This window comes from Nuphar pumila, chromosome 6, assembly GCF_984573655.1.
Source record: "Nuphar pumila chromosome 6, dmNupPumi1.hap1.1, whole genome shotgun sequence".
NCBI lineage: Eukaryota > Viridiplantae > Streptophyta > Magnoliopsida > Nymphaeales > Nymphaeaceae > Nuphar > Nuphar pumila.
Window position 1 is genome coordinate 5,524,358 of NC_143254.1, and position 72,089 is coordinate 5,596,446.

The following is a 72,089-nucleotide window of genomic DNA, read 5'->3' on the forward strand; positions in this document are numbered from 1 at the left end:
ATTGTTGATGATTATACGAGAGCCACCTGGGTCTTCTTAATGTGACATAAACATCAAACAAAGTACTTGTTTCAAAAAATTTTGCAAAATGGTTGAAAATCAGTTTAAAACGACTGTGCTAAAAGTAAGAACTGATAATGGAGCTGAGTTCTTTTTTCATGAGATGACTGCTTTTTTTGCTGAAAATGGAATTCTCCATGAACATAGTTGTGTGGATACTCCACAACATAATGGTATCGTGGAGAGAAAACATAGACATTTACTTTTGGTTGCCAAAGCTCTCAACTTTCAAGCAAATCTACCTATAAAATTGTGGGGACATTGTGTCTTAACTGTTGCCTATCTAATAAACAAAACCCTTTCACCACTTCTTTAGAATAAAACTCCATATGAAAGACTTTTTAAAAGAAAACCTTCTTATACTCATCTAAGAGTGTTTGGTTGTCTCTGCTATGCTATAAACCTGAATCCCAAAGATAAATTTGATAAAAGAGCAAAGTCTTGCATTTTTATAGGGTATCCATTTGGGCAAAAGGCATATGCATTATATGATATTGAGACACATAAGGTTTTCTCTGCACATGACATTATTTTTCAAGAATCTATTCTTCATTTCAAAAACGTCTCTGATGATATGTCTCAACCTGTTTCACCTTTATCTGCTGAGGATCATGAACTAATGAGCACCAAAAATCTAGAAAAATAAGTCCTTTTAAATTTGTCACCTGATCTTGCTCAAAGTTCTATTTCAGCTGAACATAATTTAGACGTCTCTCATTGATCATTCAGTTTTTGAATCGATTACTCTTTTTCCTGAAAGTTCAACTGATATTCCATTTTTAAACACAAATGTTGATCACAATTCCTCTGTTGTACCTCCTTCAGTCCTTCTAAAGGAATTTTATTATGGAGTTACAACTTCAAAATCAGCAGATTCGATCTCATTGTGGCAACAAGCAAGTAGTAGATATCTTCTATCCAACTACATTTCATTCCAACAGTCCTTACACACTTATCAAACCTTTCTTTTATCCATATCCCATGAAACTGAGCCTACCTCCTTCAGAAAAGCAATTGAGTCTCCTTGTTGGCATCAAGCCATGGCAGACGAGATCAAGGCACTTGAAAGAAATTAAACCTCGATTCTTACTGAATGTCCATCAGGTATTACTCCTATTGGTTGAAAATGGGTGTACAAAATAAAATACAACTCAGATGGTACTATTCAGAGATACAAAGCACGACTGGTGGTGAAGGGGTATGCTCAAATCGAAGGTTTAAATTATAATGAAATGTTTGTCAGTGGCTAAACTAGTGACTGTGAGATGTTTACTCTCTATTGCGGCTAAGTGTAACTGGTTTCTATATCAGATAGATGTGTATAACACATTCTTGCATGGAGACTTGGAAGAAGATGTTTATATGGCACTTCCATGAGGATATGAAAGTGAAGGGGAGACAAGAATTTATAAACTGAAGAGGTCGCTATATGGGTTGAAACAAGCACCAAGGAATTGGTTTTTAAAATTTTCTTCAGCCCTATTGACTTATGGTTTCACTCAGTCTAAGGGAGACTATTCCTTGTTTACATACACTCAGTCTGACAAGTTTGTGGTTGTTTTGGTTTATGTAGATGGTCTCATTATTGCAAAAAATAATGATGATCAAATTGCCAAGTTCAAACGGTATCTTAGCAGCATGTTTCACATGAAAGATTTGGGTGTTTTAAAGTATTTTTTGGGCATTTAACTGGTTAGATCAAAACAAGGCATATATTTGTCTCAATGAAAGTATATTTTAGATATTCTTAAAGAGACTGGTCTCTTGAATGCAAAGCCATCTGAAATGCCTATGGAACAGTATAAGTATCTCACAGAAGCATAAGGAGAGTTGCTGAAAAGTCCATCTCAGTTCAGGCGACTGGTGGGAAGATTAATCTATCTGACTATAACTCGACCAAAGATAATTTTTGTAGTGCATGTTCTAAGCAAGCATATGCAAAATCCCAGAACTATTCATCTTGATGTTGTCTTGAGAGTGGTCAGGTATTTGAAGAAGAATCCAAGCCAAGGAATTCTGTTACACTCAGACAATGTTTTGTAGCTGAGTGCTTATTGCGACACAGACTGGGCAGCATGTAGATAGATGAGGCATTATGTTTCTGGTTACTGTGTGTTTCTGGGAAAAAATCTAGTGTCCTGGAAAACTAAAAAACAACACACAGTATCACGATCCTCTGCAAAAGTAGAATATCATACCATGGCAAATACAATGTGTGAACTGATCTGGTTGAGAACTTTGTTAGCTGATTTACAAGTGCTTCAAGTGGCTCCAGCAAGACTCTACTGTGACAATCAAGTTGCTCTACATATAGCAGCTAATCTAATTTTTCATGAGCGAACAAAACACATAGAGATCGATTGTCACTTGGTACATGACTGTGTAAAGACAGGAGTTGTTCAAACTGCTTATGTTTCAATTAAAGAACATGTAGTAGATTTGTTTTTGTGAGCTAAGATCAATTTCTTTATCTGAAGTCCAAACTAGGTGTGCAAGATCTGCACGCACCAGTTTGAGGAGTGTAAAGGTTTCTAGCTACAATAGAGTGTCTATTTCTGTTGTAACTTTAAGTATTCTGGTAAAAAAGTTCTAAAGTGTTGTAATTACTGCTGTAATTTGTTAAGAAAGGCATGGAGTCTCCAGGAGACTTCTAGAGTCTTGATGTAGTATAAATACATGATCTGAATAATGAAATAAAAAACACTTTCATTTGCTCCTTTCCAATTGTTCTATTCTTGATTGTTCTGTTTTTGCAGATCTTCTTCTTGTTTTCTTCATTTCTGAATGACATAATTCTTGCAAATCTACATATCGGGCAAACAAGGATCAAAACTACTGTGCTTTTGTAGTTTGGCAAGGAACACGAAAAGAGTTTGAAAAGACAAACCTCCGTACTGGTTTCTCTCTCCCTTAGATATATGATCATTTCTAATATTTGTATTAGGGTTGGGGTATGCCTAACCCAGCTTTGCAATAAAAAAAAAACTACATGTTTTGGTGGTCCCCACCTGACAAGAAGGAGCCAGCTAGAAGCTTGGATCTCTTTCCTTGTTGGTCGGGCTCACCAAAACGTCAAGCGTGTGGTACATAAAATTCATTTTTAAATTGAAAATATTAGGCCCATGTGTACCACATGGGTCTTTTATACATATTTTTTAATTTTAATGAAAAATATATATTTAAATTAAAACTTATATGGATCAGGTTTGAAATTCATTTTCTTGACTTACATAATCGGGTCAGGTACCTGAATCCGACTTATTGTTATTTTAGTTAGGTACACTCCGATAAACACAAAACCTAACAGCTTGCTCATGGCCTCTTCGTCAAGGAGTTTCCTTATAAAATCTTCTGACCTCCAAAGTCTACTTCTCACCCAAGGGCAATTTTGTCATTTAATATAAATAAATTGCAAATCCTGCTCTTTCCCACCAGTAGTCAATTAATTAATTTAATCAAATAAATAAATTATATATGTATATATGAAAATTAGTAACTCTTTAATGGTTTTATGTCTTAAATTTCCTAAATACTTTTGAAAAACATAATCACTAGTGTTTATTGATTGATTCAAACTTGTAAATGTGTTTTAATTTAATTTGCTCATTTCGCATGGCCAACAGGATGGTGCTGAGATGATGACATCGGATCAAACTCCACTGTGTGTCCATCGCTTTCAGAGGAGGGTCACGTAAGGCAGAGTGGTCGCGTAGCAAGGGTTCCATGTCATAAAAAATGACTTAATTTACTCATTTACTAGAAACCATGCTGAGAAAATTTAATTTTTATTTTATTAAGTTTTAGTTCAACATCAACCATTATTTTTTTCTGCCGAAAAATGTATCTGAACATGAAAATTGCATAATCTACTTCTCTCTCTCTTTATATATATATATATATATATATATATATATATATATATATACATTAGTAATGATAGGGTGCTCCCCTAGCAACTACTTCAAAGCTTTGATTTTTTAAAATTTCTTGAGTTTTTTGTTAATCATACATGTATATGATCTACATGCATTTTTAAGTAGAAAACAAGTTTTGGATCATGTGATTGTAATGTTTGTGTAGCTTTTTCAAGACCTTAAAAAATCAACGCCCATGATATACCAAAATTTTATGATTAAAAAATTCTTATTTTATGATCAAAATATGAACAAAGCATGATTCACATCAAATAAACTGTGTTAAAAATATCTATGAAGCCTGATTGAGAAGATGCAGCGTACATAAAAAATTTCTACCGAGTGAGAGTAGGTGCTCTCGGAGCACCGTAACTGTAGACGCCCTTCTGGTTGGACATGCGCGCGTAGTCAAGGGCGCGTGCTATAGCACAAAAAAAGGGCCTTAATGGTGTTCTTTACCGCCTTTAAAGCCCCGTCAGTTATAATGTGTTAGTAGCAGTAAAAAACGCCGTTAAAACCCCTTTTGACGCATTTTTTGTGTGCTGTTGATCGCACGCGCTATCAGCTGGGCAAATGCGTCTATGTGTAACTCAATCGATTTTCAAGTGATGCCGAACACATCCGTGGGTCAAATGGATCGTGCCACCTAATATAATCTTTATATTATAAATATTCTATTTAAGTATGACGTCATTCCACATGAAAAATATATAGATGGGATAAGCTAACGGTAAAATTAATTTTAGCGACGTTGAGACGTTCAATTCATTGTGGTGACATATACGTGTAAGAGAGAGACGCCAACGGGGCTCTTCTTCTTCTTTTTCTTTCTCTTTCTTCTCCGCCCACGTTTTCCGGCGGATTCGATGGAGGAAAGGGCAGCAGAGAGCCCAGGGTCTCTCCGTTAGGTTTCCGTCCACCAAAGTGGTCCGAGTGATGGGTTTGGGTCCTCGGTGCTCTCGGGTTGTACCCCGTCTCTGTGCCCTCATCGTCACCAGCTTCTTCCGTCATAAGCCCACCACATCTCTCTTTCACTGATCATCTCGTCCCCAAAACGAGCGAAGGAGGGAAACAGAGGAGAGATTCATCAAATGGTCGCTGCCTGAAGGAAGAGAGGCCAAGCGAGTTCGGTGGAGAAGGAAAGGAGGCAGATGCCCATGGCGCAGAGGAAGGTCTACTTCGCGGGCTCCTCTGATCTGATTCCGGCGACGCACTCTGCAGATCTTCCGATCTCCTCATCTCCTGGATTCTATGGTGAAGAAACCTCTCTCTCTCTCTCTCTCTCTCGAAGATCCAATGATCTACCCCGTGCATGTCACCATTTTCTGTGTTTTGTGTTTTACAGAAAATTGCTGCACGCATAGAGATTTTCTCTGTTTGTGTTTTACACAGAAAATCACTGCACGCAGTAGCTTTCTTTTGTGTGTGTGTTTTGTGTGGCGGGCCGATCACCTTACCTCTCTCTCTCTCTCTCTCCTGGTTTTGTTTCTTTTTGTTTTTGCTGGTTAGTCAGAAAAATAAAGAAAAAACAATTCTGCTTCTCTTTCTTTCTTTTTTTTATAATCTTTTGTCTATTTTGGTGTTTGTCCAGTTTGTTGGTTTAGGCTTTTATTTTCTTCAATCATGCAAAGATTAAGGACCATATTCCTTCCTTTTTTTTATCCATTCTTCTTGATTTTTGACGTTCGTGAGTGTTGAGATTGACACTGTGCATAGGTCTCTACTACGACGATGATGAACTTCAACATGCTTTGTGACATGCTGTGATGTTGTTCAGATTGCACCAACATAGCTCCTCTCAATAAGATTGATGTTGGTGCAATCCAACTCTGCTTGTCATGAAGCATGTCGACCAATACTAGACGGGCCATGTGAAACAGAATCTATGGTCGGATCTATATATTCGATAAGTCTGACATTTCGTTTTTGTTTTACATGAATCTCATGTGCCTATTTCCCTCAAAAAAGAATCCCATGTGCCTATGATGTCTATTGTTTTATATGAATCCGTATCTTTCACTCTGTCTTGATCAGTTAATATGAAAGCTTCAACCACAAGTATATTTATTTTTGTAGTTTCTTGGTTGGTATATTTTGCCTTAATAATATATCTTGTTGTCGAAAGAAACCCATCTATTGATATGTTCTTCTTGATTTCAAAGATATAAAGTTGTTTCTTGAAACTTATTATTCCCTACTCTTTCCTTTATTACAATGCCCATTTATTTTTGTTGTTTTCAAACCCATGGGGATTGAGAGGGCGCACACAGAGTTTTATACAGCGTGACCAGGTGTAATAAACAAAAAAGAAAAAGAAAAAGAAAAAAACCCACAACCGTCTTAGGTGTCTTAACAGTTGGTCTTTATAAAGAAAAAAAGGAAGCAGATCAGGTCATGCTGAACATGAGCTTTTTGCTCATGCCAACATCGTGGTGGCCGTCTGTTTGCATTTTGGATGAATGCCACGTAGCATATAAATGTTCAGTTGACTTTTTAACTTTTCAAAATACAAAACGGACGGCCACGATGTTGGCATGAACAAAAAAAAACTCATGTTAAGCATAACCTGATCTGCTTCCAGAAAAAAATCATACTTACATAAGTACAAAATGTACAAGTCATAAAGATATATATGTAGGAAGGAAACTACCCTGGTTGGTTAGCAGATGGGTAGATGCTCCACTAGCATAGTAGCTAGTAATTTGAGTATTTTTGTTCAGTCATTTTTTATATTATATGCAGCTATCATCATCCTCACAGTTAGGATTATGATTTTTTTTTTTATGAATTGTAACTCTTCCTCATCCTCTACACTGGCATCAATGAAAGTTCAAACTTCATGAACTATGATCTTATGCTGATTCCATGATATAACGGCATCAGTAATTATTTAGGTTCAACCACGGTTAGTTTCCGAAGGCCAACCACAGAGACATCAGAAAGATCATTCTTCAGATCATACAACCAGAATGAAATCTGCGACGAGGAATTGGATGAATTTGTTAATGCGAGCGAAAAGAAGAGGCGGCTAACGTCAGATCAAGTTCAGTTCTTGGAGAAGAGCTTCGAGTTGGAGAATAAGTTGGAACCTGGGAGGAAGATACAGCTAGCAATGAATTTGGGACTCCAACCTCGTCAGGTTGCAATATGGTTCCAAAATCGCCGAGCTCGATGGAAGACTAAGCAACTTGAGAATGACTATGATGAGCTGAAAGAGAAGTATAACAAGTTGAAGGCTGATCGTGAAGCCATGATTCAGGAGAAGGAAAAACTTCAGGCCGAGGTATAATTTTCCTTTTTTTCAAGTTTCATAAATCCCCTATTTGTAGGATAAATTTGGCTTCATGTTAAATTGTAAATAAGTCCATCATATGGAACATGACTAAGTTTATGAACAACTGATTGCCTTATTTGCCTTTGCTTTTTTCTTTTTTCTTTTGTCTTGCCACTTTTAATCAGATTGTCATGTATACTGATAAACTGAACTCCAAAGAGAAAGATAGGAGAGAGCCAGAAGCAGTACCCCAATTGAGCAAAGATTGGCCAAGCTCTCAGCGTAGACACGCTGATGTTTCCAGTGAGGAGAAGCCAAAGAAAGTCAGCCTTGCATGTAAACAAGAAGAACTCAGCTCCACAAGCAGTGCCATTCCCGACGGCAATAGCCCACAGAACGTCTCAGAAGTCCATCATGTAGACGAAGGCAAAGATGGAGTTGATGAGAGTCTTGTTCCCGAGGCACTTTACGTTCCAAAAATGGAGGATGCCACGTACCAAGATCCACCAGAAGGCGACTCGAGTAGCTATGGATTTGCATCCGAGGATCAGCTACTCTGGTTTTGGCAATTTTGAGAATGAATGTACATATCAAGACTGTGTGGTTTGCTTTGTTGTATATAGAAAACAATAAAATACTCTCAATGAGAGAGGTTTAACTCTGTTTTCAGATGTAAAATAAGAGCTCTTTCTGTGTAGAGAACTTGCAATAATTAACCTCTTCTAAGAGTGCAACAAGAGCTAACCCCACATGGGTTTGGCGTAGTGGGATGAGGCCTAGGATGCTAGACAGGGCACCACCCCTTTGTGCAAGCAGAAACTTGGCAACTTTGTGATGGCAAAGAGTACAGCCACATAGTTTTATATTGTTAGGACAGTGATCGTAAGTACAGCAGGCAAAGCTGGTGAAGTTAAGTCCTTAGGAGATTTATGATGTTATTTTGCAAATGATTATTTTTAAAACAAGAACTGCACACCAAATAATAAATTTAAAACCAGTTCTTGCACTCGTGTAAGGTGGCAAGTCGGATCATCTCCTTTGAGAATAAGAGATAAGACACCTAAATTCACTTTAAAACCTAAAATAAATAAATAAAAGAATTACATTATTTTTTCAATTACAATGCCATAAAAGTAAACACGCTTTAAATAAAAGCAAATCATAAACTAAGTTTGAGACTTTTTTTCTTTGAGCTCAAATAAAAGGGTAATGATAGATATCTTTCTCTCCAAAGAAGCAACCTCTATGAGAAAAATCCCTGCAAAATAGAATACTGCAATTATCTCTAGAGTCTATACTAACAAGACTATTATCAAAATAACAAAATGCCCTCGAAATTAATAATTAAAAACCCATATAAATTAAATCTAACTAAAATTGTGAACAACTGAAAGGAAATCAACAACTAATCAAATAATCAACAATAAATCTATCCAATTTAACACTACTCAAAAAAAAAATTAAAACAAAAACAAGAAAATTATACTAATGGTCAACATAAAAAGATTGCTAATGGTCACCACTAAAAAGAAAACTAAATAAAAACACCACTAAATAAATTTCATTCCCATGATAAGGTACTTAAAAACTAATTAAAAACTAAGCAATGCAATCTAATTAAACGCTAATCAGAATATAAACTATACAAGAATCAATTCTAAACTAAAAATAATCACTAACATAATGATGAAATGCTGAAAGTTAATTAAAAATACTAAAACAAATGAAACTGCATGATATTCTATCTACCACTAACTTAATCAATACCCGGCTAATATCAACCAAATTAATCTTAAAAATGTGGGCGACGACAGAATTTAAAGCAAAACATTAAGATAAAAAATCATTTTAATCTGACTACTATTAAACTAAAATTAACAAATTACCAAAATTAACTAGGATACACTAGAACCGCAGGACACGCTATACTGATTGACGTTATTCAAGTAAATCTAATTTATCTAATTCTAATTAATCTAATCTAAATAAAAATTTTAAAATATGAGAGAACAATTTAATTAACAAATTGATTTAACAAATTAACATTAAACTATATGTCTAATCAAATTAAACTTATTCTATGCCTAACTACAAGCAGTAGATGAGAAGACTCACCTCAAGGGTTGTTTGACGATTTCTAATAAGAAAAGAGTGGTTCACCTTCCATGGAACCATATACCCACGTCTCTTTGTTGTAACTTTGAAGTCCTCTTGCTAAAGCATGTCTCGAAGTGGAGTTGTCGAAGGGAAAGAACAGTAAAAAAGAAAAGAGATGTTGGCAGTTGCTAGAAGAGGAGTCTCAGTCGCCAACGGTGAAGGTAAGTGGTACAATTGCACCACATTCTAGTTCTTGCTTCAAAATGATGTTTTTATAGAGAATAATGAGAAACCATCAAGGCACACACCAAATACGAAGAAAAATGATAGAGGTGGAGGAGACAAAAAAGAAGAAAACAATGTAAGGAAGAAGAAAAAAGAAGAAGAAACGTGGAAAAGAAGGTGGAAGAGAGGGCGAGTTTCCCAAAGAATGTTGGATGGCTGCTAGGGTTGCTGCAACCCTACTTTTAAATAAAATATTTAAAACAATTTAAAAAATAGTCTTATGTTAAAATTGTTTTCAAAACACCACATAAACTATAAAATTATTTTAGGTGTCACTTTTGAGGGTGGTTTGGTCTTTCTCACCTTGGATCTTGGGTTCTTAGATAGATTTGGGATTGGAACTGATCCAAGGTCCATGGTGGGATCTTTGGGTCAAATATGGATTCAATTCTTATTGAAAATCGATTCAATTACCTTGAAGTAGCTCTATCTTCTTTGTTTTGACTCAGTTTCTCATGAAATTCAAACTGAAGCCTCTTTGGACGTTAAACATTACAAACACAGGTACTTAAGCCATAAAATCAAATCTAAATGTATGAATTTGTAATACAATACTATGTATCTCATGCACTATCAATTTATCTATGTAAATATAAAAAAATACACTAAGAATTGTTCATAGAGTTGAAGTGTTCACATGATAGCATTGCATGGGGCCCATAGCTACAGAGTGCATGCCCCTACATGAAATGTTGTCATGTGATCGACTGTGTCAAATAACCCCTCTTTGCATCCCTGTTTGTTGTTTATGTGTTTTTTTCTTAATCTTAAAATTCGATGCATCGAAGATCGTTAATTTTTTAATTCTCAAAATCTCCAATTAAACAATAGAAACAAACAATCTAAAAACTTTTTTTTTTACTAAATAGACCTCATAGAACATATATGAAGGCTTGATTCACAAAAATTCCAATTCTAGTACCAGTTATCCCTACTATTTGTTGCTACCCTAGACAAAGTTCATTGTCGTATATCCATAGACAAGATGGAATGATAATATATTTAAACTAAACAAACTATTTTTGTGAATATATTAGAGAAAGGAAGAACAATAGATTTTCTTGTAATTAAGACACTTGTTTAATTTGATATTTCCTGTTTCTCTTGATCCAGAATAATCAACTTCTCCATAGGTTGGCTCCAACGTACAACGTGTAGCCATGTGATCACCTACTCTGCTGCAAGTGGGTCAGGCTTTACTTGCACTGTCTAGGAATAGACATCAGAAATTATTTGAGTATTTTTTTGTAAATTTCGGTTCTCATTCCAATGAGTAGAGTTTGATCTATTTGTGTATTTTCAGATAGATTGGGCAATGTCAATATATTGATGGGAAAATATTGCCTACACTTTTGAGTACCGTACTCTAGTTGAAATTCATAGGTGCAAGCTTTATTTGATTAGTTATACCCAACATATGTGTTAAGACATGAGTGGTTTTGATGTACTAAAACATGTTTTTATTGATAATAAAATTTTGATGCATAGTACATTATTAAAATTTGAAGCTCTTAAAAATCTTCTTATATAAGGTGATGGGAGTTTCAAACTTTGTCTTTTAACTAATCACCATATAGTTTATATCCATAGGGCTTAATAAAAAAAATATTTGAATAAATAATTTGTTTTTAATAGAGCATATGATACACTCGAGGGTAGCCAATATTAATTATCCCCAATTTGATCATGGCTTATTTAGTGGAAAACATATTTTGCATCCAAATATGTGGATACATGTATTTTGGTGCAATATGAACTATCCATCATTGTTCTTAAGTCACAAAAACATTTAGGCTATGTTTGCAGCTTTAAATAAGAGGTTGGCTTGTGGTTTCCACCATACTTTCGTAGGCTCTTGCTGTTTGGGAGCAATGGGGTCGTTGCTAAAAAAATGCATTGGAAATGGTGTTGACCACTTCAACACCAATCACCAGAGGATATTTTTGGCAACTCCATCTCTCAACATCATAAATTAACAAAAAAATATTACACTACAATAAAAATGTTAATTAGCGAAAAAAATTTGTGATAGGAATAATCCGTCACACATTTGTGATAGATTAGCTAGAGAAAACTAGTCGTCCCTAAAATTGAAATTAGTGGCGAAATTAGTTGCGAAATTTTTTTGTCTCAACATCTGTCACTAATTAGCGACGAAAACATTCTGTCTTAAACTCCGTCGCATCTTCGAGATGGATGAGTGACAAAATTTTTTTGTCGCTACTCTGTCGCTAATTTGAGTTGGCATTTAAGATGAAATATTTCTGTCGCTAATTTTTTATGTAAAACAGCCCATCTAGGGCACAAAATTCTCTTCTCCCTGCTCTCTCTTTCTCTCCTTCTTCTATCAATCGCCCCTGCGTTGCTCGCCTTCTCCACCCCCGCTCTTCGGCAACCCACCATCTGACAGCTCCCTCCAAAGACCTCATCGACCACCTTCTGTTCTCCTCCCTTGCTCATTCCCCCTTTATCGCCACTTTCCCTCGGGTGAGCCCTCTCTCTCGCTCATCGTATTTCGGCCACCTAGTGTAGGTGACTCCCACTTCGTGCCTGGCCCTCTCAGGTGAACTCTTCCCCCTTCTCTGTTGTCTTCTTCTTTCTTCTCCTTCTCCGATCATTTGCGGCAAAGGGGACGGCGCCACTGCCCACCCCCCTCGCTTTCTCCCTCTTCTCGTTTGACAGGGGAGGGGCTCAACCCCTTCCTAATTTTCCTCTCCTTTGGCGCCAATCAGAGGGCATTGGCCCTACGAACTCCCTTTTCTACCCCCCGTTTGGCAAAGTCAGGCTTGGGTTGGGCTCAGCCAGGTTGTCGAGCCCACCCCAACACTGGCCCCCCTCGCTTGCTTTAGGTCGGGCTCAGGCAAGCCCACCCTCCTCGCTTTCTCCCTCTTCTCGTTTGACAGGGGAGGGGCTCAGCCCCCTCCCTGTTTTTCCTCTCTTTTGTCACTGCCTCCCTTCCCCCCCCCCCTCGCTTTCTCCCTCTTCTCGTTTGACAAGGAGGGGCTCACCCCCTCCCTGTTTTCCCTCTCTTTTGGCACTGAACCAATGGCATTTGCCCTCCGGCCTCCCTTTTCTCCCCCCCCCCCCCCCCCTCCGTTTGGCAGGGTCAGGCTCAGGCCGAGCTTAGCCTGGTTGTCGAATCCACCCCAGGCCTTGGATTTGGGTACATGTTTTAAAATATTGTTCATGTTGTATGATAGGAATCTAAATATTAGAAATTGCATTGTATTGCCTATATAAATGTGCATTGCAGGTGCATAGCAAAGCAAAATGTGTGATGCTTAATGCTAAGCATTGCATGCGACTTAAAATGTCATGTAAATACCCATGGTGAGTAAGTGATGCAAGCATATCACATGTTATTTACTTTCTTGGATGCAATACTTTTTTGTTCACACACTCACTTAGTTGTGGATATCTAGGACTATTTTGCTGGAGTTTGGAGACCATGTTGAGCATGATTTGAATGTATAGGAATAAAAGTGTTCTTATTTTTGTAGTTCGGATTCCATGCTAGTCATAGTTGTAGTTAGCGGGATATTGAAGTGTGTTTGTTGTAGGTACATGCATGACATTGTTGTCATATGAATGATTGAATGTATTGCAATGTTTGACATGATTATCTATACTTACATGAAGTTAATTTCGATTTGATTATGCATTCCATGAGAAATTGTATCATGAAAACATGCTTAAAATGAATGTATCGTATTTGTGAATGTGATTTCATCTTTCTAAATATCTTTGTGATGTGTGTAAATATGATGTGATGCTGTTACACACGAAAATATTGAATTATCAATGCATGCATAATAGTTCATGGAATTACAATTTATGTTAAGCATGTTTATGGTAGAGAGGGAAAGAAAATTTACGCATTAATTGAAACAAAAAAATTGCTCACCAACAATCAACAAACAAGAATTTCTAACAGATTTGTAAACCACAACAAAGTGTTAACCAACTCAACACAAGCAACAAGCAAAACAAAGACTTTATGACCTACAATATGCAAATTATAGCAAACCAATAAGGAGAAATCGGTCATTTCATTCTCATTAACTTGGAAAAATGGAACCTACTTTGTAATTTTATCTGAATGTGTGGAAAACTACTTTTGCTTGACCGTAGTTTTCTTGGAGGTGAATGACATCATATATATATATATATATCAAATCATTATATCCACCATCAATGCATAATAAATTAAATATTTTTTTCATCATAGCATTATTATGATTCTCTTTTAACTGTTTAAGATGATATCTGTAACATCATAGGATAAAATGACTGCAAACCGTGAATGGATATACTGTAGGATAGTTGATAATGAGGTGTCGCTTGAATATATGGATGGTGTTGACGGTTTTATTGAATTTGCAATGGCAAGTGTCACTACAGTGGATCCCACCGGTCGAATCAGGTGCCCCTGCACGATATGTAAGAACAATCGATTTGTAGAACCTCATGGTGTTAGACATCACCTATATAGAAAGGGTTTTGTTAGTGGTTATCAGAATTGAACGCTTCATGGTGAAGAATTTTGGAACAATTTTAACGCACGAGTGAATATGGTGCACTATAATCTATATGTGGATTTGATATTTGATGTCGTAGGACCAGAACTGGGTTTTGTTATGGGTCCTACTGATGTACCAACTGGGGTAGAGGAAGAAGCAACAAACGATGCAGCTAGTATATTTTATGACTTACTTAGAGATGCTGATGAGCCATTGTAGAATGGTTGTGAGAGTCACACTATTTTGTTTGTAGTTCTTCAACTACTGAATTTGAAGTTAGAGTATAATTTGAGTCAATCATGTTTTGACCGTCTATGTTCTATTGTGAAGAGTATGGTGAATGATTGACAACCTTAAAGTCAATCATGTTTTAAAGAATATAATTTAATTTTCTGTTGACAACCTTAGAACACATATATGGATGATTGAATCACTATGATTTTTTTTGACAGCCTTGGAACATATATATAAATGATTGAATCAGTATGAAATTTTGTTGACAACTTTAGAACACATATATGCATGATTGAATCACTATAAATTTTTTTGACACATTTAGAATACATATATGCATGATTGAATCACTATACATTTTTTATGACAGCTTTAGAACACATATATGCATGATTGAATCACTATGGATTTTATTTGACTGCCTTATAACACATATATGCATGATTGAATCACTATGAAAGTTTTTTGACAACCTTAAAACTCATGTAAGAATGATTTCATCACTATAAATTTTTTTTGACAACCTCTGAATTCTGTTAATGTCCTTCACTTTATTGCTAGTCTATGTATCATTCAACCATGTTACTTTGATTGCCTTATATTAGGTGCATTGCATATAATTTATTTTATTATATTTTGTTTATCAATACTAACATTTTGGTTCTCTTGTAGGATGTTGGAGATGATCAGTGTATAGGAGTTGATGAAGGCATGGATGAAGGGGCAGATCGAGACAATGAAGAGGATGATACTCTGAATCTTGGCGAGGATTAGCTTCTATGTGTTGAATTTGTTTCATGTACTTGTTGTTTGAAACAAAACTCTTTGTATATGTTCACTTGTAATGAATTAGAACTTGGCAAGGATTATACTGTGGGTTGTTAAATTTGTTTCACTTATAACTTGTGTTAAATTTATTTCACCTACTTTGTATATGCATTTTTTATGTGTATTTTATTTTTTATACACAGGTTATATAAATTGTATAATGATTTTTTTTTATATTTATATTTTAAACAAACATGTTTTTTTTTTAAATTTTGCGACAGATATTATCTGTCGCTAATATTCAATGACGGATTTTCTGAAAAAATCAGTTGCAAAATGACGATGGTATTTGGCGATAAATAATATTTGTCGTCAATTTAGCGACGAATTAGGGACGAATATTTATCTGTCTTAAAAACTGAAACAATCGATGTTTTACGACAGAATGTAATCCATCGTGAAGTCGTCGCTAAATAGATGGATATTAGAGATGGATACGTATTCGTCGTTAAATTTTAGCGACGGATATGTATCTGTCGCAAAACCAAACCAGTGCTTATTTAGCGATGAGTTATGACATTCGCTAATCCATCACGAATTAGCGACAGATCAGTTATGTTGCTAATTAGCGACCAAAAAATTATGACATACGCTATCCATCGCTAAGTCGTGGCCAATCCGTCGCTAAACAGTTCAACGATGAATTTGTGATGAATTAGCGTCAAATAGCATCCGTCGCTAATCCATAGAATTCTTGTAGTGTTGCAATATTTTGGCAACACACTAAAACGATGAATTATATATAAATAAATCAGAATATAAGAAAGAGAAAGAGATAAAACACACCAAATATATTTGGTTCGGCCAAAGACTTACACCAACGAGAAAAAGCTTTCACACATTCTTTGTTTCTTATTTATTCAATCCCTCAAGTTATATATTTGTACGTATAGGTTCAAGATCCGAACAAAAATTTTATTTATAGCTCATATGGTAACTAATTAAGATAAGATAATGATAGATTAAAGTTCATCTAATGAAATCTTATAAAAACTAAATCTTCTTCCTTCTATATCATTATAGATTCTAACACACTCCCTCAAGCCCGATGGTGAACAAAGGAAACTTTCACCTTGAAATTTAAAAATGAATGCTAGAATTGATGCATATTAAAGGCATCCATCCATGTTTAGCGATGATATGGCGGCCACAAAACATCGGGCTATACAATCTGACACGTGTCAATTGTAGTATAAACTCGTCGTTGAAAGCAAAACTGTTGCCTTCAAGTTGGTGAAGATGGATCAATTTCTTTAGAAGTCAAGCATTTTCTTTAAATATTTGAAAGTGAGGTAAATAAAAAAAAGTTTACTATACGTTAGGTACATATATGCAAATTACCCTATATTTAAATTTGACGATCTGGTAACAAACTTGTTGAGCTCTCACTCTCTCTTTCTTGAAAATGAAAAACTTGGGAAAGTTCACAAGTCACTCTTAGGAGACCTTGTGGACAAACTTTGCTGATTTTTTAGCAAGTGATTCAGGCCCGAGTTTGACTGATTTATTGAACGAACAAGCTTTAGCCGAGCCGTGAGCCCAGACTTCCACGCATATTTCATTGGATATACAAAGAAGGGTCCATTTACACATCGGGGTCAGGCCCAGCTCCATCTTATCAGGCACAGTATCCAGTTGGGATCGGATATGGGATGCCTAACCCGAACAGGGTTTGATCCGTTATCCCAGTTTGCTAAAGAAGAGTGAGCTCTCTCGAGTCCTAGAGCGGGTGGTTGGTCTTCGAGGATTCGGAAGATCGAGAAAATAATGCTCAGGCGATGCATTCCTCCTCTCCTTCGTCTCCGGAATCCCTCCTCTCGAGCATCTGCGCTCCTCTGGAACGCCTCTTCGTCGTTCTCCTCCGATCCGTCGGTCGAAACCCCAACCCCAAGCGATGGCAAGGAAGAGAAGGAGTCGCCGTCTCTTAACGCCACGAAAATCTCGATCGATCGTTCCGGATTGTGCAACCCGCCGGGTACCCGCTAGAAATCGTTTATATTTTCCTTTTTCGATCGGAAAATTGCCTATTTTTTCTCGACGATGTTCGTCATTCTTTTCCTTTTCTTTGTTGAGAGTTTGAGTTTTTGATTTTCAGAGCATTTCCATAAGCCTTCCACGGATTCTCCGCTCGTTAAGCACCTGAAGAGCATTATCAAGGTTTGGGAAGTTTCCGCATTTTTTTCTCGTCTTTTTCCGTGACCGTTTCTAATTCTTCAAGCAATCGGTTTTTCTGTTATTGATTTCAGGGTTTCATGATATGTAGTTGTAAGGGTTCGATAGTGGGAACGTTTTCGTTTCTCGTGTGTGTTGTCCTCTGAATTGAGTGCCAGTTGTGCACCTTCGGATGCAAGCTTGTTTGAATGATAGTTCATCTTTGGTGAAATTTTATCGCTTTGTTTTAAACTATTTTTATGATTTGTTTGAGTAATCAAGCTTTCACAATCAAGTCGTAGGATTAAATAAAACTGGGAAAGATTGAAGGGTGCTTCTTTTCCTGTTTACAACTACTTTGAGATTAGATTTCATATTTACTCAATTCAACAATTCAGAGAGGTGTGCTAAATAATTAACACTCAGCATGGTTATAAAGATGGAAACTGCTTGAGTTTTTCCTCTCAATGATTCACTTGTAGTCTGATAGCAGATTTGGCTACATTTGATCTATATTGTGGAGCAGCCAGTCAATTTACAATCAGGAAGGGGGTCAAAGTGGTTGGTTGGCAGAGCTAGGAAAAACATGTTATGATATATAGGCATATAAAGGAGGTGAGTTGAGCCAAGCAGAGACGAACTCTATGTTGCTCGGGCTTGGTTGTTTTTGAACAGTGAGCGCAAGCTTCTTGGTACTGTTTGTGAGCTTCTTCTTGAGTTCCAGCTTGGGTTCAAACTCAATCTTATAGTGATTATGGGTGGACATTGGGCTGGGTAGCTGATGGGTGAGCCTTTGGATACCCAACCTGGAATGTGCTGCACTTCATGTGAATTTTTGGGCTCAATTCTGACTGAAGTGGGCCGAGGATGACTTGACATGTAAAGGAATTAGGCAGGGGTCAGGAAACACTCGTATTCTTGCAGGGCCTGGTCTAATTCCAAGTTCCAACCAGTGTTATAAATATCGTGTTATACGGGTCTATTGTATCGGACGGGCAAGCTGGGGACAGGAACCAGTGCTTCTCAGTGTCAGGCTATGAATCAACATGATACAGGTCTATGAATTTGTCAACACCAATTATCAGGTCATATCTCGAGTTGTATTATATGATACGAGAGGCTTTTTTTTGTTACCGTATTGTATGATACAACAATATGGATCGATGACCATTGAGAACTTTACATATTCCTTCTTGGCGAATATTTTTATGTTAAAAGGGGTCATTTTGACTCCATGTTCATATCAAAAAAAAAAAAACACTTCTCTACTGATTTTGCATCAAATCACTGTAAAAATTTAGAGATTTGTATGATTTCACCAAATGTAAGCTCTAAAAGTCAGTTTTTTGCAAGATATACTCTTATGGGCCCTTAAAGATGTGTTTCTGTGCAAGATTATCCCTAGATGGATCCTTGGGTGCCCCATTCAACCTAAGAAATGTTAGATTCATGCTATTGAAGGAAGAATCTTTGTTTTTTAATGTAGAAGAGAGTTCAAAGGCTTGAAACTGTTAGATAAAAAGTCCAATTTTCTCTAATTTAAGGGTTTTTTCTTATAAATCTCTTTCTTTACTTATTTTGATGGCCACCTCTCTATCTTTCTATTCCATTTTCTTCTTTTTTTTGTTGATATAGTACTTTGTTCTAGTTTTTGTGTACTCATTTATCATTTTTTAGGGTCTTTCAAGTTGTATCTATCGATGAAAAAAATGAAGCTGAAAACATGAAAATGATTTGGCATGACAAACTTGCAAACTAGTTGGAGAGAGATCAATGAAGTAGCATTCATAATTCATGGATGTTATAGGCCATGCCAACTCTGTGCCACGATATATTTATCCTAATATTCCTAATGATATTCATGCAAATATCATTGTTAGCATAAAATAAATGGATAAAATAATGGTGTCAATACCATAAGTCATCATGGATTCTATGGATGAATTGTTTGATGACGATGACTTATCACCATGACCGTTAACTTAAAAAATTGAAGAAAGTTCCTGAGCTTATGAGGAAGCAAGTAATATAATTTAGAATGAAATGTTAAAAATTTACTTTAAAAAATTTTGGAAGTAGTCTAGCAATTTTAGCATTGATGTGTTTTATGCATTGTCACCGATGTCACGATAGTTTGAAAATATCATGATATTATCGGCTATTTCAAGGTAGATGATAATATCTGGAATATATCATGATATTTATAAAATATCACCAGAAACAAAATACCGTGATAATATTGTGACGTTTTTATTAATTTTAAGTTTTCATTTCTTATTTTTTGTTTTTTTTATATTTTAAAACCTTTAAAATGCTTTTCTTTATATTTTTGAAAGAAAAATAATGCAAAACTTATTATGTTTAGCTTTTTTGTTGTTATTTATATATTTTTCAATTTTTTAAACTGCTGAGATTTTCCCAATATTTATCAACTTTTGAAAATCTCTCCGAGAAATACCCTCGCCGAGAAATTACCTTTAACGATACGGGTGACTATGGTTTTATGTTATCATCATATCATGTCAATTATATAATATTCTTTTAGTTTAATTATGTTTCTTTATTTTTTTATTCTTGTCGATTTCTTTGGTTATTCATTGCCATATATTTGTTGTTTTTTTAGTTTTACTTGTTTGTTATTCAATATCCATTGTATTTGATCTTATAGAATTCTAGTAGTTTTAGAGCTATGTCACAGGGACTCGGCCAACTGGGTGCCGCACCCGCGTCGACGTGACGCGGGTGCGGGTGCAGCACTCGGTGCGGTCAACCTGACCCTGGGTGCATCAACCGCACCCAGGGTCATTTATGTCCAACTTTTGGACTTTATATATATATATATATATATATATATATATATATATATATTATTTTATTTTATTTTATTTTATTTTTTTTGCCGCACTCCCGCACCCAAGTTTTTTGAAAGTGCCGCACCCTCGCACCCGCACCCATGTGACATAGTTTTAGAGCTTAAATATATTTTTTTATGATTTTTAATTTATAGTTTTATAAAATTTAAAATTATTTTGGTGATGCATCTTACGATCTGGTATGATACAATAACCTGTATTTTGGACTCTTATCCGATTTTTATGACAGTGATATCCATAAAATCTCTGTAGTCATACTTGACCTGACTCTATACTTGGCTTCCGTATTGGAATGAGCTGCAGTCTTCTGTTTCTTACTAGAAAATGTCACTAAATGCGATCTAAGTAGCACTCTAACCCATGATGAATTGATGTGTCACTGGGTCTGCAAAATGCACTTCAAAATGCGCTTGATAACGTGACTTTTTTCTTGGTGAGTGTGTGAATGCATAAACCAAGTCAAGTACAGTAAAGCTCCCACTATTACTGCGATATCTCTGTTTCACCTTAAGGAGCGTGTCACCTGGTCCTTTCCCAACCAATTGAGTATTCAATGGCATTGGTGTCTCTGCTGGCTTGCAGTGAGTCATGCTACATGATATGTAAAAGGTCTAGTGCATATTTTCTCTTTGGGAGGATCAAGCCATCCTTTTGTCAATCCACCTCAACTCCTAGGAATACTGCAGTGCCCCAAGTTCCTTCATATGAACCCTGTTATGCAAAATCATAACTAAAGTATGAAACCTGCATGGGTTTCTTTCTTCAAGGCCATAGTCATCTGCACAAATCAACACAACTGTAAGATCCTGATCATCATTTTGTGCAAAAGGAAGACAAGAATACTGCAGTGCCCCAAGATCCTTCATATGAACCCTGTTATGCAAAATCATAACTAAAGTATGAAACCTGCATGGGTTTCTTTCTTCAAGGCCATAGTCATCTGCACAAATCAACACAACTGTAAGATCCTGATCAAGCCATCCTTTTGTCAATCCACCTCAACTACTAGGAATACTGCAGTGCCCCAAGATCCTTCATATGAACCCTGTTATGCAAAATCATAACTAAAGTATGAAACCTGCATGGGTTTCTTTCTTCAAGGCCATAGTCATCTGCACAAATCAACACAACTGTAAGATCCTGATCATCATTTTGTGCAAAAGGAAGTGTGTGTGTGTGTGTGTGTGTGTGTGTGTGCGCGCGCGCGTATGTATATTGCATTAAATTCATGAATATACGGGCACTTTGGAACTTGCATGGATTGGAAGATGCTGGCTTGGTTCAAGTATTGGGTTCTTGTCTTCACCTTGGATGTTAAATTGTTAATATGTAAATGTCCGCCGGACAGCCTTTTCTTTCATCTGCCTTTTTATACTTTTAATATGCTCCCATTTATTCCTCTGCTTCTAAATTTGTTTAGCTGTATTATTGAATTCTTTTCATTCATCTTCCAAAGGGCAGTCACTATATGTTTTATATGGTTTACGTTGTGAAGTTTGAGTTTGATTTTTTGCAGTGAGATGTTGGTTAAATTTTTAACTGAACCATTGAAATTTTGCTTTTGACACCTGTGGTTCCCCACCTTTCCTCTTGTCTTGAATGCAACTAAATTCTCCATAATGTTATGTTAGTTCCGTGGGGGGCCAATCTCAGTTGCAGAGTATATGGAAGAGGTCTTAACCAATCCTACTGCTGGATTCTATATAAATCGTGACGTGTTTGGTGCGGGTGGGGACTTTATCACTTCTCCTGAAATCAGCCAGATGTTTGGGGAGGTATGCAAATGCTAGCATTGTGCTTATTCTTTTGTCTGATTTCAGTTCAAGTTACGTTGTGATTTTTGAGAAAATTCTGCCTTGGTTGTGTTGCATAGAGATTAGTGATTCCCACAAAAAATTTTGATGTCATTGATATACAGAATTGATGTTTTTCTTAACGTGAAAAGGTGTATTTGTGAAAGACACTGGGGACTTTCTCCAACATCTTCATTTCTCTGTCAGAAACAGGATTTTCATGGTTCTTGCTGTTGTATCATGAAATTCAAACAATACTTGTTCATATTTTAATCCAACTTCCTGTGTCAAACTCAACTTTGACTATTATAGCAAAAACACATTTTTATGGTAGAATTTTATTGAATCTATAATATGGGGATCAAAAAATAATAGAGTGAAATTCATTTTCTCTCGTATTCTGAATTAATTATCTGAAAATTTTACCTCCCTAGGGCTGTATTTGGGATGATGCCCTTGATTCTTGGAATCTTTTAGTTAAGTTTGAAGCCAAACCCAAAAGCCTACAACCAAGCATAGATCTTGGAAGAGGTGGCTGATGTGTATGGAGAGGGATCCAGAACAAATTGAACTGGAGGAGGAGGTACATTGGTTTAATGTCTTTTTAATCAATGGAATTGGTCCAAAACTTAATTAAATTAGGCGTAATTTATTGTATAGAATATTGGTCTTAATTTCTTGATGTTGAGTTAGGTGTGTATAGCAGAGCAGCCTGCTAAGGATATGGGTCTAGGCGAGACGGACGGGCATAGCTGAACCATCTCTTTCCGATACTGCTGGCAACCAAAAAGCACTCACAAAGCAGGATCGGTTGTTGACAGGCAGTCTTCTTCCAAAGAGGTTGATCCGGATGATGAATCGTCCTAGTCTTCCATGAGGAGAGGACTCAGAGGACAATTAATATGGAAATAGGCTGTCATTTTGTGAGAGGCAAGGTAACTACAAAGGAAATCTGTACACCATATGGGAAGTCTGAGAAATAAGGAGTTATTTCTATATCGCACTATCAGTTTCTAAAATAATAGGCAAATTCCTGCCAGCTTTAGTGTGGAGAAGAACCAAAACAGAATGATTCCGCCTACTCAAAACAAAGAGGAGGTGCCATCTCCTACTAAATTCCCAGTACCAAAGCAGTCAGAAACTGGAGGATTGAGAACGGCCAGTGTGGGTCCCACTGTTTTTAATACGATTGCTCGAACCTTAATATGGAGTTTCTTTATGTCAACCTTATCAATTCATTTAGGTTCTTGTATAGTTAGATATAAGCTTTCAATCCCTTCCATAACAGGCATTGAATAGTGAGACTTAACTGCGTAGCGCCAGGTGGATTTCTTTTACGGAATAAAAAAGGTGCATCTGCAAGGAATGGAAAATGGTCACTCTGTGCCCCCACAATCTAGCTTCCGTGGGGAAGATCTTTCTTTGGTGACTCTTGCTTGCTTCACAATGCGGAGCTCGTTGTCTACTCTCGAGCCGTCACTCCACCTGCCAGCACGTAGCTGTGTTGGCTGTAGTGCTGGCACACAGCTGGTGTGCTTCCTGCCCATGAGGAAAGAAAGAAGAGTGACAAGGTTCCGTTCGGGTCAACTCAGTGGTGAGAAAGAAATAGGAATTCCAGCAGTGGGAAGGCATAGAGGGGGTTCCAGGGTGAGCGAGTTTCAATAGTGACTGCATGTAGGCTTGCATAGCAGTAGGGCAGACATTGTTTCAATTTTTTAGCACGAGAAACAAAACAACACTAAAACTTTACCCAAAACAAGTCATTTATGGATATTATCAGGAGGTCCGTGCAGATCCAGTCTAGTGCCATAGTTCGATTGAACATGTAGGTTATATTCATACTGGTTTATCATGTGGAACCATAGAAGGAATTCAATCACTACTAATTGGTATCTTTATTTATGTATTGCGATCGTATGGGAATGGAGTGATGCACGAATGGAAGAAGCGCTGCAAAGCGAGTGTCACAAGCAGAAGTAATATATCTACCCACTAAAGTGACCATGGAGATATCCTGATTCCTATGGTTATTGGTTGGTGATGCCTTCTCAGCAACTCAATTTGGCGCTATATAATTTAAGGCGCTTGGTGGTCATCTAAACAGGAACTGTAACATTTAGGATGACCAGTTCACCTAATTTTATATTATAATTTGTTTGTCCATTCAGTAGCAATGTTTTATAGAATTTGTGCTTTACTAATTATTTTATTTCGGTATTCTGTAATTTCTGTATCTTGGAATTTATCTCATTGCTTTGATGCTCTTTACCCTTGGATATGGTACTATGGTGCTTTGTCCTGTCTTTATTTCCTTCTAGGTAACTTTTAGCTTGTATTTACACCTTTGGTGGGACCATGGGATGATGCTAAATTCTGCCGATCACTGCATTTTCTTGCTAAATGACAAAGATTCTTGCGTATAAGAATGCAAGATTGTGTCATTGGATGATGATTGAAAAATGCTTACTCACTCTTATTGGTAGTACTGCATTATTTTATTTCTTTTCACTTTTCTGAGGTAAAATATGATACTGATGGTGAATATAGAAATTACAAGTGTTATAGCTCGTGTACTTGTTAAGAACTTAATGCATTGTTATCATCATCCTGAAATTTGTAAACTTATCCTGATGTAGATGATTGGTGTGTGGAGCGTCTGCCTTTGGGAACAGATGGGCCAACCAGAGAAAGTGAACTTGATTGAACTTGGTCCTGGACGTGGAACACTCATGGCAGATCTGCTCCGTGTAATATGCAATACTCTTCTACCTTAATTTTCTTCTGCTTGTTTTAGATGTCAGATGTACTTAGGCAAATGTTTTCTGTGATAGTGTGGTGAGTCATTATTCTTTCACAGTTTCAGTATGCAATTTCACAGTTTGACAGTTTGTGAATCATCCTTGTAGGGTACATCAAAATTTGATAAATTCAAAAGATCATTGGTTATACACATGGTCGAATGCAGCCCCATGTTACAAAAAGTTCAGCACAGTACACTAAAATGTGTAGAGGAGGAGGTTTCTGGAAGCGATAGCAAGAGGACTGTAAGCATGTTGTCTGGAGCTACTGTGTCCTGGCATGCCACTCTGGAACAGGTTCCACTAGGATGTATGGGCACGGAGTCTCCTTTCTCCACTTCTCTCTTCTGCATGAAGTAATCTGTAAGAAGCATTTTCAGCATAGGCTGATATTTCAGTTTGCTTTGCATTTGTGCATCAACATGTTGCATTAGCACCTTGCTTTCACTAGAATAATGGGTGATGTTCTGAACAGGACCTAAAGCTACAGAAACCTTGGTGGTATATGTTATGTGAGGCTACGTAATTGTGCTTTGCCAAGTGCCATATATTATGTAATCATGGATCAAATGTCTATCTGTTTTTTGATCATTTTGTAGTTACATTTGGTCTACATTTTTTAGCCATTTATCTGACAATTATGCATCTCCCTTTTAAACATTGTCCTCTCTTTGAACCCCAAGTGCATGTTGATGCCTTACAAAGTCATTGTCATATTTTTTGCCAAAATACCAAATTCTTTCATTAGAAATTACCATTTATATATGTTCTGTAAGAGGTCTGGCAAACTTAAAATATTTTGAATGTATCTCTATATCTTCAAAGTATCACGTTTGAGTTGTACATTGATGAACTTCTCATAGGAACTAGGACATTGTAGCTTTTCTCCCATCAGTGAGATGGACCTGCAATATAGGTGTTTTTCGCTGAAATTTTTACAACCTGTAGTCTGAGAAGAATTAGAGAGGATAGTTGGCAATTGTTGATCAAGACTTGGTTGCTGGGTCTCATGAGTTCTCTTCTTTTTCAAAAACAGTATTGTTGTTATATTAGTGCTTGGTTTGCACAATTGAATTTTTTGGGAACAAAAAATATGGCATGGACTTGACCTGGGAATCAATTAGGTTAGACAGGGCTGCCATGCTAATTAGTGATATCTTGATTTTGGTTGCTTGGGTTGTCCATGTTGCCCTTGTTGCTTATTTAGCTCAGGTAACCTGTGTCTTGGATTCAGCTGTGGTAGAGCATCTTCATTTGGAAGCGGTTAACAGATTTATGAATGCCTGTGAAAAGTTAAAAATCATATACGGTATTGAACGATGTGTAAGGGTTCAGTATAAAGTGTCTCATGAACATGGTTATAAAGGTTATACCTCAAGAGGGGTTTCATGGAGAAGGTAAAAGTGTTTCATGTTTTTGTAATCATTAGAAATCAGGTAACTGATGGATTTTTTTGTAAGTTTTTGAGGAACTTGTGTGTGTGTTTTTGTTTTAAGGTGTAATGAGGTGCTTTTCAAAAATATGAATGAGGTGTAAGCCTCAATATTTTTTAAGTTGTAAAGTTAAAAGGATATAGAAAAATTTACAATTACTAAAACTAGTACATTCAGGATTATGCTTTGGTACTTTTGTAGTTTGATAGTGGTATATTTTGATTCTTGAGAGTTAATATCTATCCATTTTGGGTTTGGTGTTTCATGATCATTTCCGGATCAAATTCTTGTAGGTTTTCTGGAGAACTTGTGAATGTTTTTTTCCTTAAAATTAGTAACTTTGCATTAATGGTTTGAAATGGAAATTTTGTTAGAGTAGGATATATAGTAGGCTCTATTGCTAGGATTGCTGGTTTATTTTTCTTGCTGATGCTTATCTTCTGATAATTTTGTGGGTAATTAACATCTAAATGCATCTTTTCTTATAAAAGTTGGTTTCTTATCTTTGTGTTCCCCTAGCTATTATGCATATGGTTGTTTTTATAATCTATTCCTCTAAGCATAAAGCTTCTCTAAATAAGTTAGTTTTAACTTTTAGACTGATGTGATCAATTTTTTTGCTTTGTAGTGCCAACAATCATCATTGCCCATGAATTTTATGATGCACTTCCAGTGCATCAATTTCAGGTTTGTCTACATCTATATCATTTTTACTTTATCATGAGCATTAACTTCTTCTCTTTTCTTGTTATAAAATTGTCTAATTTTCTTGCTTTTGGATGTACAAACAACAAAATAGAAACTATTAGGACGTGATACCATTAGCACCAGGGGCAATATCATCTTTTCACTTTTCAGCAGTTATATGCATATGGTTCCACATTTTATCATCTTTTGTCTTCATAGTTCATCACTTATATTAGTTATGTAATGTTCATTGTTATATATTTGTTATTTATGCTAAGCCTACTTAAATGGCATTGTTGTAATTGTCCAAGTTGTGTTGACTTTGTTGTGTCGCCCTATTAGGGCCTCTCTTATTAATAAAAGAAAGAGTATGCAGCCTCCACACTAGAGAAAAGATTGGGGATTTTGCGACTTCTTTCTTCTTCCTTCAAGCACACCCTCTTCCTCCATTAATACCTCGCAAATTATCACAAACCATGTCGCAGGATGTGGCTATTAGAATGTGCTACATGACTTTAATTTTGACAATTTGCATTAGAGTAGTATATTCAGGGACATTGGATGGGATTGAGAAATGTTGTATCTATTGTGAGTGTGGAAAAGATGCTGGTGCCTGATTAGTATCATGTTATGCATGTCTTTCTCTTCTTTTGTTTTTGCATAAGCAATTGCTGATTTAGGAATTAGAATCTCCTAAGGGATGCCCATAGAAAACGTAAACTATCAATGCTAATTGGGATGATTGGTTTGCCATCCCAGACTTTCTTCTGTTCAATCCATGGTATTCTCTGTTAAATAATGATAGAAAGATGTTAGTCAACGATTGAAAGAAGGCGAAAAGAAAAAGGAGAAATAGAGAGTAAATTGGTACTTTTGACTATTGATTCTATTTCATTGGGTTTTATTACTCACCGAAAAATTACACTCTAAGGGAGTCAAAATAACCAAAATACCCCCAGTACAAGTAAATGTTACGTGTTTACTTAATGGTTTATAAAGTAATGAGATTTGGATAAATGACAAATGCCCTTGACTATTTTACAGAAATGACATATACCCAGACTTCAACACTCCCCCTTAAGTTGGGAAAAGATGCCAAATTATTCCCTACTTGCTTGTGATCTCTGATATGCTTGATGTTTCAAGCACCTTGGTGAAGATGTCTACAAGTTGAAGCTAGAACCTCACCTGCATTGGTTCGAAGAATTTGGACTCTATCTTCTCACAAACAAAATAACAATAATCTTTTCATGATAAGTTGGATTAGGGGCTTAGTAGAGTTTCATGGGAAGCTTCACATGTTCTTCCAACTCAATGAGAATAGGCTTTAACCATAATCCTTTGTATATTCCAACAATCATTACTAAATATTTCATCTATACTGGATTGAGATACCATAATTTATTTTTTGCATCTCCATGAGGCTAGATAAGGTTGCCAGACTAGGAAGCGAAAGCGGAAAACAATACGGGAAGTGAAAGTGAGAAGCAATGCATTTTAAACTATATAGGAAGCAGGAAGCGAGGAATAAAAAAAATATAAGAATTGAATGGGAATCAAAATGGAACTCAAATAAAAACAAAAATAAAAGTAACTATTCTTAAATTTCATGATTTTTTAGTGTAAGAATTAAATTTTTAACAAAATCTAAATTGACGAGTCACGACTGCCAAATTAGAGAAAACACATGGACGTGAGTGAGAAGCATGAGAGGAAACACATAAAAAACATGAAAAGTAGAGTAAGAGAACATATAAGAAGAATAGATGAAGCATGTGAAAAGCATAGGAGAAGCGTGAGAGAATCTAGATTCTCATCAAGTTTCAAAAGCGAGGAGTATCGTGCTTCCGATGCGAGTTTCCGAGAAGCGGGCCTCCCACCTATCTAAAAAGCTTCCGGTAACTCTGCTAGATTACCACCAACAAAAGTAAAGTAAACAAGGTTGTCTTTTAATCTTCTGTGTGTCCTACTCAATCAACATTGATTTATACATATGTATTGCAATCTCCATTATTTTGTATAGTAGTCTTTTCCTTGGATCCTTGTTAAATACCTTAAAATTCTATCCACTGCATTAATGTGTGATTGAAGTGGTGTACACAACACACACACACAGGGTATGTTTTTTCAGGCCTTGTTATCTTGGCTACTAATCATTGATATATACCAATATCTTTGAATCCTTCATCAGATTTGGGTCCTAGTTTATGGTTAGGTTCAATTGAACTGTCCACAACTCCACATCCCAACATTACTGGATCCTTGAGAAGGTCAAGTGTATACTTCCATTGAGTGAGAGTAATTTCTTTGCTTGATTGAAGAACTTCAATCATAAATAGTGAATGGTTCCCAAGTTTTTACTGTGAAATTCTTCTATTAGTCTCTCTTTTAACCTATTTATTTATAACTAAGTTTTTAGTGTCAAATTCTTTTCATAGTCTGTTGTTTAACCTATTTATTTCCTCTTTGTCATCACCTATGATCACTATGTCATCTGCATAACTATCAAAATAGATACCTTCTCTCCTTTTTTTTTTACAAATAAGGTGTGACCACTAATACTTTTCATGTAAATCATTGGGTGATTGCCTTGCTAAATTACTTAAACTATGCTCTAAGCAGTTGTTTTAGCCCATAAATCTTTTTCGTTTTATTTTCTTTGGGCCGAAATCCTGAAGGAAGAGACATGTAGATATTTTTATGAAGGTTCCATGCAAAATTACATTTTTCACACAGCTAATGCAGAACGCCCCCCCGTCCCATCCTTTGTAAGCTGCTAGGGCCAGAGGAACGTTGACGGAATTCAACTTAGCTTTAAGGAAAATGTCTCATGATAATCTATTCCATGCATTTGGCCATCCGTTGGCTATTAATCTTGCTTTGTATCTGTCTAAGGAATCACTTGGTTTGAACTTTAGAATGTATACCCATTTGCATTCTATTGCTTTTGCCGCCATGTAGAAGTGTGATTACCAGAGTCATCGATATCGCCAATATTTTAAAATATCAGACTAATATCAACATTTAAGCTAAGCTGAAATTATCAGCAAAATATCACGTTATTTTAAAAAAAATATATCATTTTATATATTTTAAGCCTACTTTTTCTTTTGTATTTTAAAAAATTTCAAAGTCATTTCTTTATATTTTTTCAGGAAAAAAATAATGCAAAACCATTTTTTCTTGTATTTTTATTATTCTTCTTTTTGTTTAATTTAAAGGTTCTGAGATTTTCCCGAAAAAACCCACTTTTAAAAAAAATCTCCGACAAAAACTCTGAGTGAGAAATTGCTGAGAATGGTACTGATGACTACAGTCTACAGATCATCCTCTGAGTGTCATTCTTCTTCAGAATAGTCATTGTCTATGATAATCTCTCTCCATTTGGGATGTGACATTACTTCCCCTACACTTATAAAAATTGGATTTAATTCTGAATTGACTGCAAATGCTCTGTATGGTTAAGAGGATAAGAAGTACATAACCATTTCACTTTATTGGAATCATGTTTGCATTCAGGGATAAGATTAACCTTGAATTAGGTACATCTTCAGATGCAGTAGCAAGAGGATCTACTTATTGTTGCTATAAGAGGAAATTAGGGCTTTTCTCTACTCCATGGTGTCTATGTTCACTTTATAACTCTAAGGGGGTCAAAAAATGACCAAAGTACTTGATACATGCCCCTGTTCATGTAAGAAACAATATCAGGGCATGCAATTTCTAGAGCAAGATTTGACCAAATCACACACACACATATATATATATATATATATATATATATATATATATATATATATATTTTGTTCTCATTAGTGAAGCTAAATATTTAAGGCTGATCTGAGCATTTTCTTTTTCATCTTTCTTTTGGTTTAATTTTGCAGAAAGTTCTGCATGGCTGGTGTGAGAAAATGATTGATGTTGCAGAAGAAAATTCATCCAATGAGTATAACTGTGTTCTAGTATTGTTGCTTGGTATTGTCATACTAATATAGGCATGAAAGCAATATGAATGTTGGCTTTTTTCGTGTTTCCTGGCTAGGTTTCGTTTTGTTTTATCACCACATCCTACAACCGCAACCATGCTCTATTTGATGAAGCGTTTCAAGTGGGCTTCTGCAGCAGAAATGGAAAAGTTGGAACATGTTGAAATTTGCCCCAAAGCTATGGAGATGAGTCATGCAATTGCTAAGAGAATAGGTTCTGATGGTGGTGGGGCACTAATAATTGATTACGGTCAGAATGAACTTGTCTCTGATAGTTTACAGGTGTCTATGCTTTTACCTGGTGTGTTTTCATGTAATGCTGCAAGGCTTTCATTGTCGGATGTTATATGTGAAGGGGGATGGTCCTCCCACTAATTGGTCTACCCACCTCTCTCACCCGCAAAATTCGTAGTTAGAGATGTTTTTTTCAGCAAATCTGACCATATGGATGTGAAATGGTCAAAATCTGCAAACTGACTATTGGGTCAACTTTTTTTGTTGTATAAGTAGCATTTTACATGGATCTAAAAATCAATGGTTCTGAAAATTTTAAAAATTTCTACATTATAAAATCCTACCTACAAACCAAACAAATTTGATCCAAGAGATTGTTTGTAGGTTTTTGACCATGGAGTCACATCTGTACAGACAAATTTGCCAAAAAAAAAACATCTCTAAATACAAATTTTGAAAGTGAGGACAGGTGGGTGATCCATCTCTCTCTCTCTCTCTCTCTCTATATATATATATATATATATAGACACACACACACACGAACTAGGGTTTGTGCATACCATCAGACGGACTGCTGTGTGCCATCCGATTGAAGAGATTGTACAGGTCACTAAAAAGTGTCTTTAGTGGTGGACGGAACTGCTGCTAAAGACCCTAGATTTTTTAGTCCCTGTTTGAAACCTCTGCTAAAGGTTTTTAGTGGCAGCTTAAAACTAAAAGTAGATTTGCCTGTTTTTTTAAGGATCTGATATACAGCATCGGTAAAGCTCCGAGTTTCCGTCGATCAATATTGTACTGACCAGTGTCAGTCAGAACGTTTTGATGATTTGAGACATTGAAACCAAAATACCCACATATTTCAAATCAGAGTTGGATGGTTTCTACAATGTGCTAGTTTTCTTTTTTTTTTATTGTCCTACTGTATGAACTCAGTTTTGGACATTTTATTTGCTAAATGTGCAGGCCATACGAAAGCATAACTTTGTGGATGTGCTGGATGATCCTGGATCTGCTGATCTCAGTGCTTATGTTGATTTCCCTTCTATCAAACATTCAGCTGAAGAAGCTTCAGGTTCTGATATTTTCTTAAGTTCAAAATTAATAGAGTACTGGTAAATTCAATGCTGATAATTTAGGATAGGGCCATGACATCGGTCCTGAAGTCGTCTAAATGATTAGATTCAGTCTTGAGTGTGGAAAATTGATTGAGGTCTAATTAATGAATCAAATTATGCAAACATGAAGTTAAAGTCTCCTTTACCTTCTTGGATAATGTGTCTTAACTCACCAGCTTATGGCTGATTCTGCCAATGCTTGACTGGCTCAGGTACAGCCCAAGTCTCTTGAGACAATTTAGGTTGTCTTACCCAATTTTTTGGTTCTTTGAAATTAGACACTTGAAAGTCTGCTTATCATTTGTATGATACAGAAAATGTGTCCGTTCATGGCCCGATTTCGCAGTCTCAGTTCTTGGGGTCTCTTGGCATAAACTTTCGGATGGAAGCTTTGTTGCCGAACTGCACAGAAGAACAAGGTGATGCTCTAAGAACAGGCTACTGGAGGCTAGTTGGTGATGGAGAAGCCCCATTTTGGGAAGGACCAGATGAACATACGCCTATCGGTATGGGCACCAGATACCAGGTTATGGCTATTGTAAACAAGAGACAAGGGGTGCCAGCTCCATTCCAATGACATGTATAATGATGTCCAAGGAGGGCCAGTTAGACACGGATTGCATATGTGCCTTTTAATTTTATAAAAGTTTGGCATATTGTGGAAATCCAACACATATTTAAGAATTGGTTAGATGCTGACCTCTCCAAAACAATGACAGCAGTTTAAATCTTTGTTGTGGAATTGGAAGCTCTTGGGATTGAAAATCTGTATTGTGAACTGTGGGATATGGGATGAAATATTCAACAAAAGATGCTCGGAGGGCATCGAAATAAAATGCTTGGCTTTGCAAAACTTTGCAAGTATCACCTATGTTTTGAAACCATTGAGATATTATCTTTTTTTTTTCACTGGGAGAAACCGCTCTAAGCGCAGACCTAGCGGCGCTGGCTTAGCCTGCTGTATCTGAGGGCTTACCCCTTGACCCCAAGGAGTCGCCAAGCTTCAGCTTAATCTGGGGGTGATGCTCATGGGATTTGAACCTATGCTGCCCGTCAAAGTCCTAGGCTCCATCCCACTACACCCGACCCCTTAGGTCTCATTGAGATATTATCGATATGATTAAGAAATGTTAAAACGTAAAATATTATATTTTCAAAGTTCTAAAGATATGGAAATATAATATCACGATTTTTTTATTTTTTCACTTTTCTTTTCATATCTTAAACATGTTTTTTCTTCATTCTTTACCTTAAATAGTTTAAAAGTTCAATTATGAGATGAAACCAAATCAATGATGGCCCAACGTATCACCAAAATCTTAATACAGTAACTCATAATCTTGAGACAAATAAACTTGCAATCTTGAGCTAGTTGAAGTCTGGCTGCTTCATCAAATTAAGGAATATTGCACTGCTTTAGCACACAGGCGATCTAATATAACCATGCCTTTGGTCGCCCAGGCCTGGGGAGAAGATGTTGGTCCCTTCGTCCTAGGTTCAATTCTTACTGGGTGTGCAGGTGCCTTTCAAAGGTGGGTTTCATAACTGTAAAATAAATAAATGGTGAATTATTGGTATATTTATGACTATAATTATAAATTCTTGATTAATTATGAACATTTGTCTCGAGTTACGAAGAATAATTGAAAAAGTTAAATTATGAAGACTAAATGGGTTGGTATGGTTTTGGATCTTAGACCAGTTTTAGATTCAAAATCACCATTTTGGATTCAATATGGATTGGAGGAGTTGTTTGGATTGGATTTAATTTAAAATATTAATTGGATACAATGGTTATGGATTTGACCCTCATAGGGGACGTCCTATGCGGACCTTTATTTGGATCCAGGAGTTCATATGAAATTAAAATATTATCTAAATTTAATTTTAAAAAAATAATTAAATAAATAAATCAAAGGTGATAATTAAAATTTTAATTAAAATTTTTATTTAAATCAGTAATTAAGATATTTTAGAGGGTGGGACGTCTCACACCTCTTGAAGAGTGAATATTAGTTAGAATTGGTTGTTGAATAGTCAAACCGCATCATTTTAATTAAAAAAAATTAGAAAAAAATTAAATAATTAGAAAGGATGGAGTCTAGAAAATAATTAATTTTTTCTAGAAAGGACTCCTCCCCTCCATACGATTTTAGAGAGGAGAATCCCATATAGGTTAGGGATTTGTGGTGAGGGCTACATATACCCCCTCACACGCACCTCCCTTATTCTTTTTTAGAAAATTATCTTGCTTTTTCTCTCTCCTTCTTTCTCTTGTTTTTCCTTTTTGGTTTTCTTTTTCCTATTCTCCTAAAAACTTCTAGGAGGCCTGGAGTAGGGTGTGAAGCCATTAACCCTGCACAAACCTCGGTGGTTGTGGTGGTGTAGAGATTGAAGTACCCAATTTCTTTTTTTTCTTAAAGATATATCGATTTTTCAAGTAAGATTTATGTAGTGGATGCTTTTTACGTATATTAAGCATGCATATTTGAGTTATATATTTACATGTTTAGATATGTTATATATGTTTTATGTTATGAAAAAATCATTATTTGGATTGGAAGAAGGTGAATAATGATTTTTTCATAAAAAATAAATTTGAAAAAAAGGCCTAAATAGGGTTTCTTTGTTGGTTTGTAATGGATTCAGTCATAACTTGATTATTATTTGTGAGATTCATAAGTTAAACCCATATTGTATCTGATTGAATTTAAAATATTGATTTTTCAACGGTTTTATGGATTCAAGAAGATTTTTAGCAAAAATATTTTCTGAGAAACCTAAGTTTGCGATGATTAATATGTTATTCCCGACCAGTTTCAGAAATAAATCAATATCTCTTTGAATATCAGTCCAAAAAATCTAAATAAAAATACTAAGTTGATATACGCATCTTTCTCTTGATTTTAGAATATTGTTTTACCTGATTTGGATTCGTATAAAGAGAGAAATGTTCGTTCTAACATGGTTCAAGTTTTTGGCTCTAGATACAAGATTGTTTTGACCTATCTCTAATAAAAGATATAAACGCTTAAGAAAAATAACTTTGAATATTTTATAAAAAAATTGGTTGAAGACTAACATATAATAATAGATTGTTAAAAAGGGTTTGATAAAAAATGTTTTATAAAAAATTCAAGAAATACATTAATTTGATTAAAATATTACAATTTACAGATTCTGGATCGAAACTCTATCATAATAGGGTTCGTAAAAGATTTTTAATTATTTTTGTACTCATTATTTTTTAGATTGGTTTATTGGGTTGTATTCTTGATAGGTACAGAAAACCACAATAAAAGTATCATGATTTTTTATGTGATCTGTTGTTTTTGATAGATTTTATAAAAATGGGTCATTAGGGATCCGAATTGACGACTCATGCTTGTGATTAGTTTGTAACATATTTTGATATTGTGTTTTTACTATTTTTTTGTTATATTCTGCATATTATCAGTGTTTAGAAACCTCATCAAAACATAAACAAATGGGCTAAACATTTAGAAAGATCTGAGTTGGAATTTATGCAAACTGAAATTGAAAAACATTACTAAATCTTAATTTTCTTGTAAATTAACTGTTTTGATTTATTCCAAAAGTGAGTACATTTGTTTGTATGATCATGTTCAACATGTTTAATTTGTTTAATATCTGAATTCATGCTTGACTTAATGAAGATTAATAATTTGTATTAGAGAGAATCAAAACCCCAATTTCTCATAAATCAATTTAGGGTTTTGAGCTCTTTCTTAAATTTTGATTCTACCAAATGCATATGTTATTGAGATATGATTTCTCCAAGTTATGTACAACATGATCTGAATTAAGTTATGTGTATTTAGATTGATTAAGCATAGCTCCGACTGAACATAATTTAAAATATATAAGCTTTTTCGATTTGGGCTTATAAAGGCCTGGATCGGGAAAATCGACTTATGTGTTTTTGGTTATGGGTTAGTTGTAGTGGGTTCAGTGATTCAATATGTTATTATGGATATTTTAATTAAGTTTGATATGATTTGAGTACTGAAAAATTAAGATACTAATTAGAGTCATATTGATTTGCTTGGTGAGGGTTTATGTGAGCTCTTATCGAGAAAGTCAGGTTTATGGGTTTAATTATGTTTTGATATTTTTTGCAAACTTTTTATAAATTCATTTTTGAATCATATTAGATCTGATATAAATATTTATATAGAGATAAATGTGAGTTTAATTGTAATTGATAAGTTATGGTTGTGGTGTAAGGATGGCCTATTTCTGAGGAAAAAGCTCTTACACGAATTGTAATTGAGATTCATGAATAAATTCATTTATGACAGTTTAAGTGTATTTATTTTTATAATAATTTTAGCATGAGCATGATTGAAATTGCAAAACATGTGAAAGATGAATATCGACATGATTGTATTGTGAATTGACAACATGTTTCAGTTGTGCGGTTTTGGGCTACTCTAGCCACGAGGCCTAAATAATTTGACAGTGATATTAGAACTGTGTTTCTTAGATTGATTCATATTTGTAATATTGATGCGTGCATATTTTTGAATTTTAAAATTATGTAATACTGCATGAGTAAATTATTGAATAACATGTTGACATGATTCCTTTCTTATGAGAATGTGTGTTATGCTTTAAGATGCAGTATTTGTGAAATACATGCAGGATGATATAAATCCCACAATGTTGCATGGGTACTTGGGGTGCTCGATAAAATAATAATTTATGGTTTCAAAGAGAGAACAATGAGATAGCAATATACTAGCCAAAATTGTAGATGCATTTACCTATAGCCTAATTAATAAAGATAAACCTGTGATATATTTCTGGGTATGCCTTTACCAAACTATGATGAACCAGAATGACTGGTGGTCTGCCTTAGAGAGGGTATGCAATATGAACTCTTTGAACCCTATTCTTTCTTATTATGCTGTGAGGGATAATGCCTCGACGGTCCCTCAACCTAGAGAATTTATGAGGACTAAGATTGCTTCTTATATCCTAGGCGAGCATGTCCCTGGTATTTTTGCAGAAGTGAGTGATCATGATCATCATTGTGGCTCGAAGCCATGCCATCAGGTTGTTTCTCTCTGAATACGCCGCTACCTCTCATAACCTGACTCTGCTCTTGGGAGAGACGACTCATTCAGCTAATCAACAAATTAAAATATATAGCATATTAAACATGCGAGTAGTCTAGTTTGTTTCCTAGTTGGTACTATGCATACCCGATATGCATTTTGTAATCAAGTGAAACATAAAATACTTACACACTTTACTCTTCTGCACTTTTATTATGTTCATGTGATTATATGAATTCATGCTTACTATTGTATGTCTTGATTTAATTTAGAATGTAGTTATGAATGCTTAAAATTGTTATATCATACTTGTTTATATTTAGAATTGTGAATGCATACATTTTTTGTAAAATCATTTATCTGCTTATTAGATGTTAAATGCAGTCCCTTGGTGATTGATGCTTATTATGCAAACTATATGTATTGTATCTTGCATTAGCTGTATGAATCTTGCTTAGACTTTTTAAAGTTTCATGCTTTTAAAATAAAATGTTTTTTAAGTAATATGTGAAGCGAGTGCAGGATGTTGGAGGGGGTTGTGAGGACTGATGCTTTCGAGATCTCAAAGGCTACTTGTCTTTTCTTTTATTCGATATTCATTGATTATTAATTATTTATTTTAAATAATTGCTTGAGTGGTCTAATATTTAAATAAAACAATTTTATATTTCAATTAATTCTTCTTATGAATGATTGAATGACAATGTTTGTTTTTAAAATATAATGTGTTCGGAAGGTTTAACAAAAAATTTAGCTTGTTAAATTGATTTTAAAATCAATATTTTTTGTTGTGTTTACTCACATAAATAATAACTTAATAATTTTGTCATTTATATGCTTTATTTTCGAACTTTGTTTTAAGAAACTATTAGACACCGATACATGCACAGGCTGTCTCCTTAAAGCTTATTTTAGTTAAGGTAGTGCCAATGATAAAAGACTTAACTATATAATTTCTTTTATGTAGTGGTTAAATCAGATTTGTTAATGGTGGTTTCGTACTAGATCTGGTACTACGAGGCTAAGACACGCTCGTGCTTGCGCTCAGGTAGACCATCTAGTACTAGGTACAATTGAAATGTGTCCGTTGGTGAGACCATTGAATTATTACATATTGAAAAAGAAAAAGCAAATCAATAACACGTTAACTTTGAAAAAAAAATTCTGGTATTTTTGTTTTGAAATCTGTCGGGCCTTTACAGTAACCCCACCGAAGATTACCTGCATCGGCGGAGAATTTCATCATAAAAAAATATAATCATGCCTTCATTTGCTTGAAGTGTACTAAGTATTGCACTTGCCTTCCATCTGGTCCTCTTAGTCTAGTGCTGTTAATCTAGCTAAGGATGAACACAACCAACCTGAGCCAAAACTTGTACGGATTGAAATTGAACTACTGCAACCTAAACCAACTCAACAAATATATGGGTGCAAACCGGGAGGATACTCGCCCAATCATGGTGGATGAAAATCTAAATCTAAAACATCAACAATACATGTGGATCAGAATCCTAAATTAAATTAGTTTTGATGAAGTAGATTTTGAATGTGGATCCAAATTTTGCATGAGTATCATACCCAGTTGAAAACGTACATTTTACATATGCAAAGGCATTCAAGTTATTTCAGTGTTGGTCGAATTCAAAGTCTGAATGAATCCGATCCAAAAAAACATTCAGAATCTATTTTAACATCCATGTTAAAAACAATATGACCATTCTGTCCTTGTAAAAATGGAACCTTTTTTTTTAAATACCTCACAATTTGCCAAAAGACTTCCCATCCAAATTTCTGATCCCCAATTTTTTAAGACATTTTTACCCTTGTTCATATGCAAACATCCTGACATTAGCATATATTTGCAAACTTCCTCTTACGTTTGCATGTGAACCTCTTGATATATATATATATATATATGCGAACCTCTTGACATTTGCATATATGCATATATTTGCTAACCTCCTCTAACTTCGCATGCGAACCTCCTTTGATGTTTTGCATATAATCGCATGATTATTTGCATGGTTCGGACTCGGACCAGTGCAACCTAAACCAACTCTTGACATAGCTATGGGTTCAAACAGGGAGGATACTCGCCCAATCATGGTTGATGAAAATCTAAATCTAAAACTTCGATCAGAATCCTAAATCAAATTAGGTTTGATAAAGTAGATTTTGAATCTCGATTCAATTTTTGCATGAGAGTATCATATCTAGTTAAAATTGGTTGAAAACATACTTTTTACATAATGCAAACACATTGGAATTTTATTTCAGTGTTAGTCTGATTCAAAGTCTAAATCGAAAAAGAGTCTCTTATATGTCTGAATGAATTCGATCCAATAACACATTCAGAATCTATTTTAACATCCATGTTGGAAATGATATATCCCATCTATGTTTGTCAATGAATCGGGTTTTATCAGATATCTGACTGAATTTGATTTCATCCAGTTGCATTTGGTAAGCTAAAACTATACCCGTTTATAATTGGATGCGGATATGGTTTTGATTTTTTGTTACTGAATCTGACAAATATCGGAATTTTACGGATATCTGTTATGAGCTTTTCGAATCCGTTTAGCCATAATCCAATTGGTCGAATATATATGCAGATCCTCTTTTGCGATTCAGGGGAGAGTGTCTAAACTTGCTCCAGAAGGTAGCAAGAGAATTGAGGAACTTTTTCTTACAATATTTCCAGGTCAGACCGTCCTTTTTTCCTAATCGTATCTGCTCTCTCTCTATATTTTTCTTGCTTCCCAAGGTTTCAGAGAGAGAGCATCTGAAGTTCGAGCGATTTTCGCCAATTTTCCTATTTTCATCGAGGTAATTTTGTTTTTCTTTCGCTCTCTCTATTTTAGGTATTTTTTTATAATTTTCGGGTTCCTTTTCCCCCCTCTCGATTGTTTTTTGACGAAAAAAGCTGGGGTTAAGCAGACCCCCACCAGTTATGCAACTCATACCATTGGGTTTTGAACTTGCAACGTCCCAACACAAGGTGGCGTGTTGTTCGCCACTTTTCTTGGTAGTCTTTTGATTTCGAGATCCAGATCCTTTGGGGGTGTCTTCTCGTCGTTTCTTGATTTATTTTGGACAACATCCTCGTAAAATCCTGTAATTTTGTTTTCGTTCTGATTCCTAGTGTTTGTGATCTCACATGTGTTGTTAAACGGGGAGCTTTTTATTGTCTTCTTGAAAAACCCTAATTTTGTGATGAGTATGTTGTGGTCGGGGTTTTGCTGTGGATGGTTGTCGGCTATTGCGGTAGATAGCTGTAGCTGCTTATGCAGAAAAGTAACCTTTTTTTTTGTTCTGTTTCAAGGTTTCTTCATTGCATCTATTTGGGAAATTGAGTCTGAGAATGAGAAATTGATCCCATTTGGGAGGAAAAAATCATTTTGATGTTTGAATTGGCTATTTGAGGGTTTGTGAATGTTTTCATTCTTGAAGAGTTAGTGATTGTAATTTACTGTTGGTGTATGTGAGTGACACATTTCGCTCTGATTTTTTCTTGTTGCTGAATAAGTATCCTCAGTTTAAGTACTTCTACCTGAGAGTTATACTTCATTAGCGTAGCTGTGCCGAATGATTAAGAAAAGTCTGTTTCTGGGTAGTAATGGTGGTTTCATTCTTTGTGGAGCTTATAAGTGAGTGAACTAATCTTGAGTTTTAGTCTTCTTTTCTATTTTAATTTTTTGTTGGTTTTACAGGTTTAATCATGAAACTTGACACAAGTGGGCTCGAGTCATCTACTCCCCATCATGGCGTTAACACAGAATGTGAAGGGTTTTCATCGGTTCCATCATTTGAATTCCCTAATGTTACAGACGTGAGCCTCCCCTATGACCCCCCCACCCCCCTTTAATTCATTCTGCTCTTTTCAACGACTCCATCAATGATGATGTTTCTCTAGTTGAATGGACAACTCGATAGCTGAAGATTTTTCGTTGGTTCTTGTAGTTATCGTGGATTGATATTTGCTTGATGGTCGTGGATTTAATTGTAGACCATTGGTTAATGCAATAAGGGATGCACTAAAGTTATTCCTTCTGTGCAGTTTGACGACTTCCAAAAAAAATCTGTTCAAATGGTAAAGCCAGCAAAAGGGACAACCACCTTAGCTTTTATATTCAAAGAAGGAGTTATGGTTGCTGCTGATTCACGTGCTAGCATGGGAGGATATATATGTAAGTATCTCTTCTTTGAACCATTTATTCTTTATAAAATTTGATTACTTAGCGTGACTTTTTGCGCTTAGACCTAGTGATTTCGTGTTGTCAAGTTGGAAGTTGTAACTGCTGACAGTGTTAAAAATGACTAAACACACTTGGTGACTATCAGCACTGGAATGATTTTTGACTTTTTGTATGATTCATGTTTCTATGTGGTAAAACCTAGGCTTTTGTAAAATACCTACTTTTAACAGCATGTTGCCTCCTTTAGAGCTGGCATGAACACTGTACCTAATACTGTAGTAAGCTCATGGTTTTCTAGGAACTTCATATGTCTGTAAGCTGATTTTACTTATGCAAGATGCAGGTTCTTTTCTAAGCTTACCAAAATGTATCCTACTTTTGGGATTTTGTTTTACATGTAATCCTATTTTCGACTTGAAACATATAGGCAGAACTGATGGAAGTTTTTAGGTCTTATGTTGTACTAGTTCATTCATATCTTTTGCTATGTTTATTGATTACAATTATGTTCAGTTTTTGCATGTTTCCTTAAAGGAGCCAGCAGGATTTAAGGGTGAAAGAGACTCAAGATATGCAAATGCAAATAGCCGCAAGAGATTAAGGCAAATAGGTTATGTGCTTGAAGGAAGCCATCTGAGAAGTGTTTTGATCATTCATTGTGCTTAGATAACTTGAGAAGATAATCTAGTGAGGAGTGACCATTAGTCTAGAAGGTTCCTGCGGCATATACATATTCCTGAAGTATAACTAGCATTTGGGTTTGCATCCTAGTGAAGTTACTAACTGATGCTAATACATTTCTTTTCCATAAGGCCCTGGTTTGATTGCCTATACAATTTCTACATTGAATGTTTTGTTGGTGCATAGATCACATTCGGGCTGTGCCATCTATTGGTACTCTTTGCCTTGTACCCTCTCAAACTAGCTATCTAGCTATGTCACATGGGTGCGGGTACGGGTGCGACACGAGTGTAGGGCAATTTCAAAAATTTTGGACACGGGGACACGACTATATATATATTTAAAATATATATATAACAATAATAAGATTATAAATTTTAAAGCAAAAATAAAAAAGTAATTCTATTGAAGTAACAACACAAACTTACCAAAATATATCACATAAAGAAGCTTGTGAGTGTAATAACAACAAAACTTATCATAAATCTGCCTCATCGTCTGAATTAGAGGGAAGAACATGATCGAGGTAGTCCATGTTGAGAGTATGCAAATCATGTTCTCCTTCCAAGTCAAAATCTTCTGGATTTACACCCCAATACTTGGACGGTCCACAACTGCATCAAAATAAGACTAACTTAGTATTTAACTTCAAACTTTGAATACAAATATTTGAATACGAACTTTGAATACAAAAGAAAAAAAAGTACCTATACTTATCTTTGGTGCGGCGAGAAATTAATCGTAGATTAGAGTGAACATAAACCAAATCCTTTGCTCTTTTACTAGTGAGTTTGTTTCTTTTAATGTTGTGAATTTGAGCATATGTACTTCAATTTCTTTCACAACAAGACGATGTAGCAGGTTGGGATAACAACTTCATTGCAAGACGTTGCAGATTTGGTGTCTCTGATCCATATGTTGCCCACCAATTAAGGGGATCTTCCTCGTCCCTTGCCACGAGTGCTGCAAAAGAATCAAATCTCTTAGTAGAAAACTTGTCAAACTCACTATTTACAACCTTAAACATGTGAGGATCATTAAAAAGTCTTCCCAAACATATCATTCTATTTCTTGATATCTCAGGATCTTCATTTGAAGAAACACGACCAATACCTGCTGCCAACTATTTTTTTGCATAGTATTTTGGATTGAGAGAGTGTGCCATGCAATGCAAAGGTATATTGCTTTTATCCTATCTTCTCACTAAAACTGAATGTACATGATTGTAAAATTCTGAATCATCAAGTGCAATATCTTTCTTCTCATGTTTAAAAATGATACTTTAAACTTTTTCAATCATATTGTCTCACATTTCATAAATTCTATGAAGCATGGGTACATCTCTGTCAGCTTCTCTCAACATTTCTCAAATAGGTTCTGTAAATTCAACAAAATATGTAATTTTATCCTACAAAAAATCATCACAGATGCATTTTTTGATAGCTTGAGCCTTGACATCATCTTCAGTACGATAAAAATCCCAATCTTTATCAGCCACCATCATCATCAATGCATTCTTGAGTTGCTTAAGTCTTTTCATCATAACAATGAGAGAAGTAAAACGAGTTTCAACAACTTTCAGTAACTTGAGATCAGAATGCCTATTAAATATAGAAAAGGCATGATGATGGTTTACAACAAAATTTCTAATATTTCGAACATCATGCTCTATTTTCTAAATCCATAAACACATTTCACGTGCATGTGCATCATATTTTTATGGATTGCATATACTCTTAAGTGCCAAATTTAAACTGTGTGCTGCACAAGAAGTCCAAAAAATATGTGAATACGTATCTTCACTTGCCAAATTCATTCTTACACGACTGCAAACTGGAGCGTTGTCAGTAATGATTTGCACTACACTTTTTTCACTCACTTCTTTTATCACTTCGACAAATAATCTCTTTAAATATTCAGCATCTTTATACTCCCTAGATGCATCAACAATCTTTAAAAAGATTGACCCATTAAGTGAGTAAGCACTGAAGTTTATCAATGGTCGCCTTTGTATATCAGTCCACCCATCAGAAACAATAGACACTCCATGTCGTTTTCATGCAAATTTTTTGGTCTCTAACAAGTCTTTAGAATGGTTGACAAATCTTTTTAACAAGATTTGGCGGACAAATAAGATGCCTAATGAGTGAAGGAAGAGTACTTTGGTGCCTCTATATAAGAATAAGGGTGATATACAAGATTGCACAAACTATCGTGGTATAAAACTCATGAGTCATACTATGAAACTTTGGGAGAGGGTGATTGAGTCTAGGTTGAGGAAGGTTGTCATGATATCGGAGAATCAATTTGGTTTTATGCCCTGAAGATCAACTATGGAAGCTATACATCTTCTTAGACAACTTATTGAGAGAAATAGAGAGAGGAACAAAGATTTGCATATGGTTTTTATTGATTTGGAGAAGGCATACGATAGAGTACCTAGGGACGTTCTCTGGTGGAAAATGATGAAGAAAGGTGTTTCTCTCAAGTACATTAGTATAATTAAAGATATGTATGAAGGAGTAGTAACCAATGTTCGCACTTGTGGAGGGGTGACAACCAATTTTCCTATAACGGGTGGGTTACATCAAGGATCTGTTTTAAGCTCTTTCCTATTTGCTATAGTGATGGATGAGCTTACGAGATCAATTCAAGAAAATGTGCCATGGTGTATGTTGTTTGCTGATGATATTGTTTTGATTGATGAGTCTAGAGCTGGGGTTAATGCTAAGTTAGAATTATGGAGACAAACATTGGAAGCAAGAGGTTTTAAGTTGAGTAAGAGTAAGACAGAATACATGGAATGTCGGTTTAGTAAGCAACGAAGTAGTGCTGGGAGTGTAGTGAAGCTTGGTGAGCAAGAAATACCGGTGGATGATTGTTTCAAATATTTGGGATCTATCATTCAATAGTATGGAGAAATTGATGGAGATGTAAATCATAGGATAAAGGTTGGGTGGATGAAATGGAAAAGTGCGACTGGAGTGTTGTGCGATCGTAGAATGCTATTGCGGTTGAAGGGAAAGTTTTATAGGACGACTATTAGGCCCGCTTTACTATATGGTACGGAATGTTGGGCTGCCAAGAGGCATCATATTCAAAAAATGAGTGTAGCTGAGATGGATGTGTGGAAATACAATAAAAGATAAGATTCGGAACGAGGAGATACGTAAGAAGGTAGGCATTGCACCCATTGAAAATAAGATGAGAGAGAATCGTTTACGGTGGTTTGGACATATTCGGCGAAGGCCTAATGATGCTCCAGTTAGAAGGATGGAGAAATGGGAAAATAAATTAGTTAAAAGAGGTCGGGGTAGGCCTAGGAAGACATGGATGGAGGTGATAGGAAAGGATATGAATGCTTTGAACCTCACCGAGGACATGGCATTGGATAGAAATGATTGGAGGAGAAGGATTCATGTGGAAGACCCAGAATGATTTTCTTTTTTGGTTCATATCGCCGACCCCAATTGTTTTGGGAGGAAGGCGTAGTTGTTGTTTGTTTGAACAAGTTTTTAATTCTATTTTTTCCTCTGCAAGAATGACTGTTCTTAGTTTTTCTGAACTAGGAGGCACATAACCACTCAAATTACAATTAGCCAAAGATGTAATCATATATTTTCAGTATGGACTTCTAGCTACGTTAAAATGAATTAAGCTTGAGTAAAAGAATCGACCATTCTTTTTATCAATTTCTGCTCTTGCCATGTTTTTGAATGACCCTTGTATTGTTTTATTGCCTTCCATCTTTCTTTTCTTCAAAAGCTCTTCTTGTTCATCACTAGCAATAGCAAAAGGCAGATTAATCTAATCGCTTCTCATCTCTGCAATTTTCTTCTTTTCAGCTTCCTCTTATTCTTTCTTTAATTGCTTTAACAAGTCTTTGTCAACCCTATAACATGGCGTAATTCCTTGACCATGAATATGCAAAAGATGTGCTTTCACACGTGTATAAGAACCCGTGAAATTAGTCTTACATAGATTACAAAGAAACTGCACATTCCCACCACCACCACTACCTTTTATCCTTTTTGTCACAAGCCTTCAAAGTGGTTGAGAAACTTCTAATTCAGAGTTAGAACTTGAACCAACTGTATTGACACTGCCACTAGAACTCGCCATTATATCTAAAAACAGAAAAGAAAAGTGAAACTGAACACAAAATCGTATGCAGTATCCACCAAAATATGTAAATAAAGTTAATAAACACTTCAAAAAATAGTAATAGGAGCTCCACCCCTCTTACTGTGTGCCTAACAGAAAATAACAGAGGCAGGGGGCTCTGCCCCTTGCCGAAAACCGAACTGTGCCAGAAAACCAAACGGAGGTAGGGGGCTCCGCCCCCTCCCGAAAAAAATTTGAGGCAGGGGGGCGGAGCCCCCTACCGGAAAACAGATCCGAGGTAGGGGCCTCCGCCCCCTGCTGGAAAACAAAAATAGAGGTAGGGGGCTCCGCCCCCTGCCGAAAAAACAAATCGAGGCAGGGGACAGAGCCCCCTACACGGAAAATCTCTTAAAAATAAAAATAGAAACTAAGAGTACTTGTATTTAAGATATAGAAAGCATAAGCAAGGAAAAGTTTTGTAAATATAGTGATAAATATCAGGGTATTTTAGAAATGTTTTCAACTTCTAAAAGTTTTTTAAGTTTTTAGAAGTGATAATTTTTTATTTATTTATAATTTTAGATATTTTTTTAAGTTTAAAAAAAATTGAGGCTTACGCTTTACGCCTCGCCTCAAATTTTGGTGGAGCGCCTCGCTACGCCTCAACGCTTTTCACAACACTGGTTTTGAGAATAGATAGGTTTCCTAAAAACAGCGTGGAAATTAAAAGTTTTAAATTATTTTATTTAGAACTTTGAATCTTAAGCAAGACCTTAAACTCGTTTCATTTTCTAATATTTTTATTTTTTCTCATATATTTTAAATATTTATTTATTTTTAGCTGATATTTTCTCAAAAAAATGCAAGATAAATAAAATTTTTGAAAATCGCATGAGAAAAATATTGCCAATAAATTTCTGCTTTAAACTTTTTTACTATGATTGCAGATGCACATCTTTCTCATTTTCCCTTGAAGAAGAGGAATGCTAACACTCAATTACTTGGAAAAAGGCCTGAACACGGTGCCTCTCGGCCTTGTTTTAACTCTTCTTTACCTCTTTTTCTTGGAAAGGAAAAGAATGAACCAGTGTTGTGAAAAGTGCTGAGGTGTAGCGAGGCGCTCCACCAAAAACCGAGGCGAGGCGTAAGCCTTGAGGCATAAAGCGTAAGCCTCAAATTTAAAAAAAAAAAAACTTTAAAAAAATTATAAAAAAAATCTAAAAATACAAATAAATAAAGAAATGCTTTATTGATGAAATAACAACCAATAAGAAATAGAAAATCTCAAATAAGTACTAAAAAATATGAGATTAACATATAAAAGTAACTAAAAAAATGATTACATAACTGGAAAATATATGAGATTAACCAAAAAAAGTTAAAATACACTAAGAAACCGATTACATAACTGGAAAATATATGAGATTAACCAACAAAAGTTAAAATATATGAGATTATTCTAAAAAATATGAGATTAACATATAAAAGTAACTAAAAAACTGATTACATAACTGGAAAATATATGAGATTAACCAAAAAAAGTTCAAATATACTAAGAAGCTGATTACATAACTGAAATAACTGGAAAATATATAAGATTAACCTACAAAAGTTAAAATATATGAGATTATTCTAAAAAATGTGAGATTAACATATAAAAGTAACTAAATACTGATTACATAACTGGAAAATATATGAGATTAACCAACAAAAGTTAAAATATACTAAGAAACTGATTACATAACTGAAATAACTAGGAAATATATGAGATTAACCTACAAAAGTTAAAATATATGAGATTATTCTAAAAAATATGAGATTAACATATAAAAGTAACTAAAAAACTATGTCACACGGACTCGGCTAGGGAGGTGCCGCACCCGAGTCGACACGCCCCGACACGGGTGCGGACACGGGTGCGGCCTCGGACACGGCCTGGACTCGGTCAACGCCGAGTCAGACTCGGTCAACGAGTCCAGGCCGAGTCCGTCTTAATTTTGGACTCGGTCAATGTTGACTGAGTCCAAAAATGTCCATTTTTAGTACAAAAAAAGAAGAAGATCTTTTTATATATTTTTTAAATATATATATATATATATATATATATATAGCATGAGTCTTAAACATTAGGCCCAGAAAAAAAAATTATTCTTAAATATTATCATTTAATTCTCTCTCTCAATCTTAAAAGCTAATAAATTCTCATCCACGAGTACCAACACTTTTCATCCACCAAGTTCTCTCTCTTATAAAAGCTAATAAATTCTCATCCACGAGTAGCAACACTTTCTCATCCACCGAGATCTCTCTCTCTCTCTCTCTTTTTCAAATCTAGCTTTGAAAAATTAAAAGCTTTTAATGCTTTTAATTAATGTTATGAATTTTAGCAAAAGATATTTAATGCATTTACCAGAACATGCTTTAGTTAATGCTTTTAATTAATACCTTGATGATGTTTTATTCCCATGGTAGCTAAGACTCGGCTGAGTCAATGATAAACTCAGCCTAGTTTGGTTCTAACCCAGTTATACTACTATTTTAACTCAGTTAGTTCATGATCTGAGACAACTTGGAAGAGTCACGAGCCGAGTCCAAAATTTATATAGACATATGCACACATTGGACATATATATATATATATATATATATTTTAAATATATATATATATATAGCCGAGTCCCCGTGTCCAAAATTTTTAAAATTGCGCCGCACCCGCACCCGCACCCACACCCGCACCCGCACCCGCACCCATGTGACATAGCTAAAAAACTGATTACATAACTGAAAAATATATGAGATTAACCAACAAAATTTAAAATATATTAAGAAACTAATTACATGACTGAAATAACTGAAAAATATACGAGATTAACCAACAAAAGTTAAAATATAGTAATATACTAAGAAACTTATTATATAACTGAAATAACTGAAAAATATACGAGATTAACCTACAAAAACTTTGTTGATTATGTCTCAGAAATCTTGTTGTAAAAAAAAAAAAAATTGTGCCTCAGGCTTGTGCCTTGAAGCACAGAGGGCCGCGCCTCAAGGTGAGGCGCGTCTTTTGCGCCTCAAGGTGAGGCGCATCTTTTGCGCCTCAAGGTGAGGCGCATCTTTTGCGCCTCAAGGCGCGTTTTTGATAACACTGGAATGAACTATATTATTAGGTAATGTTTGTAGTTGTTCAAATGGGGTTAAAATTACACAATAAACTAAGTCATTGGAATCTGAAAGGATGGCCTATGTATGTTCGGTTCATTTGTAAATTACAAAAAAAAAAGAGAGTAGGTTCTTACCTTGTTTGGGCTCTCTTATTGGACATGGTACTTCTGGATGACATGCCTATCTAAAAATTCTAGCTGACATATTATTGTTAACTGCCAATGCTTGCACTGCACAATGTTAGTTAAAAATGTTCAGCTTGGATTGTCTTTTTTGAGCTTAAAGCAGGGTTACCGGAAGCGCCATACTATATGGGGAAGCGCTCTTCCCTGAAGCGCATTTCGGAAACGCGAAACATGGTGCTTCCAAAACGTGCGGGGAAGCGCCAAAAAAAATTGCAAAGCGTTCATTTAGGGGAAGCTCTCTTTCCCTTATTTTTTTCTCTTTTTTTGTGTTTTTTTTGTGTTTTTTTTAGTTTTTTCTTTTTTTTCGCTTTCCCCTCGCTTCCTAGGTCGCTTCTGATTCGCTTCCTAGGTTGCTTTCGAGACAATTTATGGTTCGCTTCTAAGTCGCCCCGCGCTTCCAGTTTCCTAAAATTTTGGAATTGCCTCCGCTTCCCGCTTCCGCTTCCCCGGCTGGCTTAAAGCTTACGCCTCTGACTGAAGCCCAGGTCTACTTTTGAGCTTGAGCAAGCATAGTCCTATGTCACATGGATATGGCTGCAGGTACAGGGTATGACATGGGTGCGAATGGTACCTCACAAATGTCAAAAAAGATGAGTATGGATATATGTGCATGTGTGTAACTGCATAAAATACACATGCAAAATTGCACAATTATACTGCATTTTACAAAATGTTCTGGATATAAAGTTATAGACTATCCGTTATGAACTAAATGTCTAAAGCATATCAAAGGTATATGGGGTGAAATGTGATAGTTGGATGGTTAGGTTGCACTCTCATAACCAAGGGGTCTGGGGTTTGAATCCCATAAGCGCTATCCCCCAATTTTGTTGGAAAAAAAAGTCAAAGATATAGAGTGGCTGACAAATAATGATTAATTAATATATAGTTAATAGTAGACATTTTTTATGTTGAGCATAGACTATACATTGATTGGATCATGAGATGGATAAAGAATTAAGGTCAAAATCAATAGACACATAACTAGAGCACCCAATATCAGTATGGGTATGACACCAATGTGGGTGCCTGGTAGAAGTATCCATGTTACACAGTTGCAATCTCAATTAGTATGTTTAGATGCATAATATACGACTGTAAGATCTTGATATATTTTCAAAAGATAATTGTTCCAATCAGTGTTGTGAAAAGCGTTGAGGCGTAGCGAGGCGCTCCACCAAAATCTGAGGCGAGGCGTAAGCCTCAAGGCGCAAAGCGTAAGCCTCAAAAAAAATGTTTTTTAAACTTAAAAAAACTATAAAAATTATCTAAAATTATAAATAAATAAGAAATGCTTTATTGATGAAGCACCAACCAACACGAAATAAAAAATCTCAAATAAATACGGAAAAAATATGAGATTAACATGTAAAAGTAACATTAATGTAACTAATGGAAATGTATTTAATTCTAATATCTTTCATGTAGAAAAGCGCCACTGACTGGCCTGAAGTAAGGTCATTCAAAATGTGGCCACTGAACCACCAACTCAATAAGGGTGTACCCACAAACGAAAGAGTTTGAGATGGGAGTTTGTAAAATTTTTGAAGCATGGCACATGAGAACACCAATTTTTTTGACTTTTTAATCAATACACAAGAATAAATTTGTGATATTTTACTGCATCTTTTATACATTTCTATTGAAATAATTCAAAATATATATTAAAAACTACTTTTTGTATTCTTACGCAGAGAAACCGTCCCCAAACTTGAGCTCCCCAACATTTCCTATGGAAAAAAAGGATTAGTGCAACTTTACCATCCAGCTATCTCATTCACCCCACTGTTAGGGATTGTAAGCGAATAGAGCAGCTCACTGCTCGGCTCAGTTGGCTCGCACAAAGCTCATTCAGACTTGAGCTCAGTGAGCTGAGCAATAAGCAAGAAGCAGTTCGTGCAATATAAGTGAAACGAGCACGATTAGGTTTATCATATGCCAACAAACATAAGAGTAAATGAACTGGTTATGCAGATATGATAAAAACAATGAGGTCACTGGTTCATTTTTGTTGTGGCTTCTTGTAAAAAAAAAACTATTTCTGCTTAACGAGCCAACTCAGTTTTGGCTAACTCGAGTTTGTGCAAGCTCATGTTCAGCTAGGCTGTAATCGAACCGAGCCCGAACAAGGCTTTCAGTTTGGTTTTACCCACTGCTCTTCTCTATAAACATTGGTACAGCCAACTTCCCAACCTTGGTCTCAAGGTCTACGAAGGGGGTCGGGCTTGCCGGAATAAGTCGCACGGCAGGGGTTGTGCCCCTGCCTGCTACAAAGATTCAAGAGAGAGAGGCAGACACGAAGGAAAAAGAATGAAGGGGGTCGGGTTACCTGGGGTATGGCTGCTTCCGACGTCGCAGCTGCTTCCGGCGTTGCAACGGCTTCCGGCGAGAAGGAGGAGGCCGATAAGGGAGAGACACTAGAGAGGGACTGCGAGAGAGAGAGAGAGGGAGAGGGGCTGCGAGAGTGAGGGAGAGATTGTGAGAGACGAGAAAGAGAGGGGCTGCGAGACATTAGGGCCCCCGACCCTCGTTAGGGTCGGGGGCAAGAATTTAATTATGGTCAAATGAGGGCTTTGACCCTCATTTGACCATAATCACGAGGCATGCGTGCCTCACCGTGAGGCGCGCCTCGCCTCGAGGCGTATGCCTCAAGGCCTATGAGGCGTATGCCTCTATGCATTTGCGCTTCAAGCCTGCGCCTCAAGGCACAAAGGTCCTCGCCTTGAGGCGAGGCACGCTTTTTGCGCCTTGAGGCGCATTTTTAATAACACTGGTTCCAATTGGTTGATTGTTGCTTCACACATAAGGTCATGTGCTCAAAGCCTGCATCTGTCTTTTAATGCACCTCATACTTCAAAAAAAAGGTATTTTAATGCACCTCTTTTACTCTAATATGTATAACTACGCTCAAGCGATCAAGCCAAGCTTTGTTGGACCGCTCAAGTCTGACCAGGAAACTTCCTTGTTAATATGGGAAAATTGGAAAACAACAAACAACAACAACTACGCCTTCATCCCAAAACAATTGGGGTCAGCGATATGAACCAAAAAAGAAATTCATTTTGGGTCTTCCACATGAATCCTTTTCCTCCAATCATTTCTATCCAACGCCATGTCCTCGGTGAGGTTCAAAGCATTCATATCCTTTCCTATCATCTCCATCCAAGTCTTCCTAGGCCTACCCCGACCTCTTTTAACTAATATATTTTCCCATTTCTCCAACCTTCTAACTGGAGCATCATTAGGCCTTCGCCGAATATGTCCAAACCACCGTAAACGATTCTCTCGCATCTTATTTTGAATGGGTGCAACACCTACCTTCTTACGTATCTCTTCGTTCCGACTCTTATCTTTTATTGTATTTCCACACATCCATCTAAGCATCCGCATCTCAGCTACACTCATTTTTTGAAGATGATGTCTCTTGGCAGCCCAACATTCCGTACCATATAGTAAAGCGGGTCTAATAGTCGTCCTATAAAACTTTCCCTTCAACCGCAATGGCATTCTACGATCGCACAGCACTCCAGTAGCACTTTTCCATTTCATCCACCCAACCTTTATCCTATGATTTACATCTCCATCAATTTCTCCATACTTTTGAATGATGGATCCCAAATATTTGAAATAATCATTCACCGGTATATCTTGCTCACCAAGCTTCACTACACTCCCATCACTACTTCGTTGCTTACTAAACCGACATTCCATATATTCAGTCTTACTCTTACTCAACTTAAAACCTCTAGCTTCTAATGTCTGTCTCCATAATTCTAACTTAGCATTAACCCCAGCTCTAGACTCATCAATCAAAACAATATCATCAGCAAACAACATACACCACGGTACATTTTCTTGAATTGATCTCGTAAGCTCATCCATCACTATCGCAAATAGGAAAGGGCTTAAAGCAGATCCTTGATGTAACCCAACCGTTATCGGGAAATTGGTTGTCACCCCTCCACAAGTGCGGACATTGGTTACTACTCCTTCATACATATCTTTAATTATACTAATGTACTTGAGAGAAACACCTTTCTTCATCATTGTCCACCAGAGAACGTCCCTAGGTACTCTATCGTATGCCTTCTCTAAATCAATAAAAACCATATGCAAATCTTTGTTCCTCTCTCTATATCTTTCAATAAGTTGTCTAAGAAGATGTATAGCTTCCATAGTTGATCTTCCAGGCATAAAACCAAATTGATTCTCCGATATCATGACAACCTTCCTCAACCTAGACTCAATCACCCTCTCCCAAAGTTTCATAGTATGACTCATGAGTTTTATACCACGATAGTTTGTGCAATCTTGTATATCACCCTTATTCTTATATAAAGGCACCAAAGTAATCTTCCTCCACTCATTAGGCATCTTATTTGTTCGCCAAATCAAGTTAAAAAGATTTGTCAACCATTCTAAACCTTTCTCTCCCAAGCATTTCCAAGCCTCGATAGGTATACCATCTGGGCCAACTGCCCTTCTTGATTTCATTTTCTTCAAAGCCTCTGCAATTTCTTTCTTTTGAATCTTGCGCATGAAGTCACGATTTATCTCATGAAAAGGAATGGAGAAGTCTCCAAGATCTTGAGCATGACTATCATTAAATAGCTTATCAAAATAATCTTTCCATCTCTCCTTAATCTCCTCATCTTTGACTAAAACCCTTTGCGTTTCATCTTTGATACATCTAACCATACCCAAATCCTTCGATTTCCTATCTCTCATCTTTGCAAGCCTATAAATATCCTTCTCGCCTTCTTTGGTATCCAACTTGTCATAAACCTCCTTATATACCTTAGCCCTCGCGTTTCGAACAACTTTTTTAGCTTCCTTCTTTGCTATCATATACTTCTCCAAATTCTCATTATCACGACTCTTACTTAGATTTCTATAACACTCTCTTTTAACCTTAATAGCTAATTTGACATCCTCGTTCCACCATGATGTATCCTTACCTAGTGGTGCACCGCCTTTAGACTCACCCAATACCTCCTTAGCTACTTTTCTCATACCACCCGCTATCTTATTCCACATTGATTCTGAATCCTTCTCGAGACACCAATCAACTTCCTTAACTACCTGCTCTACAAACATTCCTTGTTTAGCTCCTTTCAGTGCCCACCACTTAATTCTAGGATCTATCCTATGTCTATCCCTTTTGCGGCATTGTCTAATTCTAAGATCTAAAATTAAGACTCTATGTTGTGTAGCTACACTTTCTCCTGGTATAACCTTACAATCGATGCAACAACCCCTATCTCTCTTTCTAAGTAGGAAAAAATCTATCTGACTCGTATTAACCCCACTTTTAAATATTACTAGGTGAGACTCCCTCTTCCTAAACCAAGTGTTTGCTAAGATCATATCATAGGACAAACAAAAATCTAAAATCCTTTCTCCACTTTCATTTCTTTCTCCTATACCATAGCCTCCATGGATATTCTCAAATCCATCCCTACTAATGCCTACATGTCCATTAAGGTCACCGCCGATGAAAAGCTTTTCTCCATAAGATGTCTCTTGTACTACTCCATCTAAATCTTCCCAAAATTGATGCTTAATGGAATCATCTAAACCTACTTGAGGTGCATAAACACTAATAATATTAATAATATCCGTACCTAATACTAATTTAATAAGTAAAATTCTATCACCCTTCCTACGGACCTCAACTACATTATCTATAAACTGACGACTCATAACAATCCCTACTCCATTCCTATTCCTATTTATTCCTGTATACCAAATCTTATATCCCCAAGGTTCTATCACTTTAGCTTTCTCACCTACTCATTTGGTCTCTTGAAGACATAAAATATCAATCTTTCTCCTACACATAACATCTACTAACTCTACCAACTTACCAGTTAAAGACCCTATGTTCCAAGTGGCTAACCTAATTTTATGGTCTTGGACTAACTTCTTTACCCCCACCCGTCCAACAAAGTGAGGGAACCCTTGCCTATTTGACACCACACCCGGGCGCCGGTGTGACGCGTCGCTTCTGGGCGACGACCTAGCAACCCTTGCACATTTATCACTGCCTCCGGGCCTAGAGAGTACAGCGCGTCGCTCAGTAGGGAACGCCCCAACGAAATTCTCATATTGGTTCATTTTCATAGGATATGACAAAGTTTTTATGCTGGCTGTCACAGGCCTACCGCAACCCTCCTCCTTTATCCGGGCTTGGGACCGGCAGTGTATAACTACACAGGCGGAGTTAGAAATTTCACTAATTTTTTTATTCACATGTTAGACTCAATACCAGTAAATAATGAAAAGAAAAATAGGAAAAAAATGTATCTTCTCGATTGTGCAATTGTGTGATGAGTTAGGGGCATGCAACCTCTCTCTCTCAATTTTTTTTTGGGTTTTCTTTAATGGGAAGTGGGGCGGGCTGGGGTTGGTTTTGTGTTTGCTTTGTTGAAGATATACCTTGTCCATGCTCTAAAGTGTCTAAACATTGCTTCCTTGAAGATGCACTTCTGTGAAGCCTCATAATTTCAATCATAGTATCCTAGTCTGCACATACAAAGTTTTCATATCATATATTTTGCATGCGGCATGGTTGTAGATCTTTAGCCGAGGTGGTTATTCTGTTTAGTCTACCTGGTCAAGTCTAATCTTTATCTTCTGCTCATTGCAGCTTCACAGTCTGTCAAGAAAATTATTGAAATCAACCCTTATATGCTTGGCACGATGGCTGGAGGAGCTGCTGATTGCCAATTTTGGCACAGGAATTTGGGTATCAAAGTAAGCTCCCCACGTTTGATATAGCATTATGAACGCAATGTAGTTTTTTACTCTTATTTTGCTATGAGCTATTAATTTGCTTGGCTAAATTGCTGGATACTGTTTCAATTTGTCTATTGTTTAATTGTTTTGTAATCTGCCTTTGTTGTCAGTGCCGTTTGCATGAGCTGGCAAACAAGAGGAGGATTTCCGTTACTGGTGCTTCTAAACTGCTGGCAAATATTCTTTATTCTTATCGTGGAATGGGCTTGTCTGTTGGCACAATGATTGCTGGATGGGATGAGACGGTATAGATTTTGTAACTTGTCAACTTCTTTCTTTATCCATCTCTGAACATGGGATCTATATTACTTATGTGGTTCCTCTGTATTCTAGGGTCCTGGTTTATATTATGTTGATAGTGAAGGTGGAAGACTTAAAGGGACACGCTTCTCTGTTGGATCGGGTTCACCGTATGCATATGGTGTTCTGGACAGTGGGTGAGTTTTGGTCTGTTGATCCTGTTATAATGTATTTAAAGTTTTAAACATAAAGTGTTTATGGCCCTTCTAATTTCTTTGTAATTTTCTAGGTATCAGTGGGATATGTCAATTGAGGAAGCCGCTGAACTTGCACGCCGGGCAATTTATCATGCAACATTCAGAGATGGTGCTAGTGGTGGAGTTGCTAGTGGTTGGTCTTTCTCTCTCTCTCAAAATAGGTGGATAAAATGTTACCGGAAATAAGATACCAGAAGATCCCAAATATAGGAACTGATGAAGATAAGTAATTTATTGAAGCTTTAGACATTTATATTGTGTCCTTCCCATAAAGCTTGTTGTGTTGTCTCCTATACTTGGCTGCTTGGGAAAGACTTTGGACCATGCAGGCACAGAAAAGATGAGCTTTGGCATGGCTTCCTAGTCTTGCAACCTGCAACTGTAAAGAACTTATTTAGATAACTGGTCGTGGGTTGCCTAAAACCAGTCTCAGTATATGTTGAATGAATGTCAAGGCCTTGTTAGAAGCTGTCCTCTTGCGCTTTGATGACTTTGCATGATCGTTGTGTCAATGTGGCTGTTAAATTATTCAAGACTTCTAATTGAGTTGGAAGTCACAATTTAAGACTTGCATTTTTTTTTTCTATTGGAAGGGTCATCTGGCTTACCAAATCAGCTGAAATCTCTATCTGAGGTGGATGGTTTAGAAAAGCCAATGTCACTTTGGTTGCTTAATCATTTTTTTCTTCTCCAGTTTATTATGTTGGATCAAGCGGCTGGAAGAAGCTCTCAGGAGATGATGTTGGGGAACTTCATTACAAATACTTCCCAGTGATTCAGGAACAGGAGATGACTGAGGTGGAAGCTTGAGGTATAAGCTGCTTCAGTAGTGCAGGCACTTCAGCTTTGAAATTTGCCAACAGGCTGAGTTTTGCTCTAGCAAATGCTTGGCATCTTCGTGAAAACAACAGTATGGCTGATTGACATCATGACATCAGAGTTGTGGACATCGAATCACTTGATTAAGTCTTACCGACCTAACATTGTTTGAATCAATGAAGTTTACAAATTCTTGATAGTTCTTTTGTGTTGAAGATGTGAATGTGTTAAATCAACTCTCACTGCAGCTTTGAATCGGCTTGACCAGATTCATTGTCTGGGTCCTCGGCATTCCCCATTCAGTATGTGGGTTGGCTTCTAGTCTAGGTCAAACTGTTTGTATAGGTTCGTATCAATCATCCACAAGACCACTTTTAACCATGGGTGACTCACGCAATGTGGCTGGTATATGGTATTTTTCATGAATTAGCGATCGTCAGGAGACCTCTTTGTTGCCCTGATATGGTGCCTGGTGGTGACTTTCGGTGTTCGCTGCATCGTGGTTTCTTCTTTGTAGATTGTGATCATGTGCATTGCTAGGGAGGACGACGGTATCATGTTCATATCTGCTAGTCTGGGTAATATGTAAGCAATTTTTCCTGAGAATCTTTGCTGAATGCTAGTAACCGGCCCTTGCGTTAGTTGTGGTAACACTATTTCTGTGAAGATCTCGTTCGGTGAAGGTGGTGATAGGGCATAGAGGGATCTGAGATTATAAGCTTAATTTTTACATCGGTATCAGGATGAGTTTTCCTTTGAGAAGTGTGTTTAAACTTTAAATCCTCCACTCTGCACTCTTCTATTTTGCTTCGTAAGGCCATGTGATTTACTCTGTCCAAGTTCCTGAAAACTTAACTAATCCCGTGTCACGATGCTGTTGCCTTAATCACTGATTTCATGTTGCTCCAAACGTCAAATCTTGATTCATCCCTGACATTAATGACAACCCAAAAGTAAGAAGGGAAAAGCACCATTAAGAAAAAGTGTTGATGTGCTAATTTAATTTGCATCCGCACAGTAATTTCGGATTCAAACATAGAAAAGATCCCGATAAAGGAATTAATTCTGAGTTTCTCAAGGCTTAATTTATCAAGAAGACTGTAGCTCAAAAATCCCCGCCACTTACTAATTAAACAAATCACACACACGCGCGCACTAATTTACATCTAATCCCACATCCAAACGGACCGAACCCCAAGCAATTCCGGTTCGGGCGCCCGCCCAGAAATCCCGATACGTGCAAGAGAAGACTCGGTCTCTATCACCCCATATCGTCTCAATTCGGCAATTGCACGTGCACGTGGTGGAACTTTGGCCCTTCCTCCGAGCCGGCTAATCCGATTCCTGGAGGCCGCCGAGCACCACCGATCCGATGAACAGGCCGGCGGCACCGAGGCCGAGAGCGGAGGCGAGCACGGTCTGGAGCACGACGAGCGCGGCAGAGTCGTCAGGGATGGCGACGAGGGAGGCGACGGCGAGGACGGCGAGTGGGAGGGCGACGGAGGCGAGGGCAGAGGGCGAGGAGGCCGCGGCCCTCTCGACGAGGCCGAGCAGGCCGAGCTCCTCCGCCTTGGAGAGGAATCCCAGCTTCTCGATAGAGGAGAGGGTGAGGCCCAGCTCCTCCGCCTTGGAGAGGAGGCCCGCCTTCTCGACGCCGCTGAGCACCTTCCGCTTCTCGATCTTCTTCACGACGTCGACTTCCACCTCCTCGCTCCCCTCCGCAAAGATCCCCGCCCCGTACCACCGCTTCTCCCATTCCGGGTCGTACCGGTTCACCTGCCAAGAATAGAAAACACAGGTTTTTCTTTTTCTTTTCCTTGTTTTTTTTTCGATTTCTCAGCGAGAAGAGAATCGGGAACCCTGGATGGAAGAGAGAAAGGAGAAGGAGGAGCTCACCTTCTTCTTGAGGGCCATGGCGACGATCGTCGAGGGGGTTCGCCGGTGAGGGAGGAGAGGGGAGGAGCGCCCAGTTTTCTCGGAGAGGAATTTCGAGGAGAAGGTCGGAATCGAGATCGCCATCGCAAACGGAGAACCCTCTCTCTCTCTCTCTCTCTCACGTTTGGATTGTTTGGAGGGAATTGAGAATTCCTCCCGGCTTCCTGGTTCTTCTCTAAGTTCTCTTTCTTCTTGCTAATTTTTTTTTCTTTTCTTTTTATTGATTTATTTTATTCTTTTCGTATCTTGTATTTTTTTTTTGCCGGGGGGGGGGGGGGGGGTGGGAAAGGAGAGGAGAGGAGAGGAGAGAGGGAAGGTCGAGGGTTCGAAGCTCGGATGGTCAGCGTGTCTTGGCAACTCTCAGAATCGTCTCCAGCCAATCAGAGAACGAGGCCTATCCTATCACCCCGCTCCTCCAGGCTCCAACTGTAACGATACTGGTACGTTTCTTTTGTGAAATATAACGCATTTTTAACTTATCGGCTTTAAGTTTCCTTTTGTTTTTTTTTTTCCTTAATCGTACTATATAATATATAAAAACAAAAACAGGGTAGCCATTTCAAAAAAATTATCACCTTTATAACTGTTTTTGTATATTGTCGAATATGACAGGCAAAACAAAAAGATAACATGGGCACCATTTGGTTTATAACTCCTTTAACGTTTTGTATCATACTTTCTTCAAGGGTCACCTCAGCCTTTTCTTTAATTTATTGACTGGTATTGTCCAGGATTAGCCTCTTCGTAATTTTTTTATTTTTTGAGAGAAATAAAAGTTTCATTGATATATTAGTGGTGAACATTGGTTTGTATAGTACGGTGTGATGAGGTATCACACCCATTATAACAGAGTAACATTAGATGCCGAATGAGACGAGGCTGTTTACATAACAAGCAAGAAATAAACAGAACAGAGAATTCGGTGAACAAAAACAGTATACAGTAAATCTGTATTTGCTGAGGCCCGAATAATCTGCAGATCCCTCTAAATGATTATTCAGTTTCCCCCAATCCAATCAATCGGAAGGCCCGACCATTTCCGACGAGCTCTAGTCGATACTTTCCATCTTAGTCTAGCGTTAAAGGGCTGCATGATCGCTCTGAATACCCCTTAAACAAGCACTGATTCCTATCGGTCCAGAGTAGCTTCCATGCTGATAAGGCCCAAACTCTCCAGATAAATTTCCATCTCTTTGCAATTGTTCTCTATTGGTTTTTAAAGAGTACTATGAATGTTGCTCAGACTTTGAAAATCTGCATGCCGTGAAATTCGCAATATTTATTGTAGGTTCTTTATAATTTTGCCTATTTCTAATATGTTGAAATTTATCATGATATTTTCATGATTTTTGCAGTTTCTTCATTTGTTATGTGTCTTTGCCTTTTTCTCTTTTATTAATTTCTAATATTTTAGTTGCACATCAAGATGTTCTCAGTAATTTCTTGTGAGATTTTCCCTTCCTAAGCAATGTTGTTAAAATCAGTTCACTAGGTGAATCAGATTCTTAAAACAAAAAACCCTAAGCATCGAATCCGTGAATCGAGTACTTTTTACCATCGGATGACACGTCATTAAAAATATTAAACAAATTTTTTAACACCCTTAAAAAATATTTAAAAAATGAATTGAATTTGTTGTGAATCGTCCCCTTTTGAATCGTTATTGGGTCCATTCAATCTGAATGAGCCGATTCAGACCGAATTTAACAAAATCCCAAGAAACGAGATTTTTTTTTTCTTTGGCTCCGACTCAAAGAGAAGGAAAACATCCCCAGAACCTCCAGCAGAGTAGACAGGTCTCACTTGTTCAACTAACTTGAAGCGAATGGACTATAGATTTAGTTAGACTTCAGCCCCACCAAAAACCTGAGTCCAGAACTGGATCCAGCTAACTTGCACCTTAGACTACCCACAGATCACCTGAGTTCTGGACTAGCATCAAGATGGTGCATGAGGCACATTCACATCCAGACAAACTCATGCAGCAAAACTCATAAGAACCTGCTGATCCATATTCAAAACCATACACGTGAACATCCTCTTTCTAATCAACAGCCAGAATTGCCTGTGACTTGAGAATCCAGAAGATTGGTGGTGACGGCAACCAGTCCTGGCTCTCTCATTGGCGACAGGCACACAGGTCCAGGTCTGAGAAATGGAATGATTGACTAACAGAAAGTCAGCTCCCTCCCTTTTTCTCAGTCCTTCCTATGCAGCCTGATTATGGAAGGGTTTTGATCATGCAGCGCTTAAGATATAGTAGTGGTTACTAACGCGGGGAGGAATCCTGATTGCCATCAACACCGAGAAATAGAAGTAAGAAAAAAAAAGGAAAGCCCTGCTGACCTTTATAGTGAAGTAACGAAAAAAAAGAAAGGATTGGTTGGTTCAATTCCCCTCCCTGCTGATCCAAAGCAAGAAATGATCAGCCTACCTCGGTCAGTGGTGTTTTCAGTAGCAGGCCGGTGAGTAACGCATAAGAACCTGCCCTTGGGAGGGGACACCAGCTGAAAATGGCTGCTAATACCCCCTGTAAGCTGAGGAGCAAAAGGAGGAATCCGCCCGAGGAGGAGCTCGCGTCTAATTAGCTAGTTGGTGAACTTCTAGAGCACTAGAAGTTGAATACTGGGAGAAAGAAAAGATATACCAATGGAATTGGTCTTTTCTTTCTCCGCTCTAAACTACCAGAGGTTAATTGCTAAGTCAGCCGACATTTTCCAATTGATCATGTGCAAGGCGTGCCCATTTTCAAGAATGAATCGGATCCAATCATCAAGATGTGGCTACATCCTAATGCAGAATGAAGGAATAACAGCTCAGGACCAGATCTACCTGTTTTTTGTATAGAAGGCTGGTGGTTCAGACTGAATCATCTGGGTCCATTTTACAAGCAAAATTTGCACCAAACCAATGTGCCCATTGATTCAAGTGACTAAGACTTGGAACTTTATTCAGCTAAACTAACCAATTCCTGCAAAACCGATGTGGGTGATGAGGTAGGTAAGTTCTGTGAAATCTCATCATGAAATAAATCAACGCTGAACTGATTGAATTAAGTCTCTTATTTTATAGGATGATAATGTTACAGCAATTACAAAATATTACCAAAAAGCGACTCATTGAGTCCCTGCATAGACACTCTGCGAAGATAAAGAGGGCACCGAGTTGGAGTCTGTGCAGAAACAGACCTATGACTTTGAGGTACCAGCATCAAATAGGCTCCTGACTGCAACCTTGACTGCACCAATAGCACCCAGTTGTCTCATTTCTGGGCTCAACCCCTGAGTCGCATTCAACGAACCCTCGTCCAACTGAGCCCCAACATAGAATGCTATCTGCACGAAAAGAGTGAGTGAAAAATTCTTCATATTGTGTGGAGGCAGATCGAGGGAGTTGAAGAGATCATAGGATGTACCCAACTAAGGACTTATTCTGTGGCAAACCAGTTAATCCACCAAATAAAATTCAAGCGAAATGATTATAACAATGAGGCAAATATAGATATCTGTAGAAGGAAGGATAGGCCATACTTTAGTGTTTGTAGCCCTTATATCTGAAGTAAAACTAACAACTAGGAAATTCCTACCTGAAAGAAAATTCTCATCTGTTTGAAGCTTCCCTTGTGTATCCCAAACAAAAATCACTCCAACATATTTTTCCCTTCTAGCTGTTGGATCCATTTCAGGTTTAGAGGTCATAACTCAAAAACACAAACCAACAGCTGAGAAGAGAGATATAGAGGTAGGAGTCCATTGATGGAAAGGAGCTGGGGAGAGCTACCTTCCCAAAAGAATCTCTCTCTCTCTCTCTCTCTCTCTCTTGCACACATGCGTATGCATGTGCGTACACTGAACAAGCAAGTACCAAAGCACACCTTTAGGATATTACCAACAAACAGATTCATGAAGAATTTTTGAAACGGAGTTAGAAAGTTGAGGGAAGAAAATTCCTCAAATTGTCTATAATGTTCTATTGCTGGCAATGATATCTCAAGTACAGAAATTAGTCCACAAACAAGGTTCTCAGGGTCATAAGCTCTTATGGGTGTTGCAATAGTCTTTCGAGAAACATGTCTAAACCATCCTAAAATAATCTTCTCTGAATTTCTTTTATTATTATTATTCCTAAATGTTTTTTAATATATCGACTTCTAATACTAACTCTATTTATCAGTTTATAGTTCATTTTAACATATGTGCCTCTACATTTATTTTCTTCTTGTTGCTTTTTAGTTGCCCAATGCTCAACACCATATAAGAGTATCACCTTACAGTAGCTTTGCAAGAGCATCCCTTTTTAATCATAGAGGCACTGTTCTATTGCTTAACACTCTACTTGTTTATTGTTACTTCATCCATCCAATGTAAATCTTGTGAAATCTTCCACATGCCCGTCATTTTGTTGCCCCTGGATCCTTACGAATCACAAGTTTGGCACTGTTATTCATATTTATATATATTTTTTGAGAACTTTGGCATCGTTATAAACTGAGGTTCTATATCTTGATTATGTCACTTACTAATTTTCTCACTGATTATATTTGGATTCTGCATATTCTATTTTTGTTTTATGAACTCAAATAATTTTTTCTAGTGTACTAATTTCTATCTCAACTAACAAGTACCATGTCATGTGTACAGTATACACGAAGGGTCTAATCTTGTTCAGAAAATGAGTGCTGGCCAATTGTAATTAGAACCAAACTTATTTCACAGATTTTATAGTTCCATCATACATATCTTGAATGATTTCAATATACAGGATAACATTCTTCTTTACCACTACCAAATTAATTTCAATATACGGTATCTCATTCTTCTTCAACACTGACCAAATTAATTACCTTGAAACTGTCATATGCTTTAAAAGATCAAGCAAAACTATAAGAAAATTTCTCCTGTCTTTGAGCTTTTATATGAGTTGCTTTAACGAGAAAACAACCTTTTTTGTTAACCTTTTGAGCATGAAAAACAAATTTTGTTATCTGAACATGATCATTCTTTTTTCAAATATTTTTTATCATATTTCTACTTTATCGCTATTGATCAAGTTCTTTCTCTTGTTTCACTTATTTTCTCCATTTGTTGTTTAACAAGTTACAAAATTATTTTCATCCATCTTTAATTTGATTGATATCATTCAAAATTAATTTTTATCATAGATGAGTGTAGCTGAGATGTGTATGCTTAGATGGATGTGTGGAAATACAATAAAATATAAGATTCGGAACGAGGAGATACGTAAGAAGGTAGGCGTTGCACCCATTCAAAATAAGATGAGAGAGAATCGTTTACGGTGGTTTGGGCATATTCGGCGAAGGCCTAATGATGCTCCAATTAGAAGGATGGAGAAATGGGAAAATATATTAGTTAAAAGAGGTCGGGGTAGGCCTAGGAAGACATGGATGGAGATGATAGGAAAGGATATGAATGCTTTGAACCTCACCGAGGACATGGTGTTGGATAGAAATGATTGGAGGAGAAGGATTCATGTGGAAGACCCCGAATGATTTTCTTTTTTGGTTCATATCGCCGACCCCAATTGTTTTGCGATGAAGGCGTAGTTGTTGTTTGTTGTTGTTGTTTAATTTGATTCTTTGACTTTTCTTTGTCTCTGTCTTTAATATTCTTCACATGGTTTATTTCTTTTGCTACTCTTCGTTAACTGGCACATGTTTTTGGCACATTCTTCAGTACTTGGTACAGATTTGGTCATGCACATCATATTGGAGATGTGGTGGTCTATTGTTTTACTACTTTATGCTTGTCTAAATCTATCATACATTTGACTTTTATCATTCTTCAAAACATGCACTTTTATCCTTTGATTGATTTGTGAATTTTCTCAATAGATATAAGCCTTGCCTTTTGATTCAACATATACCTATTATAATGCACCCTACACTTTAAGTGTTGAACACATAAAATTTGGCAAAAAGGTACACCGGGCATTGGTGAATGACATGTATGAAGAACCAAGGTTCAGGTATCCACATAACACAATTAAGGGTAATCATTAGTAGTATTGCATAAGATTAGGATAATCGCCTATTTTCAATTTATCTCTTTCTCTTTTCTTTTTTAAATTAGGACTAGAAGTCTGTCAACAAAAAATTAACTTCTGATCTATGTCACAAGGACTCGCCCAAGAGCCCGCCGCACCCATGTCGTGCGTTGTGACGCGGGTGCGGCACCCAGATGTTTTGCCGCACTGGGTGTGGTCAACCCACACCCAGGGTTATATGTGTCTAAAATGGACTCAGTCAACTTTGACCGAGTCCATTTTGGTCCACCTTTAAAAAAATGGGGGGAGGGGTGTTTAGGGCACGACTCCTCCCTTCCCCTCCCCACTGACCCCTCCTCCTCATCCTTGCCCTCCCTTACTCTTCCTCTCCTCCTCTTCTGATGGTGGCGGCGACGACGGCAACAAGAGTGGTGACAACGGCGATGAGCAGCGGTGAGAGCGGTGATGGTAAGTCTCTCTCACTTTCTGTTCCTCCTTCGCCTCCTCCTCTCTTTTTCTTCTTCCGCCTCCTCCTTTCTTTCTTTTTCTTCCTTCTCCTCTTCCTCCTGTCTTTCTTCTTCTTCCTTCTCCTCCACCTCCCCTCGTTGGTGCAAGGGCCGAACCCAGCAAGCCAAGGTTTGGCTTGTTAGAATTCGCCCACCAATGTTCGGTTGATGCTGAGGAAGGAAATGATTGTGAGAAAGAGGGGCGGCTGCAACAAATGGTATGATCCTTCATGCAATGATCATGCCCTATATGTTATATTTATACTGGAAATTAGATTGGGTCTGGATATTACACTATGTTACATCAGTTCCAGACCCAATATAAACAATACAAAGACTTTTGGATTGATACATAGATTTTGGGTCCAGATCCAAACCCGTAATGGGTAAAACGACCCTGTCTCAATACCCTCCCTCAAGTTGTGCATGGTCATGCACCATGGACAACTTGCTCTTCAAGAACCAAAATTGTATGTTGGTAAGACCTTTAGTGAACAAATCCATCACCTGATCAATCGTCCGAATATAAGCAGGTTCAACTTCCTTGTCTTCTACCTTTTGCCGAATAAAATGTTGATCAATCTCTATATGTTTTGTACGACTGTGATGAATGGGGTTGAAAGAAATATGGATGACACTCTGATTATCACATAAAAGAGTAATGGGTAGAATAGTTTCTACTAATTCTACCAAAAGATGCCTCAGCCATGTAACCTCTGTTGTAGTTGCTGCCATAGATCGATACTCAGCCTCAGTACTGGATCGTGCAACTGCACGTTGTTTCTTGCTACTCCATGCTATTAAGTTTCCATCAATAAAAACACAATAGCCAAACACCGACCTTCTGTCATCTGGATCTTCAGCCCAATCAACATCTGCATATACAATTAGTCGATGATGCTCTCCTTTAGTCTTAGATTGATGATAGACTAAGCCATCCCCAAGTGTTCCCTTTAAGTATCGAAGGATTCTCTTGACAACATTCATATGTTCTGTGTGTGGATCATGCATGAATTGCGAGACTTGATTCACTGCATACACAACGTCTGGTCTAGTGAAAGTGAGATATTGAAGCATACCCACAAGGCTGCGATATTGTCTGCGATCTCCATATGCCTCCCCATCCTGAGCACTGAGCTTATGATTCAATACATTGGGAGTGAATAAAGGTTTACAATCCTTCATACCTGCCTTATCCAATAAATTCAAGGTATATTTGTATTGAGTTAATGAAAGATATCTATCCTGCCGGTCTACCTTAACCCCCAAGAAATAACGTAGAACCCCCAAATCTTTCATCTTAAACTTTCGACTCAGGAGAGCTTTTGTAGCTTCTATATGTTCATCAGAATTCTCAGTAATAAAAATATCTACATATATGAGAAGTAAAATACTAACCTGACGATCTCGAAAGATAAATAAGGAATGATCGAGGTGAGATCGAATGAATCCATGTCGTTGAACTTCGACAGAGAAGCTATCAAACCAAGAACGAGAGGCCTGCTTTAGCCCATAGATGGCTCTTCGTAATTTACAGACATAAGTGTTGGGGTTGTGTTCTGCATAACCAGGGGGCTGCTCCATATACACTTCTTCTTTCAGACTGCCATGCAAAAATGCATTTTTGACATCAAGCTGGCTGAGAGTCCAACCATACTAAACCGACAAAGATAAAATTAATCGAATGGTTCCCATCTTGACTACAGGGTTAAAAGTCTCATCATAGTCTTGCCTGTATTCTTGAGTAAAGCCTTTGGCTACAAGTCTCGCCTTGTAGCGTTCAATGGACCCATCAGGTTTATACCCAAGTTCCACATCCATACAAGGCTTCCATCTCCTCATTCATAGCCTCAATCCACTTGATTGACATGTATGCCTGTGAGAAACTGACGGGTTCATCTTGCTTTTCAATCTGAGAAACAAATAATTGCAGGTCCGTAGAGAAGTTATAACTGACCCATCTCTCAGTAGGGTGGCGAATTCTTCCAGTCCGCCTGGGATGCACATCAATTTGCTGAGCATTATTCTTGTTTTGTCGTACATAGATGACTCCTTGAAATTTTGCGGTATCTGAAGTAAGCATGCTAGGAGCCTGCACATTTCTCAAGTCTTCCATCTGAGGCTCTACATCGGTCTCACTCTGTTCAACAGGTGATGTGTGACATGAGGGAACATCATGTGTCTCTATCTGGTTAAGTAACTCAGTAGCAAGCCATGGCTGATACCACTCAACGGCCCTGTTGTGCCCATCTACACTTCCTGAGTCCTCAACAATGGTTTCATCAAACACAACATTTCGTGGGACTCTGATGCGATGAGTGGTGGGGTCATAACATAGATTCCTTTTGTATTGATAGGCATATCCAACAAACTTGCACATACATGCTTTGTCCTGAAACTTATCACATTGAGAGCTATCAATATGAACGTAACATATACAACCAAACACTCGTAATTCATTATAATCAGGTTGAATCCCGAAAATAGCAAAATAAGGGGATTGGTTCTCTAGCAATCTCATGGATAGACGATTTATGATATACACAGTTGAGTGAAAGGCCTCTGTCCACAAACTCACGAGAACGTGAGTGTCATGCAACATACTCAAGGCACTTTCCACAATGTGTCGATGTTTTCTTTCCGCCACACCATTTTGTTGTGGTGTATGTGGGCAAGATATACGACGACTTATTCCATTATCTTGGAGAAATTCAGTAAATTCCTTTGATAAATACTCGCCTCCTCCATCACATTTGAAATATTGAATTTTAGACGAGAATTGATTACAGACTGAAGCGAAAAATGAGCGAAAGAGTTTGAACACCTCGGATTTATGTTTCATAAAATAAATCCAAGTATATCTGAATAGCTATCAATAAAGGTTACGTAATAGCGACTACCAGATAAAGAAGATTGTGGGGCAGAGCCCCAAACATCAGAATAGACAATTTCAAAAGGCACTGAAGCTCTTTGATTTATTGAATTAAAAGGGAGAACATGACTCTTACATAGTTGACAACTTGAACAAAGTGAAGTATAAGACTCAACATTCAAACTATACTCTGGAACAAGTCCACTCGACACAAGTTTCTTAATGAAAGAACCATTACAATGACCCAAACGACGATGTCAAATCTCTGGCTTATTACACTGAGATAAACTAAAACAATCTTTACACGACACTAGCTGGACTGGCTGAATGACCGACGAATTTGATGAAGCACCACAAACAGAAGAAGAAAATTCCTTGAGGACATACATGTTTCTTTGTCGTTCTCCTTCAACGAACGTCTTCTTCGTGAGAAGATCCTTGACACATACAGAAGAAAGAGTAAATTCGACAGAAGAATTAGAATCATCAACAAGTTTAGAGACAGAAACAATATTCTTAACAATACTGGGAGAATAATAGACATTGGACAAATTTAAGGAAGAATTAGGGAGTGAAAGGTTAACATTTCCAGTATGAGATATAGAGTGAAGGGTACCATCTCCAATTTTAATATGAAAATTTTCACTTAAAATTTTACCGACATCACCTGTCACATGTACTGCAGCCCCAGAATCAATGTACCAGGTTCCTTGATCATTCTGCTTGAAGTTTAAACTTAAAAGATCAGATAGCAGAAGATTCTTCACATTATCCTTTTCATCATCCTTCGAGTCTTCTCCTATTCTTCCTCTGTGAGGATTCTACACTATTAAATTTTCCCTTGTTCTGTGGGTTGTACCAACAATTGGCTTTGATGTGCCCTCTTTTGTTGCATTGAAAACATGTCGGTATATTTCTGGAGCTCTGGTTCCCTGGAAAAGGGTTAGGTGACATGTTGGGCGTGGGCAACAATCCTTGCCCTCCTTGACTATTCCTTCCCTGTCCACGTCCACCTCAAAAGCCTCCACGTCCTCTTCCTGACATCATCCCTGTAACCAATACATCATGGTGGCTGGAGTTCAGGGCCATTTCTTCTCCTCGAATGGTAACTTCATACTGCAATAACTTCGCGCGAAGATCTTCAAAACTTGGCAAAGAAGGAAGACATAGGGAGAAGGTGACCAGCATGTGATAATTGGATCCAAGACCATTCAGTGCCTGTTGAACCTTTTCTTTGTCAGGAATTTCACAACCCACCATGGCCAGTTTATCAGTGATGGTCTTGACTTTGTTTATGTACTCTGTAAATGACAAGTTTTCTTTCTTTAAGAGCTGGAATTCTTTCTTTAAACGTAGGATTTTGGCCTCTAAAATCTGTGAATAAGTTTGCGCCAACCTCTGCCATAGCTCCATAGCTGAGCATTCGTCAGGAATGCCCACTAAGACCTCTTGAGAAAGAGTAGAGGTGATGTAAGCAACGACTGCTTGATCTTTTCTCCTCCATGTCCCAAATTCTGGATTACGAATCAATTTGTCGGAAACCTCCCCTTTATCATCTCGCTCCTCCTGCATCACAAACGCTGGCGGAGCATGAACTGTCCCATCGAGGTGTCCGGAGAGATCCAAGCTCCTGATAAAAGGCAAAATCTGCCTCTTCCAGGTCAAGTAATTCGAGTGGTTCGGTTTTTCAGAGATTAGTTGGCCAAGAAAGCTTGATGGTAGAGAAGGGGAATCCATGAGGAAAAGATAGGGCACGAAGAAAGATCAATACAAAACGATAAGTGCAGTGAGTGCAACAATATCAGAAATTTCAGCAAGCTCGTCCTTTTTTTTTAAAGACAAGATAGTTGCAAATAATAAAAAAACTTGAATTCTGGAGAGGCCAAACAAGACAGCAGTCTAATTTAATTGAATCGAAACAGATGTGTTGTTGACGTCAAGATGGGCTAGGCGACAGGAATATCAAACAGAAAATTAGGGTAAAGAATGCAGTTCGGGCAAAGGACAAACCAAATCTGATAATAAGAACAGATCTGTCATTAATAAAGAACGACGTCAAGAGAAAAGAAGAAGAGGATTTCAATCTGATGCAGCGTGAACAAGTTTCAATCTGTTTCACGCGTGCTCATCCAATAGTGAAAATCTGTAACATGGACAAATTTCAATCTGTTTCACGTGTGCACAAGTATTGTAAAGAGATAATCGTGCAGATAAAACAACGTCAAGAAATAAAGATCGTCAAGGAATAAAGATCGGGTGTGGTAACGTTAAGACTGATGCAGCGTGAAACAGATTTCAATCTGTTTCACGTGTGCACAGATGTTAACGTTCAAACGTTCTGATATAGAGGGAAGATCGACTTCAAGAAATAAGATTCTGCCCCTTTTTTTGTTTTAGTCTGAAGAGAAAAGAACGTCAACAAAAAAGAGGGGAGAGGGGTAGGGAAGAATCACGGCGACCTGTTGATGCGCTGGATCTCGCAGGGCACACTTTCTGGAACCACTTTCGTGCACATCAGGCGGCGATCAGAATCGAGCCCGCTCTGATACCATGTTAGAATTCGTCCACCAATGTTCGGTTGATGCTGAGGAAGGAGATGATTGTGAGAAAGAGGGGCGGCCGCAACAAATGGTACGATCCTTCATGCAAGGATCGTGCCCTATATGTTATATTTATACTGAAAATTAGATTGGGTCTGGATATTACACTATGTTACATTAGTTCCAGACCCAATATAAACAATACAAAGAGTTTTGGATTGATACATAGATTTTGGGTCCAGATCCAGACTCGTAATGGGTAAAACGACTCAGTCTCAATGGCTCTGGTGAACCCAATCCTGGGTTCAATAGAACCGAACCCAAGCTTGGGTTTGGTTTTAAGTTTGGCCAGTTTTTTTTTATAAATTTTATTTTAATACAAATATTTTTTTTGGGTTTTAAGGACTAAAATGGTGAATTTA

The 72,089-nt window shown here is 37.0% G+C and overlaps 5 protein-coding genes across 6 annotated transcripts in view; 3 read left to right on the forward strand and 2 right to left on the reverse strand.

The window, feature by feature from the left end:
- The first annotated feature begins 4,839 nt into the window (after positions 1–4,839).
- LOC149833740 (uncharacterized) lies at positions 4,840–7,894 on the forward strand. The gene is made up of 3 exons (XM_090009835.1): positions 4,840–5,228; positions 6,869–7,257; positions 7,434–7,894. The coding sequence occupies exons 1-3, from the start codon at positions 5,126–5,128 to the stop codon at positions 7,821–7,823; spliced, it is 882 nt and encodes a 293-aa protein (XP_089865961.1). The 5' UTR covers positions 4,840–5,125; the 3' UTR covers positions 7,824–7,894.
- Positions 7,895–16,943: 9,049 nt separating this feature from the next.
- LOC149833741 (NADH dehydrogenase ubiquinone complex I, assembly factor-like protein (DUF185)) lies at positions 16,944–33,135 on the forward strand. The gene is made up of 10 exons (XM_090010990.1): positions 16,944–17,187; positions 17,308–17,369; positions 21,868–22,011; positions 24,666–24,776; positions 24,936–25,137; positions 26,889–26,947; positions 30,832–30,893; positions 30,990–31,215; positions 32,131–32,239; positions 32,597–33,135. The coding sequence occupies exons 1-10, from the start codon at positions 16,980–16,982 to the stop codon at positions 32,857–32,859; spliced, it is 1,446 nt and encodes a 481-aa protein (XP_089867116.1). The 5' UTR covers positions 16,944–16,979; the 3' UTR covers positions 32,860–33,135.
- Positions 33,136–39,954: 6,819 nt separating this feature from the next.
- Positions 39,955–58,010, forward strand: LOC149833742 (proteasome subunit beta type-5-B-like). Its single transcript, XM_090010992.1, has 8 exons — positions 39,955–40,192; positions 41,077–41,195; positions 41,424–41,553; positions 56,347–56,453; positions 56,606–56,740; positions 56,829–56,932; positions 57,025–57,125; positions 57,687–58,010. Exons 2-8 carry the CDS (start codon positions 41,085–41,087, stop codon positions 57,800–57,802), a joined length of 804 nt encoding a protein of 267 aa, XP_089867118.1. The 5' UTR covers positions 39,955–40,192; positions 41,077–41,084; the 3' UTR covers positions 57,803–58,010.
- A 757-nt stretch (positions 58,011–58,767) lies between these two features.
- LOC149833743 (uncharacterized) lies at positions 58,768–59,968 on the reverse strand. The gene is made up of 2 exons (XM_090009836.1): positions 59,708–59,968; positions 58,768–59,587 (listed from the first exon to the last, which is right to left on the reverse strand). The coding sequence occupies exons 1-2, from the start codon at positions 59,828–59,830 to the stop codon at positions 59,144–59,146; spliced, it is 567 nt and encodes a 188-aa protein (XP_089865962.1). The 5' UTR covers positions 59,831–59,968; the 3' UTR covers positions 58,768–59,143.
- Positions 59,969–62,554: 2,586 nt separating this feature from the next.
- LOC149833744 (protein TWIN LOV 1-like) overlaps positions 62,555–72,089 on the reverse strand; it is a 13,882-nt gene continuing 4,347 nt past the window's right edge. Inside the window, exons 7-8 of one of the 2 annotated variants that reach the window (XR_016432709.1) lie at positions 62,852–63,081; positions 62,555–62,717 (exon numbers count right to left, since the gene is read on the reverse strand). Coding sequence is in view for 1 of the 2 variants with exons in the window: in XM_090010991.1 (XP_089867117.1) it covers positions 62,935–63,081 (147 nt within the window). In the remaining variant the exon portion in view is untranslated. Of the gene's footprint in view, positions 62,718–62,793; positions 63,082–72,089 lie in introns of those variants that run through there. The other variant, XM_090010991.1, reaches the window with a different exon arrangement.

What these genes read in the sequence shown, in the direction of transcription:
- LOC149833740 (XM_090009835.1), top strand. Translation starts at nt 5,126, where the DNA reads ATGCCCATGGCGCAGAGGAAGGTCTACTTCGCGGGCTCCTCTGATCTG. An exon ending in CTCATCTCCTGGATTCTATG is followed by an intron (nt 5,229 to 6,868) that starts GTGAAGAAACCT and finishes GTAATTATTTAG; the next exon opens with GTTCAACCACGGTTAGTTTC. An exon ending in AGGAAAAACTTCAGGCCGAG is followed by an intron (nt 7,258 to 7,433) that starts GTATAATTTTCC and finishes ACTTTTAATCAG; the next exon opens with ATTGTCATGTATACTGATAA.
- LOC149833741 (XM_090010990.1), top strand. Translation starts at nt 16,980, where the DNA reads ATGCTCAGGCGATGCATTCCTCCTCTCCTTCGTCTCCGGAATCCCTCC. An exon ending in TCAGCCAGATGTTTGGGGAG is followed by an intron (nt 22,012 to 24,665) that starts GTATGCAAATGC and finishes ATCCTGATGTAG; the next exon opens with ATGATTGGTGTGTGGAGCGT. An exon ending in GAAGAAAATTCATCCAATGA is followed by an intron (nt 30,894 to 30,989) that starts GTATAACTGTGT and finishes TTTCCTGGCTAG; the next exon opens with GTTTCGTTTTGTTTTATCAC.
- LOC149833742 (XM_090010992.1), top strand. Translation starts at nt 41,085, where the DNA reads ATGAAACTTGACACAAGTGGGCTCGAGTCATCTACTCCCCATCATGGC. An exon ending in AATTCCCTAATGTTACAGAC is followed by an intron (nt 41,196 to 41,423) that starts GTGAGCCTCCCC and finishes CCTTCTGTGCAG; the next exon opens with TTTGACGACTTCCAAAAAAA. An exon ending in TAGTGGTGGAGTTGCTAGTG is followed by an intron (nt 57,126 to 57,686) that starts GTTGGTCTTTCT and finishes TTTCTTCTCCAG; the next exon opens with TTTATTATGTTGGATCAAGC.
- LOC149833743 (XM_090009836.1), bottom strand. Translation starts at nt 59,830, where the DNA reads ATGGCGATCTCGATTCCGACCTTCTCCTCGAAATTCCTCTCCGAGAAA. An exon ending in CCATGGCCCTCAAGAAGAAG is followed by an intron (nt 59,588 to 59,707) that starts GTGAGCTCCTCC and finishes TATTCTTGGCAG; the next exon opens with GTGAACCGGTACGACCCGGA.